At 33.5% G+C, this 72,089-nt stretch overlaps 5 protein-coding genes, 3 non-coding genes and 2 pseudogenes across 11 annotated transcripts; 4 read left to right on the top strand and 6 right to left on the bottom strand.

The window, feature by feature from the left end:
- Positions 1-1,027: 1,027 nt before the first annotated feature.
- Positions 1,028-6,455, bottom strand: LOC146933360 (BTB/POZ domain protein, putative (DUF177)). The gene is made up of 2 exons (XM_085705156.1): positions 5,666-6,455; positions 1,028-1,635 (listed from the first exon to the last, which is right to left on the bottom strand). Exons 1-2 carry the CDS (start codon positions 6,229-6,231, stop codon positions 1,230-1,232), a joined length of 972 nt encoding a protein of 323 aa, XP_085561282.1. The 5' UTR covers positions 6,232-6,455; the 3' UTR covers positions 1,028-1,229.
- Positions 6,456-28,136: 21,681 nt separating this feature from the next.
- LOC146933359 (Transducin/WD40 repeat-like superfamily protein) lies at positions 28,137-35,582 on the top strand. 3 transcript variants are annotated; one of them, XM_085705153.1, is made up of 11 exons: positions 28,137-28,457; positions 28,543-28,642; positions 29,530-29,591; positions 29,817-29,876; positions 30,289-30,348; positions 32,022-32,084; positions 32,276-32,318; positions 33,314-33,391; positions 34,592-34,907; positions 34,990-35,143; positions 35,246-35,582. In XM_085705153.1, the coding sequence occupies exons 1-11, from the start codon at positions 28,299-28,301 to the stop codon at positions 35,333-35,335; spliced, it is 1,185 nt and encodes a 394-aa protein (XP_085561279.1). In that variant the 5' UTR covers positions 28,137-28,298; the 3' UTR covers positions 35,336-35,582. The 3 variants fall into 3 exon arrangements, with proteins under 3 accessions (XP_085561279.1, XP_085561281.1, XP_085561280.1); XM_085705155.1 differs by lacking the exon at positions 29,530-29,591; XM_085705154.1 differs by lacking the exon at positions 33,314-33,391.
- Positions 35,583-37,660: 2,078 nt separating this feature from the next.
- Positions 37,661-44,209, top strand: LOC146933357 (cellulose synthase A catalytic subunit 8 [UDP-forming]-like). Its single transcript, XM_085705152.1, has 13 exons — positions 37,661-37,886; positions 38,607-38,710; positions 39,115-39,169; positions 39,257-39,425; positions 40,094-40,363; positions 40,550-40,895; positions 41,027-41,164; positions 41,421-41,546; positions 41,628-41,840; positions 42,147-42,369; positions 42,463-42,665; positions 42,852-43,205; positions 43,443-44,209. Exons 1-13 carry the CDS (start codon positions 37,709-37,711, stop codon positions 44,028-44,030), a joined length of 2,967 nt encoding a protein of 988 aa, XP_085561278.1. The 5' UTR covers positions 37,661-37,708; the 3' UTR covers positions 44,031-44,209.
- On the bottom strand, positions 38,331-38,402 carry TRNAD-GUC (transfer RNA aspartic acid (anticodon GUC)). The gene has a single exon. It is a non-coding gene; the product is annotated as a tRNA-Asp (tRNA).
- Positions 44,210-44,897: 688 nt separating the features above from the next.
- On the top strand, positions 44,898-46,770 carry LOC146933356 (receptor-like protein 51 pseudogene; annotated as a pseudogene). Its single transcript, XR_015007440.1, has one exon. The product of XR_015007440.1 is annotated as a receptor-like protein 51 pseudogene (transcript).
- Positions 46,771-49,600: 2,830 nt separating this feature from the next.
- On the bottom strand, positions 49,601-49,673 carry TRNAE-CUC (transfer RNA glutamic acid (anticodon CUC)). Its single transcript has one exon. It is a non-coding gene; the product is annotated as a tRNA-Glu (tRNA).
- A 2,887-nt stretch (positions 49,674-52,560) lies between these two features.
- On the bottom strand, positions 52,561-55,718 carry DOT4 (Pentatricopeptide repeat (PPR) superfamily protein). The gene has a single exon (XM_085705151.1). The coding sequence runs from the start codon at positions 55,669-55,671 to the stop codon at positions 53,071-53,073; it is 2,601 nt and encodes an 866-aa protein (XP_085561277.1). The 5' UTR covers positions 55,672-55,718; the 3' UTR covers positions 52,561-53,070.
- An 83-nt stretch (positions 55,719-55,801) lies between these two features.
- TRNAE-CUC (transfer RNA glutamic acid (anticodon CUC)) lies at positions 55,802-55,874 on the bottom strand. Its single transcript has one exon. It is a non-coding gene; the product is annotated as a tRNA-Glu (tRNA).
- Positions 55,875-57,081: 1,207 nt separating this feature from the next.
- Positions 57,082-60,002, bottom strand: LOC146933352 (uncharacterized). Its single transcript, XM_085705150.1, has 3 exons — positions 59,692-60,002; positions 58,694-59,415; positions 57,082-57,747 (listed from the first exon to the last, which is right to left on the bottom strand). The coding sequence occupies exons 2-3, from the start codon at positions 59,377-59,379 to the stop codon at positions 57,528-57,530; spliced, it is 906 nt and encodes a 301-aa protein (XP_085561276.1). The 5' UTR covers positions 59,380-59,415; positions 59,692-60,002; the 3' UTR covers positions 57,082-57,527.
- An 11,660-nt stretch (positions 60,003-71,662) lies between these two features.
- LOC146933351 (S-adenosylmethionine decarboxylase proenzyme 4 pseudogene) overlaps positions 71,663-72,089 on the top strand; it is a 766-nt pseudogene continuing 339 nt past the window's right edge.

Below are 72,089 nucleotides of genomic sequence, written 5' to 3'. Positions count from 1 at the left end.
GCTAGAGACAGACATGGTCTGCCTAATTTTAGATTTCCTTAACATGTTTCTGTCTTTTTTCCTTGTCGTTTCTTTTTGTTTCCGGAGGGTTTTGGCCTAGTCCCCCCCCCCCCCCCCCCCCCCCCCCCTCGTACATATTTTTCCCCTTTTTTAATAATATGTATAGGAAGGCGGTAGAGGATTGAGGTTTCTGTTGGGTGCCAACCTAGTTGGGATGCTTCAGTTTCTCTTTGATGCCTAACCTTCCTTTTGGCCTTTATCAAATAAAAAACTGATACTTGGATATTGTTAAATCATCATTTTTCATGCCACTTTGGTTAAAAATGTACCACACCATTGCTTCTTGTATTAAAAATATGGATCAAATTTTTGGACTTTAAAATAGGAGAGACCATTTTTCATTAGTATCAATAGAGGAACTAAAAGTGCAATTAAGTCTTTTTTATAGAATGAAGGGGTCATGTCCACAAAAAATCCCTATTGGTCATCGATGCTCAGAAGGCAAAACCAGATAATGACATAAAATTATTTGAAAGAGTCATCCATAAATCATATTTGACGAACTTGTCTGCCACTTAGTTAGCTTCACAACAAATGTGATATAAGAATAAATGATCCAACTAAGCAAGATACCAAAGATCTGATTCACTAACAGAACAAGAATGTCTAGCACTACAATTGATCTAATACACTTTTAAAGTCTTACATTGCTTGGAAATCGAGGTCAATGGTAGTATGTGAAGCGGATAACAACTCAGAAAGTGGTGTGGCATACTTGAATCTGAAGAGAAATACTCCTTTTGGCGCAAAAATTCACCTTTTTGGGGCCAAAAAAATCACCCTTCTAGCACCCTATGGGTTTGACTTGATTATAAAGAACTAAGCAAAAGATATTTAGACAATGCTTTACCAATTATCAATACAAATGGTTAGGGGTTTTTTATTTTGGTGGTTGGTGTCCCGTATATTTGCGGCACCATTGTTGTATTTTTTTCCCGCTATCCGCGAGTTTATGCTCCTTGCATTATCTCGACGAGAATAAATTTTGCTATTCAAAATAAAAAAAATACAAATGAATTCCAAAGATAGCTGTGAGGCCTAGCTGTAACTAAAAGAATACATCCTGAGTATGAATGAAAGAAACTCTAAGCATGCCTTAACATGTTAGTGTATCAAACTCACAAAAGCTACTGATTTACTAGAAAATCCATAACATGAACTTATTCATGTTACAATTGCATCTGCTCTCTTAGATTTCCAAGTGGGCCAAAGCTTTCCTCTTTTACTTCCTCTTTGCTACAGCTGCAATTGCCGGTGTTAAAGTTTTGACCACATTTCAGGCACGCACCTTTGCACCCAGAATCACATACTGAATTCATTGTAATCTCAAGATGCACCCTGTCTCTTATGTTTTTTGAAATGTCAATTTGTTTCTCTTCAGGAGGAAAATATAATTGATCATCCAAATCAATTAGTGCATCTTCATCGTCATCGCCACTTTTTCCAAGGGTTGGAATTTTGTCTTCCCCAAAAATAACACCGAAATCCATAGTCTCTGGTTCATTAACAGGTGGTTCTTCAGTGAGTAAAAGGGAGAACTCAGAGAATATGCTCTCGGCAGATGGCATGCAACACCTTCAACAGAAAATCACATTGAAACGTTATTTTGATTGAAAAGAAAGTAGAAGAAATAATCTATCCTGTGGAATAAGACACTATAGAACATGCAAGGAACTATGTTTGAATATTCTTTCTTTTATTTTCACATGGAACAACCAATTCTTTCTTCTATTTTCATATGGAACAACCAATATCATTTTTTTAGGCCTGACGGCCACGCCTTTTGGTTTGTTACTTTATTCAACAAGTGCTTGCATGAAACTACACGTTTACACTTTTTAGTACCTCATTCTCTCAATTCTCATAGAATAATAGAACGATAAAATAAATATCCAGGAAAATACACTACAACTAAGCAAGTGGACAATGGATAAGACTGTAGTTGTGATGCATTGCATCTAGACGCCTAAAGGGAATTAATCTGTTAGAAATTGTTGTAAACATACATGAGATATCATGTTACTACAACTGCCAAAGAATTCTTACATGCTATTATCACACCAAAATCAGGTTTGGCGTTGTGTAAGCTTTAATAAACTGAGATTGATAATGGATTACTATTGTTCCGGAAAGAAAAAAAATCATAAAACAAACCAATCATATCAAGAAGGGTCAACCGTAAGTCCAAAGAAAAGCAACAGTCGTTAAACATAGAACTCGGGGGGTGACAACATTGGGAGGGAAGCATATGTAACTGGACCAGCATTTAAGTCCAGTTACACCATACATTCTGAAACGTCGCGTTTCCCTCTATAAGGTCTATTGACCATCACCCAACCTCAGACTCTACGATACAAATAAACAACAGAACATCCACTAGTAACCTCCACTTTGCTCTCTCTCTCTCTCTCTCTCTCTCATTCTAGTTATAGCTCAATATATGAAGCATGGAGAGTGGACAGAGAGAGAAGTACGCGCTACATTCTGTTTATGTAAGTTATGCAGAAGAGAATATGGAAGCAAGAGTTGTATCATGTCATACACAGTTTATTTGGACAGGTTTAACAGGGATATAATATTAAGAGGTGTTTGGCACAAGGTTTAAAATATGATGGAATCCTTGTGATAAGATAAGATAAGACATAACTTCCATTGTTAAAACTGCATCTTGCCCTTTACTACAACACAGTATAGAATAGATACGCAACATCCAACACGTAATATAATATGATATAACAGGGAAATCCAACACAGTATAGAATAGATATGCAACATTCCATGTAAAGAGGACACCAACAACTAATTGCTTGGTTCTTGCATCCTTGCTTTCAGTGTCATACAACAAATGCCATCAATTACTCCAAATTTTAATAAAGTAGTATGAACTTTATCATTTCCATGTAGTGCAAAGTAGAAACAAAACAATCATCAAATCGACAAAAGAACCATCAAATGCAAACTCAACTTCCGGTTAAAAATGTAGGAGTATGTCCGTTTATAGGTGAATCTCATCAATGATTACATAACATTATTGACAAAATCACTTGTACTGTTTTCTCAACAGCAATGAATCAATCACAGATCAGCAATGAAGCTAAGGACTGAATGTAAAACAGAGAAGATTTAGAAATATTGTACTAGTTTTGTCCCTAAATATAAGACCCTCTTGAAAAAAATTGTTGTCTCCTTTTAAAGGGACTCTTTCAAATTTTTAACTGCATTAATTATTACTTTATCAAAATACCCTTAATTATTATCATTTTTTTCTTCTAATCAATGAGCAAGCAGTAATAAATACTATAAAGGATTCAGTTCTACTTGATCTTACAATCAACTTTTCACACTAGAAGGACTCGTCTCCTCTCTCTAAAAAACTAAGCGCTCTCTCCTCTCTCTAAAAAACTTTTCCTTCCACCGCCTTTCCTTTTCTTCCCTCAAATCCAATTTGTTTTTGTCACGATGTAGGATCTTTGGATGGTGGTGCGATGAGTGGTGGAAGGCCCTCCGTACCACCCTTTTACTAGTTCTCTCGGATTCTCCACGGTGGTTTCTCGGAGGTTCTGTTGCCGCCGACCTTGGTGGGTTTTCGAGGTCCTGGTGTGACTCGTTGGATTTGTCTCTCAGATCTAGTGGGTTGCTGTTTTGGCCTTCCTTTCCGTCGAGTTTTGCACGCCGGTGAAGATCTTGTTGTTCCAGCCGTACTGTTTCGCCGGATCTTTGCCGCCGGCGGGCTGTTTGTTTTGTGGGTTTGCGACGGTTTGTTTTTTGTCGTTATTTCTGTTTCTGTTTGTTTTCGTTTTTGATACAGGAAGCTGAAGATTGTTGGAGGGTTGTTCGACCTAATTTGTTGATCTTGAACCTGGTTTTTCCTGGATTTGAGATTTGGATCTTGGTTCTGTCCTAAAGTTGCTCGAAAGGGCCAGGTTCGTAGATGCACCGTGTTGGCGGTAGTAGTCTTATCGAACCTTATGGATGGTATCTGCCGCGGTTTTCATGTGCTGTTGGTGGATTGTGTGATGACAAAACCTTTGCGACTCCGTGTTTCGGTTCGTATTTGGTTGGATAGGCCCGAAAGGGCTTTTAGCTTGCTTCGTTGTGAAGGGAGTTGTTGGATCGTGGATCGTTTCTGTGTTGACAGACGATCCATACGCCTATTTGATGCTCTAAATGTCACTCCACGTCTTTTTGCAATTCGGTTTCGCGCTCACATGTGGGTTCGCTGGATTGTCCGTGTTAGTGAATGTTTAGGGCTGTGTTTTTTATACCACTTATGTACTATATTGTTGTATCACCCGTCTCGGGTTGTTTTTGTGGTTTTTTGGGTCAGGTGCATGCCCCCCAATCTTGTAAAAAAAAATAAAAATAAAAAACTTTTCACACTAATAAAAAAAAAATACTATAAAGGATAAACTTCATGGAGGTAGTAGATACTGGGTGAGAAGACTCCATTAAATTGAAGTTTCACATTCGCAAAAGCAATAAAGGAATGCACACAATAGCACATACGATCCTATATCTTTCCATTTAACTCTTAAGCTGACTGGTAAACTAAGAGACATGTTCCCAGCAAACTGACTTGCAGGCTAAATATTGTCTTCAAAATGATGTGCGACATGAAACCATTCATTGCAACACAGGCAGGTACAAGAATGTTAGCACGACTATTTAAATATATGGGAAAATAAATTTTCCTCATATCAAATAAACTCATGCTTTCAGTGGTTCAGCCTTCATAATAGCTTGGTAAGTGGGTTGTAATAAAATATAGACATAGAGTACACGGCAATCAGACAAGGAACGATGTCTGTAACTGGTTACAAGGTTGCAATTTTTCAATTTTGTCAAATCAAGCAAGCACTTTAGTAGTCTTAGCTTTAGATGTTAAAAATCAGACCGAGTAAGAAATAAAGGGCACTCATGTCACCACTATAATCACAAGCTATAACTTTCTTTAAGGGATGCTGTCAATGCAGAGAGAAAGAAATAATATCTTTTACACTGATGTTTTCTTGTTACGGAGGAACAGCAAATCATCCAAAGTAACTGAAGACGTCGAGCTTATGCTCTTATCATCAACTGGTTTTAAATCGGATGTAAAGAATAGAGAGTGATTAAGAAAGTTTCAATTAGAGAGAAAAAGAATACTCCAAAAGTGTATTTCATTGTAGTAGGCAGGATTTTTTTTCTTAATGCTGTTTGAAATGGAGCAGAAACTCTTGGCTAGTTTGGTGTATAACTTTTTCCTGATTAAACTAAAAACAAATCGGCTACTCCATGTTTTGAGACACATACAACAACTCAACTTATTTTTGATCAGCATGATTCCTACATGGTTTTAGCAAAACTAACAGGACGGGAGGATAGGGGAGAGGAAACCAATTTTGGGTGTCAAGGGGTTATCTACTTCTTTCTTATTCAGCATTTTTTGGGATATTAGATACAGTCACATTCAAGATGCATATAGACAGCAAATGCAATTTAACTTTAACCACAGAAATTTTAACATTTGGGGCCTGAAGGATTAATCTATGGCAACAAACACAAATATATAACAGTGTAAAATCATGAAAGAAAAACACAGAAGTTAAAGATGATAGAAAAATACCTATTACACATAAGCGTGATGACAGTTTTTATAATCCCATCAAGCCTCAATTTCTTCTTCTTCCTGGTAACATCAATAGAAATCTGAACCGGAGTCCCATTCGGAAAATCCTTCACTGCTTTCGTAGTTCGCAATCCCATAACAGAAGCCTTATTTTTTGAAACATCGGTTGAAAGGTTTCCTAGACCTAACCTCTCCAAAGTAGTGCAATACTCCAAATGTAAGATTGCAGCATTTCTCTTGTATATAACCGCACCTTCCCACGGTGACCCTTCATCTTTATCAATTTCTTCTTCTTCTTCTTCTTCATAGTCCCAATCAAAGGACACTGTGCCTTCCTCGGTGTATAAATCACGATCATTCTCCATACATTTTGATGCATACATGTGTTTGTGTAACAGATTTTGATGCATACCAATATGTCTTGTTTTACAAAGGGGAACAGTTCTATGTTGAAAAGGGGTGAAGGAATTGCAAGAAAATGTTGTTATGGAATTTGAATTGTAAATGTTCAATTGAGAGAAACAAAAAGGAGCTGAAGAGGATGAAGGGGCTAAAAGTGGCATTTTCAGGTTTTAGTATGAAACAAAAGGGTATAGTACAGTGGTACACTAAATTAATTGAGAGCAAAGAAAAAGTGAAAATGCTTACAGTGACGACGTAAGAGAGTAGATGGAGAGGATTAGAGGCGTTGTTTTTTCTACCGGTGCTTCGGAAGCGGCAAACTCAAAAGGTTGGAAGTTCTCCCATACGAGAGAACATTCGAGATTCCCTCTGCTTTGCGTATTGTACGGCTAAAGTGCTAAGATGATGAGGATATATGTAAAGATCGAATGGATAGAAACGTCAATGTGAACTATATATAAAATGGCAATTGTTAACTTGTGCCATCAACGACACATGTTAAATATCATGTTTTTCAATACAAAGTTGCTTCTTTTTTTTTTTTTTGTACAAAATTGCTTTTTTGGATCAAATATTTGTGAAAAATAAGATTAAAATAAGTTGTTCTAATATTCTCCAATATTGTTCCTATTATATTAGTACTGTTCCTAATTTAAAGAAATTTAACTAATTTTTTAATTAATAATTTAAATTCCTATTGTGGTGGTGGTGTGCCTGTTTTAATGTGATATGATTTTTTTAAAATTAATATAATTTTAATAATATCATAAAACGAGAAAATAGTAAATAAAATAGTTTATATAAAGCGTACGTTTGGAATAAAAATTAAGCCCATAAATGTTATTTCCTTTATGTAATGGTATAGAAATGAAATTTAACTTTTTTTAATTAATAATTTAAATAATATTAATAAAACGATAAAAGAGCGAATAAAATAGTTTAAATGAAGGCTAAATTTGGCATAAAAAAATAGCTAAAAATCATTTGTTTTTCTGAATCCTCAATTACAATATGAAAGACATTAATTACAAATTGAGCATCGCATCGACTCGTGACACATTCAATAAAAGTCGCCTTCCTCCCATTTTGATCAATCTTGAGTCGTTGGCTCCTACAAGTCCCCTTGATTCCATCCAAAGATTTACAATACACACATTTATTACATATATGTGCATCACATTGACTCGTGAGAGATTATGTAGATGTCGCCTTTCTCCCATATTGATCACTCTTCGACCACCGACTTTGCTTGCTCTTATTGGCCCCATTCATTCCCCCCTAAGATCTATATTCATCACATTTATTATGGATTGATCCGTGATACTATTTTGTAAATGTTGCCTTCCTCCCATTTATCACGGATTATGTGTCGTATTGTGTGTCGCATCGACTCATGTCAATTTCTCTATATTTCGCCTTCATTCCATTTTGATCAATCTTCGACCACCGATTTTGCCTACTCATGTGGTCCCCCTTGACACCTCCCTAAGATCTACACTCCACACATTTATTATTGATTATGCATCACATTGACTCATGACACTTTCTATAAATGTCGCCTTCCTCCCAATTTGATTAATCTTCGGTCGTCAGCCCAAGCTGGTCCACTTATTTATGCCCTAAGATCTCCATACATTTATTACGCATTGTATGTCACATTCACTCATGACACTTTGTAAATGTCGCATTCCTCCCATTTATATCAATCATCAGCTAGTGACTTTGCCTTCTCTTGTTGGCCACTATGAGTTCGCCCTAAGATCTACACTTCACACATAAATTAGAATTTCCCTAAATTCTCATACCTAAACTGCAATGTAATCTATACTTCTTTTGGCATCTTGATCCATTATTTCCTCTTTAAACGCATGTGGATGTCTATCTGAGTCTTGTTTCGCATGAGTGGTCGTCTTAAATCCTTTATTGAATCATATTGTACAAAGTCTGCAACGACACTAGCCTTATAATTTATAATGCTTTCTGATATAAGATAGGTCAACAATCCTTAGACTCAAACCCTTAATTAGCATAATACAGTAGAGGGAGACTCTGTCAGCCTCATCGCTATATTGATTTGCCCTTAAATAAACAAATATCCATCAAACGACCAGGACCATCCTTAAATTACTCTTTTAACATGTACATCAAAATATTAAAAAAGAACATCTCCCTATGATACTTCACTTTAGAAATACCTTTATTCGATCGTCATAAGCTTCATCATCGCGTAAACTTTAGTGGTACGACCAGTAACAAAACTCTCGACCATACAAACTTCAATTTCTTCAGTACATGACTTCTTATCCACATTTTATGTCATCTTCAATTTTAGTACATGATCAACGGAAACCCTAAGAATTCACCTCGATAAATATTGCTCATTACTAACCAACCAATCGATTGACAAATCTTTTCAAATGTAAAATACTTTGCATTCTTCTTTGAAACGAGAGATAGCTAAATATGATTATTTAATTTTATATGATATGTTTATTAAGAACATTACTGATTTTTTTTTTAAGAACATTAATGATTATTGTTACTTCGTAATGCTAATTTTGATATGTTATACATGTTAATGTATAAAATATCAGTATGCATTTATGCACTTGTAAAACCTAAATAAATCGATCTATAAAATATCAGTAAGGATTTATGCATTTGTAAAAACTAAATAAATCGATCAGAACCAAACTACAATTAATCGGATCACATCCGATATTTTCCATGTAAGCAATGTAATCTAAAGTAAACTAAACTAAATTGCATCACATTTCTCTTGAGATATTTGGATCCAATGACATGTTTTCTCAAATATTTAAGACTACTAATAGTAATGAGTGAGTCTAAAAGACTAATAACGTGAAGAAGACATTTGATGGTTTTGGGTGATTTGATACGAAAACCAGAAAGTAAGTTGCTGAGGTAAAGTTGCAACAATTTGCGGCAGCTAGTTTTGGTGATGAGAGCATTTTTTTTGTTTGCTTCCCAAACACAACTCAGATTCCCAAGGGCAGTTTGGACCACGAGTAAGAAAAACAACCAGCCAGAAATGTTTGTCATTTTTTAGACACTAGGAAACATCCAAATTGGGAACGAAAACCGTACTTATTACACAACCTTAAAATATCAAATAAATACTAAAACTAACTTATACTATCTTATATGGTTCTTGATTTCATCATTTCTTTCACCAACAAATAGAATCATGGATGGTTCAAGTGTGACAGAGAATCTAGACTCTCTCTGGTTCTACACTAACATCTTGACCAACTCCACATATGAACCTTCTTTAACTCAACCATTTTCACCTTCAAGCCCTCCCAAAACTGACTTGCAAAATGAGTCGCAGAATATCGACAGCAAAACCGCAGTGTGCCCAAAATCTTCATCATCAGCGGTTGAAGAAGAAGGGGTGAAAAAATCTGAGAGGGAAACAAAGAAGAGAGAGAGGAGAATCAGGAAGTTTAAGAAGAAGGGGTCATCATCATCAAATAATAATAAGCATGAGATTGTTCAGATGCTTGAAACTACTGGGCAGCAAAGTGAAATGCCTCCATTGGATGATGATGTGGCAATGAAGAAACATCTCAAGGCATGGGCTTATGCAGTTGCAATCTCAAATGAACCCATTTCTAAGGTTCACTTGATGAACTCTCAAGTTTAAATCCAGCCCTTTGTCATGTTAATTAATGCATCCTAATGCTATATATGCTACCCCATTCCATAAGTACTATTCTCTCTATGTAAGGGATATATAACTATTTTACATAATATCGTTAATCTATTAATGCATGCATGCTAAATGCTAATGCTATGCTACCCCATTCCATAAGAACTTTTCTCTATTATTGTTGTTGTGTATAAATTTCAGCTATGTCTGTATAATAACTACCGTTCATGTTATGCTATGATGAGTAGTATTTGTGAACTTCTGGTTTTGTGATGATAAAAAATGATTTTAAATGATTGATTTTACTTAAAAAATGAGTTGAACAAATTAATTTATGTTTAGATATATTTATCAAGTTGGATGAAGAAATTCAGTGTAAAAAAATCACATTTTGACTCAAAATCTACAAACCAACTTCAAATTAGACTCAATTCTGGAGATAAAATTATTCTACTCAAGAACAATCAAACATGTCAAAATCAATTTTACAACTCCAGAATCAATTTTGTTTGCTATAAACGTGAAACAAAAAATAGGCTTAGTTAATTATATTAAGACCATAAGTATAGTGATTCTTATTCAAATAAAATTTATTAGTATATTGTTATAGATAGAACCCAAAAAATGGGTACTGTGCAAAGCTGGTTGATTAAATTAAATATTTTGTACCCAATGCATTGCATGCCAATCTATTGCGCCTTTATCTCCCATGAAACGCAGTTCAATTCAAGCAAATCTATATTATGTAATTGCCTCACAACATCGTGTAATATTATTCAAGCAAAATTTAACATATAAAAGCATCATTTTTTTTTTCACTGGAATTCATGAGATATCACAAAATTTGTAAGAAAATTGAAAATAATTCAATGGTGGACACATTTTGTAGGACAGGGTCAAGCAAGTTGATTCCTGGTATTTTCCATGAAAGGAAAGCAAATGCTAATACTTAGATGTTGAAATTGAATGGTCTTGTTATCATGCATACGTCACAATGAATTATCAAATTGAAAGTGCGTCATATAGTTGCATATTAGCCGGAGGAAGGAACTTTCTGAGACATCTTTATCATGTACTTTGATGTGGATTTTGTTTATACTCACACTCATGTTGAGTATGTATTTTTTGCGATCTCAAAAAATTGTGGTATCGTTAAAGAGTTGATTGTGGTATCAAAAATGTTGTTGGGCGTTGGAGGGTCTTGTTGGAGAGTCTTTTAATGTGTTTTTACACCTTTTAGATTATATAATCTAGAATGTTATTGGACGCACAAGTGAAATAATAATTTTTTTAAAGAGTTTGGAGTGTTTGTTTGATATAATTTGAAGTTTATATAATCGAGTTATCATACAAAATAGAGTCTATATGTTAATCTTGATTGAGTCAATGATACATTTGAGCCTCGCATGAGTAGAGTTTCAACTTTTGAACCAATTCAGAACAACACTCTTTTTCTCTTGTTAGTTTTAGTCTAGTCCACCCAAGTGTTTGTTTCCTTGTGTTTCTTTTATTTTAATAAAAAAATATTAGGGTGCTTCAAATGATATTTTTATATTAAAAAAGACAATTATATCTCTAACAGTTAAACAGGAAAAAACAATAATGGAAAAAAACAATTTATTCCCTTTTTTTTAGTATTGGAGGCTTAGGTGTCCCTTTTTCTTACTATGACATTGATTCGCGTGAGGACTAAGGGTATGTTTGGATCCATAGAAAGATAAGGGAAAGAAAGGATAGGGAAAGAAAGCGAGTGGCTACAGTAGTTTTCCACCGTTTGGCAAGACAAAGAAAGGATAGGGAAAGAAAGTTTTGAGGTGGGACCCACGCTCAAAAACTTTCTGCAGGTGCAAGGACGGAAAGTATAGAAATGCACCAACTTCATGGTGTTATACCCTAATTTTGGACCTAAAAATACTTGTTCAATTCTGCTTTTCTTGCATTATAAGTCATTAGATATGTCTCTGATTAATTGCATCTTTCTCTGCATTTTATTTCAATGTTATTCGCAAAATTTACATGCAAGGGTATTTTAGTCATTTCCTATGTCAAAAGTTCTTTCAGTCTTTTAAAATTTGTTTGAGTCCTTTCAAATAGGTTGAATAAGTCTTCATTTCAATTCTATGTCAAAATCCCTTTTAAAATTGCATTTGAGTCGTTTTTAGTCGTTTTAGTCCCTAGTGGCGTTTTGGTCATTTCACATAAAATTGCTGATTCATTTTAATCCGCTTTGTTGTTTTTAATCGTCTCGCTTTACGTTAATTTTCAATTTACTTTTTTAATTCAATTTTAGTTTTAATTTTCATTTTAGTCCGCGCACTTTTTGTTATTCACATTTTAATCCCTTTTAAGTTTGTTACAAGTCCAAGTCCATGTGGCATTTCCTCATTGGCCCAAGCATCCCTTTCATCACCTATATAAGTCAAACCCTTAGTCAAAATTTCACAATTAACCAATCATTTTCACAAAACTCCACAAAAAATCACAACATTCCTAATTATTTTCTCTCTCAATTTTCCCTCCCATCTAACTAACTTTTTTCCACTTTCTCTCTCTTCTAACAACCTCCATCTTCAACCTCTCTTCTCTCTAACCACCTCCTTCACCACCATAACTAATTCTCACCACCACAAAAACCGCCTCTAACTAACATTTCAACCACCCTAACTAACTCTTCCTCCACCACATTCACCACCAATATTCATCATTAGCAACAATTTTCACATCACCAAATCAACCATTTTCGCATCATCATCATCATCATCATCATACAACCATCATCTTCATCACAAAACCTTCAATTCCCAACCAAATCCAACACAAAACTGGTCCGAATCCATCTCGCAACGCCGCATCAACCGTCGTTCTCAAACGAAATCCAGCAACAACAGTTCGAAACCGTTCGTGTTCAAGCAAGCATCTTAGTCTGGTAACAAATCGTATTCAAGTGTGAACACACGAAGCGCAGGACGGTGACGAATCCAGAAGAAGCAAGGAAACGTGAAGCAATAAGGGCTGGAAACTCTCCTTCGATCATCAACGCAAGGACAAAGATTCAATTGCTTCAGAAAGGTCGCACTGCTGAAATTTTCAATAGCTTCGAATCCCTCTATGATCCTTCTGCTCATTCGCTTGATCGTCCTTTCCTTGAGAAGAAGCAAGAACTCTGCATATTGGGATGGTACTCAATTGGAAGCGGTGCTGGAAATGGAAGGAATTGGGGAATTTTGTATCCGAATGGTTTGAAGAAGCGTGATAGGATTGATTTCTCTTCTGGATGAAAATCGGTGAAGGTGAGTTTCACTTTGGTGCTGATTGTTCTTCAGGTTCGTATTAACTTTGTGTTTAGTGTTAATTATGTGCATGTTTTGGCTTGTAATCGATTGTTTTGAAAAAGAAGAGGAAATTTGAAAACCTTTGAGAGAAGAAGATGTATACGGCTGTGTGTTTAGGAAGAAGAAGAACAACTTGTTCTTTTAGTTAGCCAAGCCCGTTTTCCAGACCCATACCCATGGGCTGAACCGTTCCAGACCCATACCCAGCCTCTTGTAGCCCAGTTTCGTTTTCATGAGGCCCAATTGCCATGGCTATGCTGGCCTGCTGCTCGCACCCCCCTTTTCCTGGGCGTTTCCTTGTTTTTTTTTGCTATTTTCACCCCCTGTGCATGAATTTGCTTTTGATAAAATTCCCAAAAATTCTCATTGATTTTCTTTGTACTTTTTGATCAATTTTGACATATTACATGTAAAGATTGATCAAGAAATACCGGAGAATTATTTTTTGCTTTGGTTCAAAGTGTTTCTTTTAATTTTTGTTGAAAATCTTGTTAAAAACTTGTAAAAATTGAGTGAGTTCTTGTTGCGATTGTGTTGGTGGATTTAGGATTGTTGCATAGGAATTTTGTATGATGGAAATTGTTAGAGAAAATACATGGAGAATTTGTTTAATTTTTGTGTTGTTTCGTCCAATTTTGTGAAGTTTTTTTGCATATTTTAATTCCAATTGTTTGGTTCATAATAATTGTGGATTGTTGAATAATTTTGGGGTATCATTTGGTGATTGATTGGTGGTTTTGGTGCTGTTTTAGATAGGTGATAATTGGTTGCTTAGTTAGCAAGTTACTTGTTATTTTTAACATGTGAATTAGTGTAAAATTGGCTTAATTTCATACCATGATTCCTTGGCTTACAATTTTTCTTGTGGCTTTCACATTGGGGCTGAACCTAAAACCCTTTAAAAAACGCCAAAATGTGAGAGTTATAGGTCTCTTGCTTGCTTAGGAATTTTGGTGTTTTATTAAGTGCATTTTTTACCACTTTTTGTCGTTTTTTACCATGTCGATATGCTTTATTTTCTTGCCATTTTTTTTTACCATTCAATGCCTATTATTACTAACCCTTTGTTCATTGTTTCATAAGCGTCTCACATCATATTTTCATCTTTTATTTCTTGCATTTCAATTTCTTGCACTATAAATTTTGTACCAAGACTTAGAATGTAATACTTAGGAATTCTTGTAAAATTTTACTTTCATGCTTTTAATTTCTTGGCAAAGAGGCCATAGAATGTATCTAGGGTATGATGTAAAGGACAATGGACTCTAATGATGTACACCGACACAAGCACCGACACATGCACACACATCACTTTAGGTATATAGCTAGAATATGCATGTTTAGATGTATGTTTAGGATTGTATGCTTAGATGAATGCCTAGGATCTATACTTAGAAAAAACCAATTTTCCAAACAAATGTGAACAATATCACTCAAATCATTTTCAAAATAAACCTTGGGATCAAAATCCCATTGTATTTTCCTTTTTCATTTTCTTAATCAAATTTCAATGAAAATAATCATGTTTAGACCATATTTTGCAAATGACTAATTCAACCTCACTTTTTTCACAATCTCATGCCCTTGAGGCCTCTTTCTCTCATTCTTCAAAATTCCATTTCCAAACTTAAAATCAACCAACAAAAACAAAAGCATTTTTTGGAAGAGAACTACGGTGGATTTGATCCCTTAAACGGGTACGTAGGCAAGGAACAGAATTCCTTCAATTCAATTAAAATAAAAATCCAAACACATCCTTCTCCCTCCAATTCTTCACTTAGAACATCCTTAGGTTTAAACATCTTTCAAAATAGCATTTAAAAATAAAGCGCGCGCGTAGAAATTAAAGACGGTTCCTATAGGATACTATAGTCGTTATGGGTGCCTAACACCTTCCCGTAGCGAAAACAACTCCCGGACCTCGATTCTCAAGGGTTTTGCTTACTTTTTCCCTTCCCAAGAAAAAATAAGATATCACCGGTTTAAAAGGTTCAAACGTAATCAATGTTTGACACCCGAAAACCAAGATAAAACACATGGTAAAATGCCCAAAATAGCCTTGATGTCATTGTCTTTTTACAAATATACACATACACATCACTTTCTATTCTTTTTACAAATATACACACCAACTTCAAGGATGTAATTGTCTTTTTACAAATATACACATCACTCTTTCCTTTCACTTTCTATTCCACTTTCTTTTATACCAAACAACCAAAACAATCCTCTCACTTTCTATTCTTTTTCTTTCCTCATATAATCTTTCCTCAGTCTTTCTTTCCTTTCACTCTCTTTGATCATCCAAACAGACCCTAAGTCCTCTTGGTTTTTATTTCTTGAAAAATATAATTTTATTTTAATTTTTAGGAGTTAAACCTTTTACTTTGGAGATTTTCCAAGGAATAAAGTGAGTATTTACTTGTTTATTTATTTGAAGGAGTGAATTTTTAACATAACTAATTTGATAGAGATATTTGATATGTAAGATAAGGAGTCTGAACTTTTAATTTACCACTTTTTACATTAAGAAGTACACTCTTCGATCACGATATAAGCAAAATTTTGCATTTTAGATTCATTTATTAAATGATGTATGTGGTCTACAATAAAGATCATATACATCATTAATATTAAGAAGTACACCCTCCGGTCACGATATAAGCAAAATTTTGCATTTTAGGTTCATTCATTAAATGATGTATGTGGTCTATAATAAAGATCATATACATCATTAATTGAATGAATCTAAATTGCAGAGTTTTGCTTATAAGAGTGACCGGAGGGTGTAAATTTTTATCCACCGAAATACTTTTTTTTTGTTACTCGACAAAGAAAATGATTATTCAATTAAAGGCTTAGTAATATTTAGGGATGGCAATGGGCACCCAATGGGTAGGGTACTATAGTACCCTTCCTCCATACCCGCGTTTGTAAAAAATGCTCGTAACCGAGCCTGTATCCTCGTGGGCAACAACTTTAGTGCCCTTCCCCATACCCTATGGGCACCTAAGTACCCATACCCGCACCCATTACCCGCACTTTAACTATGAAAGGACAATAAAATATATCACAATTTAAAATAAAACTATGGTCCCAAAATGTTCAAATCAACTCATAAAATAATATGAATCATAATATTTAACTAAATAAAAACACATCCAAAATATCCCTCGAAAATAAAAGTAAAAACTTTCAAACTACATATAAAAAAGTGCATACTAAAATAAACATCAAAGTGATCTAAGGTGTGAAGGGAAGGATGAAACGGTTATTGTATTAATTTATAGGTATAGACGTAAATAGTTAAATAAATTAAATAATTATGCACCAAAAATAAATAAAGTATTTATTATATTATATAAATATGTATATGCGGGTTGCGGGGCTGGGTACACCCATACCCACTTAAATTTGCGGGTAATTACCCGGACCCAAACCCATGTCCATGAAAGCGGGGTTTTACCCTATCCATAACGGGTATTTTTTGCGGGTGTCCATCGGGACTGAGTCCAATTGCCATCCCTAGTAATATTGTTATGGTGGCTAAAATATAATAATAAACTAGACTTTTGACCCATGTGACGCATGGGTCTTCTCGACTATAATAGAGATCAATAAATAATCTTTAACCTGTAAGATCATGGGCCAATCAGTAAACACAAATTAGATTATTAGAGATACAATATTACAATCAAATGATAATAAAAAAATTATAAAGAAAAAAGATAAAAAGAATACAAAATTATATTGTTGCACGGGTCTTTTTTTTTTGTCAAGTAGTCTAGTGGCTAGAGCTCACACAATTTAATTGTGGAGAAGTGGAGTGTCCGGGGTTCGAACCCCGGCCCCTGCGTATAAAATGCAATATCCCTACCATAAATAATCTTTAACCTGTAAGATCATGGGCCAATCAGTAAACACAAATTAGATTATTAGAGATACAATATTACAATCAAATGATAATAAAAAAATTATAAAGAAAAAAGATAAAAAGAATACAAAATTATATTGTTGCACGGGTCTTTTTTTTTTGTCAAGTAGTCTAGTGGCTAGAGCTCACACAATTTAATTGTGGAGAAGTGGAGTGTCCGGGGTTCGAACCCCGGCCCCTGCGTATAAAATGCAATATCCCTACCAACTGAGCTAAGCTCACATGGTTTCGAACCCCGGGTCAATTTTATTTATTACTTTTATAGTTAAACATAAAAAATTAATGCAGATCATGGTTCCTAACAAATTATTTAGGGTATTCTGTTTGTAAACGTATTAAATAAGTGTACAACAAATTGTCAAAAAAAAATCTACAGAAACAATAGGTTAAGTTGTTGCAGACCTAATAAAATTAATAAATAATGAGGATAAGGATTAAGATATCTATTAAATTAAAAAAAATCTACAGAAACAATAGGTTAAGTTGCTGCAGACATAACAAAATTAATAAATAATATGGATAAGAATTAAGATACCTAACAAAATATTGTCAAAAAAAGACATAAAATTGGTGCGATGCATTTTTTTAGTATTAAATAAGTGTACAAAATATTTCCTTAAAAAAAAAGTGTACAAAATATTGTCAAAAAAAAAAGGCATGAAATTGGTTCAAAAAAAAAGTGTACAAAATATTGTCAAAAAAAAGGCATGAAATTAGTGCGATGAATTTTTCTAGTATTGTGTACAAAATATTGTCAAAAAAACAAAAAGGCAAGAGGATAGCAAAAAAAAAAAGGCAAGAGGATGGGAATGAAATTGGTGCGATGCATTTTTTTAGATGGAATTTGTTAGGTTAAATTACTGCTAACCTAATACAGCAAATGAACGGGAAAATATTAGGTTAAACTGCTACAGACGTAACAAAATTAATATATAAGGATAAAGCAAATGAGCGAGAAAAATTAGGTTAAGTTGCTGCAGACGTAACAAAATTATTAAATAAGGATAAGGATTAAGATATCTATTAAATTTTTGCTTTGAAAAATATTCACGGTTATTAGAGAGAGATTTTTTTTTGACCGAGGTTATTAGAGAGAGATGAAAAACATATATGATGCAAATTTTAGGATAGATTTGTTGCAAACCTAATAAGGAAGGGATTAGTGGAGGGAAAAATTAGGTTAAGTTGCTGCAGACGTAACAAAATTAATAAATAAGGATGTCTAATTTTTTCCTTTATCATTTATAAAGTGTAACAAACTGTATGATTATATATACTAGACCATCGACCCGTGCTAACGCACGGATCATATGGAAGGTAATATTTGAAGGTAATAGGTAACAAAATAGTTTAAATGAATGTCATGACTGTCATATAGTATTTCATAATATTAAGAATCATATACGTTGGTACTGTACCATAACATAATTTTCCATGACATCGTCCTTGATACCGTAACGTAACATCATATGTTAAGTACAGGGACGGAGCTAGGTACTAATGAAAAGGGGCAGCCGCCACCCATGAAATATATAGGACCCCTATAGGACTCATGGCATATTAACCGTTCGCCACCCATGCTTTCATATGAAATAAGATTTTGATTAAATTAATTAAATTAAATAGGTTTAATTAAACAAGGGTAATACAGTAAAAGTAAGCGTAGAATTTAGGTTAAAATTAGGGCAACAGTTAGCGTCCAGGTTAACTTTAATAAATAAGAGATAAGAGATAAGAGATCTCTCCGTTTGAAAATAAGAATTTGATTAAATTAACTAAATTAAATAGGTTTAATTAAACAGGGGTAATACAGTAAAAGTAAATATAAAATTTAGGTTAAAATTAGGGCAACAGTTAGCGTCCGGGTTAACTTTAATAAATAAGAGATAAGAAGATAATAATAATAATAATAATAATAATAATAATAATAATAATAATAATAATAATAATAATAATAATAATAATAATAATAATAATAATAAGAAGAAGAGAAAGAGTAGGAAGCAGATAAGGTTAAACCAGAAAATAAGCATTAGGGTTAAAACAGTAAATCTATGCAATATGTTTAGGTTAAAATTAGGGCTAAGATATTCACCCGGGTTAACTTTTATATATAAGAAGATACTTACTTTTTTATTATCCCAATTATATTCTTAAACAACTTTTTCTATAATAAATATTGTTGTTGGTGTCCTTTATCGTTTAAAAAGTGTAACAAACTGTATGCGTATATTTATACTTACTTTTTTATTATCCCAATTATATTCTTAAACAACTTTTTCTATGATAAATATTGTCGTTGGTGTCAATAAAAAAAAGGAATTTAGATAATATTTTATTTTATATTATTGATGTCATTGAAATAGATAATCATGGTCAGTTTGGTTTGTTATAACTTGAAAGCAACAAACATTTATATTTTTAGTTTTAATCAAAATTAAAATTTCATAAAAAAAACACCGTAATCAAAATTAAAATTTCATAAAAAAACACCGTTCGTAATTTTCAAAAGTTAGCGCAATAAAAAGAGCGGAAAGACGGGCACGCAAGTACCCGTCTTTTCGCTAGTATGCAAATAAAACTAATGAGTGATGAGTTTTAAAAAGGACAATCATGAAATATTTTTGGACTTTGATTTTTATATATTGTTAGTAGATATTCTTTCAAAAAAAAAATTTGTTAGTAGATATGACCATTATGTGTAACTAATTCTTTAAAATTAAAAACAAATAAAATAGTTTCATAGTTATTCATAATTAATTTTTTAAAAAACAAATAAATTAGTTTCATAGTTATCCGTGGAACTTGGTTACATTGGTGATGAGCATTATCCGTAGTTAATTTTATTAAAAACAAATAAATTATATTTAGCAAAATGACCATTGTGCACATAAAATTAAGGAGATCACGAGTTTTAATAAGTACAGTTATGAATCGCTTTCATCGCAGCCCCTCCAGTAGATATTGATGGTATTCGTGAGCCTGTTTCTGGATCTCTACTTTACGGAAACAATATTATTTCTGGTGCCATTATTCCTACTTCTGCGGCTATCGGTTTGCACTTTTACCCGATATGGGAAGCTGCATCCGTTGATGAATGGTTATACAACGGTGGTCCTTATGAACTAATTGTTCTACACTTCTTACTTGGTGTAGCTTGTTACATGGGTCGTGAGTGGGAACTTAGTTTTCGTCTGGGTATGCGCCCTTGGATTGCTGTTGCATATTCAGCTCCTGTTGCAGCTGCTAACTGTACTTCAATTTTTATATGTTGTTAGTAGATGACCATTATGCACATAAAATTAAGGAGATCACGAGTTTTAATTGTTAGTAGATAAAAACAAATAAAATAGTTTCATAGTTATTCATAATTAATTTTTTTAAAAATAAATAAATCAGTTTCATAGTTATCCGTGGAACTTGGTTACATTGGTGATGAGCATTATCCGTAGTTAATTTTTTTAAAAACAAATAAATTAAATTTAGCAAAATGACCATTATGCACATAAAATTAAGCAGATCACGAGTTTTAATAAGTACGGTTATGAAATTTTACAGTACTTCAATTTTTATATGTTGTTAGTAGATTATATGTTGTTAGTAGATATATGTTGTTAGTAGAAACTGTTTGAAAATAATAATAATGCTATGATTGGATTTAATTCGGGAATTTTTTTATCCACGAAGCATATATTTGGATCCACTTTAATTCCGGAATTTACTGCTAATATGGAGTATTAGATGTAGTACGTAATAATGAGCAGATTGGTTGGCTTCACGCCTAATATGCGAAAAATTTAAACTACGAAAACTACCCTTAAAACTAATACAATCTCGAATAATTGAGCCAACATAGTTGGGAGATTGTTGGTGAGCATTTAACGCTAAAACCACATTAGAAGCATCTGATTCTGCTATAAGATTCAAAAAAGACACGTCTTTTGCAAATTCCAAACCCTTCCGCATAGCTAAAGCTTCTGCAACCTCTTAATCTGGTAAAGAAAAAACTTGCCAGCAACTAGCACCAACGACAACACCTTCATTATCTCCAACCACAACACCAATACCCCACTTATCACCCTCTATTGGACCTGCTGCATCAACATTAAGCTTATAGAAGCCACTAAAAGGAGGTGTCCAATGAACATCAGATATTGGCAAAATTGGACCTCCACTTAGTGTCTCCACCAACACCGTACCATCACTCTTAAAATTCACAATAGATCTTTGTGCCTTTTGAACAGTGGCAGCCACATCAACATCAGTCCCCTCAAAACATTTCTTGTTTCTGGCACACCATATCTCATAACACAAGGTCAAAACAAGGACTATAATATTCTCATCGATGTCAATAATATTTTCCTCCAACCACTTATGAAACGGAATATACCTGGAATCATGCGAATCAAATACCACACCTAAAGAGGAAGCAAACCATATCTGCTTTGACCAATGACAGTCCATAAAGAGGTGTGAAATTGTCTCATTATGTTCCCCACAAAGGACACACAATGGATCGCTACTTATTCATTTTTTAAAAAGATCATTTTTTACTGGTAGTTTTTCATGTAGAATCCTCCAAGAAAAGTGGATGTGTCTTGGAATACTTTTTATTTTCCATAATTTTTTCCACACTTGGTGATTATTGTCCTGCGTTGAGCTATGTGAGCGATCTGCCTCACGCCTTGCCTTTAAGAAATGGTATGAAGTCTTCACAGAAAAAATAGCTGACCGTGAAGCACCCCACACAAATTCATCTTGCAATTGAGAGAAGGAAATTGGCAATTGAAGAATTTGTTGAGCCTCAAAAGGGAGAAAAATTTCATTAATTAAATGAGCATTCCAACATCGAATATCATGGTGAATGAGATCTGAGACAAACATAATATCACAATTAGGAGGTTTGGGGGACCAAATCTTGTGCCCATTTTGATAAGGAAGCCAATTATCCTCCCATACATTAATTAGACCACCGTCTCCTACTCTCCAAATACCAGCTTTCTCAATAACATCCACTCGTGCTTGCAAAATACTTCTCCATATATAACTTGGGCAGTAGCCAGTTATCATATTATTTAGCAAAATATGCTCTTAAGAATTTAGATTACATATGGATTGAAGAAACTCCGCCTTGTATTTCTGCAGTCTTGGCATTTGATTTATTGCCAGACTTCCGTTAATAAAATTGTATTTAACATCAAAAAAAAAAAAGATGTAGTACGTAATAAGTGGGAGTATCTCTTAATTATCTACGTAATAAATATAATTGAATCATACAGACTGGACTAAAACAAATACTACTAGTATCATTCCTTAAAAAAATCCTTAAAAAAATCATTTCTTAAAAAAAAAATCATTCCTTAAAAAAAATACTACAACTATCACAGATAAACACTACACCATTTCTTTTCAAAACTACGTACACAATATTCCATAAGATTAATAAAAAGAGTAATGGTGATGAATAGGTTTACATCCATCATTTTGTCATATAATCTTATTTTTTAACTATTTAAAAAAAATAACTATACCACTTGTAAAAAACAAATACATAAATTATATTGGAAGTCAGTGTAAAACTAATTTACACCGATGCATATTGTTTTTCTCTAAAAAAAAAAATCTTTTCACATTGGAATTTTAAGAAGTTTAATCAGTATACTCTTTTAGTGTATAATCTTTTTAAACATGCATCTAAAGATGTGTTGCTACATCAATTAGTGAATGTGATGATTCATATATTTTTATATTTATTAATTGACGTGACGACACATTATTTAATATTGGTGAATTTTATTTTTTTAAGGAACATTGGTAAAATAATTGTATTGAAAGCATTATCACCTGTTCAATGCACGCCTCTTGTGTCTATAAATAAAAAGATTTATGAATTCTAAAAAGGAAAAAAAATCACATATAATTAGCATAAAATCCCACATGATTAGCATAAAAAAGAAATATCGTGCCAATGGAGGAAAAAGGAAACACCATTAATACTAATTTTATAGTATATGTTAATTTATTAATTATTAATTTATTACTCATAAGAAAAGCATATATAGGTCTTGCTATTGCAATTCTACTCATGAGAAAAGCATATATAGGTCTTGCTATTGCTATTCGTTTCTAAACAAAGCAATGGCAGGAAGAATACACAAAAAATATGGCTCCGATGAAAGCATGGGAACCCTTTCTTCTTCCCAGCGATCACCACTCTACTACGTCGAGAGCCCCCAAAGCCTTGACGTTGAGAAACTCTCAATCCGTTCAAATTCGGTGGATTCAACTCCCACCCATTCCTATAACCACTCTCGTGCTGAATCTTCCACGTCACGATACTCTACTTCTTGGAAGAAACTTGACGAAAAAAATGATGAAAAGGATGAGGATGAAGAGGTTGTTCATGATTCGATTCGCAAGTACATTTGCTGCTTCTTTGGTTTTGTTCTTCTCTTCGCTCTGGTTTGTTTTATTCTTTGGGCTGTTGGTAGAAGCTTCAAACCTCGTGCCGACCTTGAGGTAACATTTTCTATACTTTCATGACTAGGTTACATTGCTTATAAATTAATTTTAATTTAATTTCTACGATGATCATGAGGATGATTTTTATTTTTATTGTTATTATTATCATCATATTTCAAAACACTTTTCTTTAGTTTATAGTCATTGAAAATGTACCCTTTTTTGATTTTGCTGCTTTGTAGTCATTGCAAATAGTTTTATGCCATATGTAATACCACTTCGATTTTTAATTATATGGATCAAACGTAATTTTTTTATAGAGGAATTGCAAATCGAATGACGACACTATAAATAAAGAGGTGCATAGAAACATCCAACAAACACACCCTAAAAGAAGGAATTGATAAATATTTAGATTGAAAAATAATATCGCAACTCCAAATGAATAGCCAACTTCCTCAAAAAAAAAAAAAATGAATAGCCAATCCATGTATCCAAAGCTGTAGTTTGAAATGCAAATATAAAGTTTCATAAAGTATTAGTAATTGGAAATACATATTTATTCTTGCCGACAACATATATAACATTGTTGATGAAAAATTCTGTCTTTCATTTTCTACATATATTTACTTTTTTTGTTTATTTATTTTATTTTGTTACTTGATTTGTTATTCCTACATGGAGGATTAAATCAATCGAACCATCCGGTGTTTCACCTATTTAGCATTGAGCTAATGAAGCATCTTCGTTGTAGCGTGACATTTATCGGTGTTTCACCTATTTAGCTCCCGCTTTAAATGGGCCCGCACAAGTGGACAGTGAGATTGGTCCCATCTGATTAATTGATCCTTTGATCCGATACCGAATTTTCAAAATAAAATTTATTTATATTTATTATTATTTACAACTTGGTTAGGTAAAATTTATTAAACTAATTTTTCTACAACTTTAATAATTAATATTTTCTTGCATTTTAATTAAAATAGTTAAATTAATATTAATTTTGATTTAAAGCTAATCACAGATAAAAAAAAATATATAAACAAGTGGGATCAAGTTTGGATTCTTTATAAACAATCACCATTCAACTAAAAATTACTTAGATCAACTATATATTGATTAAAGCTTTTTTTTTAACAAGTCAAAATGAGATATATATTAACGATAAAAAGTTTTGATCCTTAGCACAATAAGTGCCTAAGGAAACAAAAAAAAAGTTACAACAAATATTCTGCATAAACCAAGAGAAGTTTTTAAAGTAAAATCATCAGTCAATCCCCAAACAAACAAGAGGATGTTGCCACCACATATGATAACCAAAAGGAAAGCACACATGAATTGTTTGCCCACTTTAGTTCACTCCGTTGTAGGTACTTTTACATGAATTATTATTTTTTAAATAAAAATATTAACAAGTGTCTTAAGAAACTTGCTTAAGAAATCGATGAAAGATGGAGCTTCGACCCTCTTTGTAACCCAAAAAAAATAACTAATCAATAAAGGTAATTAACTTATGTATAGAAAACATTTTTTTTTTGAACAAATAACTTATGTATTGAAAACATGAAGTAATTATTACTTTGACAAGTATTTGTATGGTATTTCCAAACAAAAATTTATGTTATGAATTTTTTAGGCAATGATCTCATGACACTTAATGAATACCGTAGAACCTCGTCTTGATTTATGAGTTACTCTTATTTGTCTAATATTTGTTTTAACTTACGAAAAATAACCGAGCAGAACATTGTGTTCAAGAAATTGGATGTACAATTTGGCAACGATCGGACCGGAGTACCAACCTATTTGTTGTCATTGAACTCAACAATTACCATGATGTACACAAATCCTGCAACTTACTTTGGTGTACATGTGACATCAACTCTTCTGCAGCTTCGCTATTACGACCTCAAACTAGCTTCTGGTCAGGTACACCCACTTCTATCCCTTGTGAGAATCAATCTCTTCGTTCTTTGGTGCATGAGAATGCATCAATAAATAATTTATCAACTAAGTAGTAGGTGAAACACACACACACACACACATATGAACATTTATTAAAAGACACTAACTAATTTTTATGAAGGTGTCTTTTAGCAAAGTTATAACTAAAAAGTGGAAATCACATCTTGAGGTGTGGATTGTTAAAAGACACCTTCATGGATGGCTTCTAGCAAAACCTATATGTGTGTGTGTGTGGCTTAAATATGTCAATGGTCCCTGCACTTTCACCAGATTTTGGCATTGGTCTCTGTGTTAAGTCCAAGTTAAAAAAAAAAAAACTCAACGGTTTGCCACATGGACCAATCATTCCACGCCATGTTGCACACTAAAAGACAAAATTTCCAAACTCAAAATATTCCAAGTATTTAATTCATTATTAGTCATTGCACTTTCATCACTTTTTGTTGTTGGTCCCTGCATTTTGGTATTAGTCCCTGAACTTTTTTTTTGTTTTTCTTTTTTAAGATTTCAATGATATTATTTTGTTCATTATTTTTATTTAGAATAATTCTAAAAAAATATAATAAAAAATCATTTTTAATGAAAGATTAAGCTTTAATCTTATTGCATCGTCTTTTTTCTCTAAATGTGATGTCTATGCTGTCAACTGAGCAATGTTCACGGGGAATAATAGAAAAATTATTGAAATTATGAAATAAGCTAATTAAAATTATATGTTATTATATTCCAAAATCTTCAAGATAATAACAAAATATTTACATTTAATTACCATTGAGGAGTATATATTTTTTTTCATATATATTTACTTTGCCAGGAAAGATAATGTATATTTTAACATAAGATGAAAATGGAAGAGAAATTAAGGTTCTCTTATAGAGAAAAGTGTAATTTACTCTAAAAATGATTCCTATTAATAAATAAATTCTTAAATATTTAATAATAACTCAAAAATACAACATGACCATCATTTTAAATTTACATGTTTAACGGCTAACCACTCTCACGACGTATTTTTTATTTTTTTCCCTTTTCGTATTGTTGTGTTTGCCTACTAACCATGCGACTGACCACTGTCATATTGCACAAATAATGGAAATTTAAACTTTAAAGGTGATTCACCATTATTGAAGAATCCATATTGGTGATTTAAACTTAAAAAATATATTTTTATAATTTTGTTAGGGGAGTTTTTTTTTTAGAATTATTCTCAATAAAAATTATGACCAAAACAAGAATAAACATAATAATATCATCGGAAGATATTGAAAAATAAAAAAAAAATAAAAAATAAAGGGTTCAGGGACCAATACCAAAGTGCGGTGATCAATATCAAAAAGTGCTGAAGTGCAGAGACTAATACCAAAACTTTGGAATATTTTAATTCTAAAATTTTGTCTTTTAGTGTGCCACATGGCGTTGAATGATTGGTCCACGTGGCACACCGCTAGTTTTGGTTATTTTTTTAAGTTGGACTTAACAGAAGGACCAAAGCCAATAATTATACAATGTGCAGGGACCAATGCCAAACAAAAAGAAGTGTAGGAACCAATGCAAGAATATGGTGAAAGTGTAGGGACCAGTGACATATTTAAGTGTGTGTGTGTGTGTGTGTGTGTGTGTGTATATATATATATATATATATATATATATATATATATATATTCTTCACTCCAATTAATTTCTTCATGCTTTTATTTTGCCCTAAACAAGTAATAAAATCGGTATTTGCATCAAGAACTTGGTTAATCTAACTATTTTGATTGATTTCTTTATCATAATAGATGCAAGAGTTTCATCAGTCAAGCAAGAGTCAACAAAAGCTAGTTGTGTTTGTTTCTGCAGACCAAGTTCCGCTCTACGGTGGGATATCAATTCTTGGAAATAATACCATAGAAAACATGAACAATGTTGCAATGGCAATGAACATAACATTTGAGGTCAAATCAAAGGCTGATGTTTTAGGAATTTGGTCTACATTCTATCAGACAATTGGATGTCCAATCAATTTCCATGTCAACCAACTTGGAAAACCTCTTAGTTTGATAGATTCATGTGTCTAGAAGTAATTTATTGTTGTTCTTTGGATCTTTGTCTCAAACTTAGTTTGTCCAATCACTTTGTCTAAGACTTTGTCTAAGACTTGTAAAAAGAGCACGTATTTTTTCGCTTGACATTAATTTCTAGTGTTTGGGTAGAGCGTTGGTTAATAAATTTCGTCGTTTATTAGATTTGTATTAGAATAATGATGTTTCTCATTCATATCGAAATGCTAATCGGTGTGTAGATGTATAACAAATATTGCGTGTTATTTGGATTACAATCTCAAGATATACCAGACATGTCTAACTCAGTTTTAACATTTATTTTAAACTTACGGGGATTTCTACCTCTCACTTAACTTCTTTGTAGTTTTTTCTTGTTTATGGAGATAAAATATGTCGGGATGGAGATAAAATATGTCGGGAGAAGTAGCATTATTGTTTTTATATATATAAATAATATAAATGTTGAAAGACAAATGAATAAATTTGATTTGTATTAACATTACCCACCTCTTTTTTTTTTTTTTTTTTGAGAGAACATTACCAACCTCTTGTTAACGAGGAAATAAGGATTTGACTCAATTTATCTTTGTAAATACAAGATCCTTATTGGTTGGTAAAAAAAGAGAGTTAAATATTAGCGGTAAGAAATGGAGCTGTTTGTGTTTAGCCGTGTCCGGTGTGAGTGCGGCGTTGCGCGGTTTCAATATCACATTCCAAACCCAACAGCACTTCGGTTCCTTCCATTTCCTCCTAAAGCCTATAGATACATAAATACTTACATACACTCGCCGCGAATTTAGGTTTCAGAGAATCAGAAATGGCATCCGTGGCGGTGGAAGCAGAGGCTGAGCGTACGCTTAATCTTCAACCTCCTAAGACTAAGCTCAAAGGCCGACGATTGAAAGGTCACAAAGACAGCGTTAATTGCTGCATTGCCTCTTCTCAAAACCCTCGCATCATCGTCACTTCCGGCGAGGTCACTTCCATTATCTCTTAATTAGGGTTCATTATCCTTCACCATTGCTTCCTGTAATTTCAATTTCATTTTCTATATCAAATAGGATGGTCGTGTTTGCTGGTTTGATTTACGATGCAATGACGAACCGCAAATCGCTATGGATGTTTGCGAGGAGCCAATTCTTTCCTTGTGTTTTAAGTCAGGTCTGTTTATCACTGCTTACCAAAATCTACTTTTGATTGAAAGTCTCTGTCATGCAGATCATACCTGCAAAATTTCACATTAATACAAAAATGATTTTGATTGTTATATATGTATGTATGAAGATTAATATTTTTTTAGCTGACTCATGATCAACGTGATGGATAGTTATAATACAATAATTAAATTTTATATAAAGTTAATGGGTGGTTTAATATGTTAAACCTTCGAAAATAAACTCATGTCTATATGCAATAAAATTTTCTCCGATACTATGTTTGATATTCGTAACTTGGTATACTAGAGAAGTGAGTTATTGAGTACCACTAACAGTATAATTTTTTTTCTTCCTTTTGATGCTATTCCCATTTGGGCATTTATACCGTAACTCTTTCATGCGATATCCCTCCCCAGTTGGCAGTATGATTGATCATTGGATGATTGTAAAATGAATCTTTTTTACAGAATCCAGTGATCAATACTGCAAGAGGCGCGAGAATTTAAGTTACATAGAAAGTTCTTTATTATGAAAGGTGTGATTCGTTATCCATGGGATGCACGCACATGACCGTTTTGTATGGAGTTTTCCTAGCGGGTATGTTGACGGGTTGAATGTTCTGCTCCACCAATTCTCTCTATTTCTATCTATCTCCCTCACTCTCTCTCTATTTGTGTTTTTTTCTTTGAGGGGACTCTCTGTTTGTGTTTTGTTCTTATGTTAAGGACAATTACTTCTTCCCTCTCTTCTGAGATTTTTTCTCTTCATCATAATAAATTTCTTATTTTTATATAAAACAAAGAACCATCGTATGCAAATTGGAGACATCCAATTTGTGTCCTGTGGATAAGTTTAATTATATCTTTTGAAAACATTTGTCCCTTGAATCAGGGAACGAAGATAATATCTATGTCTCGTCAGGAAAGGAAATCAAATGTTTTGATGTGCGTCTGGTAAGCATTTTATGGGCTCCAAAGATGTTTGATTTCAGTACTTTTTTATTTTCATTTACTGGAAACCCCTCTCTCCTTATATTACCTGAGCGCACCTGCCATCACTTTTATTGAATTATTCTTTTTCATATCAAGGATGTATGTATGTATGTACGCACATTACATTGTTTAGAAAGATCATTGTTTATATTACTGATTTTCTGTATACTGTGTTCTGTTTTGAAGGCTACCACTAAATGGGAGCCACTGGAGAATTATAATTATAACAAAGAGGAGATAAACAAGGTAGATAGTAGGATTTGTATTCAATTTCAATGTTATTATGCATTTACTTGAGATTGTTGAATGTTTCTACTGCCATCTGAATTTACAACAGCAAGGTAAAAGTAGACACCAAATTAAGGTCACAAACCAGCAGCAAAGTAGTGCTTAATTAGGTCATTGAGTCTGAGTTCAGCACTGCTTTGATACCGTGGTTAAACAGAGTTTGAGATAAATTTTATGTGTGGCTGCGTGTTTGATGTCTTATTTATAGCTTGATTACAATAACAATCAATCATCAAGAGGTTATTTATGCATGTGGTCTTGTTTCATAAAGGACATTGGGATCGTGAAACTAGATTACTGCATTATACCTGAAGTTGTAGTCACTTGTACATGCCTCTTTTATATTACAATTATGTGTGTGATTTTTCAGGTTACATGCAACTCAAAGTCCTCATTTCTTGCTGCAGCAGATGATAGTGGCGAGGTGAAGGTATGTCTCGTATTTATTATTGTTGTGCGTTGTAATTTTCTCTTGTGTAATACTAATACCACATTTATCAACTCATGAAATTATGAATATATCTTTTTTCCACTTATAACGTGTAAGAGATCTAAAAGCCATTCATGAATTTACTCCTAATACCATAGCTTAAGTTTTGAGATAATTAGTTGATCCTTCATTTGGTACTGGACTTTATGTAACCAATGTCACGAGTTCAATCTAAAATGAAGTCAAATTGCATACCAGGTATAGTGAGTTTGTTTATTGTTCATACTTCAAGTTGTCTTCAACAGTTCAACCCAGAGGGCTCTTTGCATGGGGTGAGTGGGTTAGAGTTGGATGAGAAATGATATTTGTACAACCATTTTGTAACAACTTTTGGACAACTTTCTCTCTCATACTCACATTGTGTTATCACTCTCTCTCTTCCTTTTTCTCTCTTTGTTGTTTTTGACCAACAAGAAGAGAGAAAAAGAAGGTTGTCACAAAATGGTTGTGCAAATATCAAATGATAGAAATTAGAGACAGGTAGTCATTTCTAATTAGAAATAGATGGTTGTCACAAAAGTTGCACAAAATGGGAACTTGATCAGAATAACAAGAAAAATATGATAGAAATTAGAAATAGGTAGTTATTTCCTATCTGATATGATATCTAAGTAACATTATGATCAATAGAGTTTCTGATGTCCGAAATAGGAAAAAAATTATGTCAACTCGGTAAAAGAATATGGAGATTATTGAGGTAGTTTGTCAGTGTTGGTCTTACCCTCCAACCCTCTCACTCATTTCTTTCCCCGTGTTTTCCTCCTTCCTCCTCTTTCTAACAGACTATGTCTTTCCTCTGCTATGCTGCCACATGTGCTGGTGGTTGCATGAAGTTAGTGTTTCTTCTTCTGCTCATGTGTACGTCCTTCATTTGCTCTATTTCAAATTTTTTTTGTCCATCTTGCCATCTTGGTAATACTAGGTATGCTAACATAAGACCATTCACGGGCCTTCTCCTAGTGCATTAAGCTTTTGGGGTAAATGGTCCTTGATATCATGCTCAAATATATTTAATCTCCTTTGGGCACCATAAATCTGTTGGATACATCTTGTTATTTGCTATTGACGAAGAGCCTTGATGTATAGGTTGGAGTTGTTACAATGAGATTAGATAGTCACAGGTTCAAGTTGTGAAACCAGTCTCTTACATATGGCAGGACTATCTATAATAGACTTACAATGGGTGCAACTCTTCCCTAGGCCCACTATGGCTAGAGATTTGTAGCACTAGGTTGCCCTTTTTATCTTGTTATTTCCTATGGTGACATCAAACTAAAAGCTCTAACTATTGATCTTTTCTCAAAATAACCATATAAGTGTGCATGATATTGTCAAGAGATTCCCAGTTTCCTGTTAATGTTAATTTATTCTCTCATAAGAAACCATATTTGCATTGTATTCTAAAAGAATCAAAACATGCCACAAAACATGGTAACATACAGTTTTTTTATATGTTATTTAGAAATTTTATTTTTTCTTTTCCTCTGTACCGTGGTTTATTTTTTATGCACTTTTCCTTTTCTTATTTCTTTTGATTTCAGAAAACCTGAGTTATTGTTGCATTCTTCATCTTTATTTTCTTCATAATTATTGATTGTAATTTCTTTTGACAGATAATTGACATCAGGCAGCACTGCCTTTACAAAACATTACGAGCCGAAACTGGTCATACAAGTGTATCCTTATTGTTTTTTTAGCTATTCTTTACTACATGGCTGCCAATTCATTAAATCACGAGTTTTATTTCAACCCACTAATATTTCATCTTTCCACGTGCGATTTTTTCTCCTATTGTTTTGTTTATCTAAAGTTAATGAGTAATTTGATATCTTAATATTGTTCATTTCACCTTGACCTTGTATTGTAGATATGTAGCACTGTGGAATTCCTTCCTTGGAGATCTTGGGAAGGTAGTCAAACAAAGTTTTGCTTATTTTTCCTGGATAAATCTCTCTCTCGCCCCCTCCTACCCCTCATAGTAAAATTTATGGTTTCCAATGAAAATAAGATATGACTGTCATGTTTGAGATAAACTTTTGTAAGTTGTTGCAGTTTTTCTGTGATTTATACTACACTTTAAGAAAAAAAATTCATTCAAAATATTTAAATGAAGAAAGAAACTGACATGGATGTTACAACATTTTCTTCTTGAGCTGGTATTGTTCTAACACTGATTTATAGAGGTTTTCTGTATTTAAACAGAAGCAGTCACACAGAAATCGATATATCCATGTCATAATCATTGATTGTAGCAAACTGACTATCCTGGCTGTTATTGCTTCTGTCATTGTCACCTCGCTGATAATCAGACTATAAAGCCAATGTAGAATACACAAAGCAAAGTGTTCTTGCTTCTGTCGTTGTCACCGATAATCAGACTATTGTGCCAATGTAGAACAACACAAAACAAAGTACTTTAACTCCTGAGTTAGGTTGTTGTGATTTTCTTGTTTCTACAAGTGCTCATATTGCAGTTTCATGCGCAGACCTGGCAGGCCAGTTTATTTAATCAAAATGTCACTTGTAGACTTTTTAGGGTTGATTTCGATTCCTTTTGCAAATGTTACGATGTTCAAATTTGCGCTGTTGTGTCACCTTAAATAACCTAGTTTGTGTGCTTAAAAACTGTATAATGTACATGCATAAACAAGAGACGTGAGCTGCTCACGGTTAAAAGTTATAGAAAATAGTATATAGGAAAGTTCTAACAAAAACACATCAAAGATATTTAGGGAAGTTCTAACAAATATTACATAGAGACTTAATCAAAAGAATTTGCATGCGCATAGGTTTTTATTTATAATTAAATTTCACAAAACTTTTTGGTCTTAGGTTTATGCTAGTCTTCTAGAAACTTGTGTTCATTATGTATAGAATGTTGACTCCTATGTTTGTTTTTTCCCAGTAATTAGTGGAGGTCTTGATTCAACGCTTGTGCTGTGGGAATTCTCCAAAGCACGCCCCTACAAAGTACTTAATTTTGGTATATTTTTTTTGTAAATGTCTGTCTTTATTAATGTACTTCTGAATGAGACAACTAGAGTTATCTAAATAATAGCCTTCATTTGTTTTTGAATTTTGATTTTTGCAATAATACAATTGTTCACATCTCTACTTATTTTGTTGTTCGCAAGTAGCAAAAGAAAACTTTTTAGTATGATAATTGTTTTAGATTCTTGTTGAAGGCTTGTGCAACCGGTTATCCTTCACCATGATTCTAGAAGAGATAGATTGGAAAGCTTTGACTGGTTAAAAATATTACCAATGCAATTTAAAACACAAAAATGGTGGTTTATGACTGGTGACTTGGTATGCAAGTTACATGCAGTTAGCAGGTAGATCTTTGAAAAAAAAAATATAGTTGTTATTAAAATTGGTGTTTTGGATACATGTAGACATGCGGCTTGCATGCATGTTCTTTGTGAATAACTGGACTTGTGGCTGATACTTAATGCAATGTAAATTAATGATCTTTTTGCTAATTTGTTTTCAAAGTTGAATTTTACATTTTTTTATGGTGGTGTTTTCTTTTCTTTGTTTGGATATTGCGTTGGATGAGTGGTAAGACTAGACAGGATAGGATTAGGAATGACAACATTAGAGAGAGAGTGGGGGTAGCACCTATAGTAGAAAAGTTGGTAGAAAATAGGCTTAGATGGTTTGGACATGTAGAGAGAAGACCGTAGATGCCGTTGTTAGAAGAGTGGATCAAATGGAGGAGAGTCAGGTTAAAAGAGGTAGAGGAAGACCTAAGAAAACCATTAGAGAAACCATTAGAAAGGATTTATAGGTCAATGAGTTGGATCCAAATATGGTTTTTGATAGAACACTATGGCGTCATTTGATCCATGTAGCCGACCCCACTTAGTGGGATAAGGCTTGGTTGTTGTTGTTGTTGTTGTTTGGATACATTTATACATGAGGCATACATGTATGTACTTTGATGATAACTAAACTTTCGGCTGGTGCATAATACAATGTAAATTAGTGATCCTTTTTTAATTTGGTTTTTATAGTTGAATTCTACATTTTATAGGTCGACTTTTTCTTTTCATTTCTTACGAACAGATGCATACACTTAACACTGATAATAGTAATATATATGCAGTAAAAATAAGTGAGTGGCAACAAATGTGAAAAGAAAACTACCCAGTTTGCTAATGCTGTCCTTTCTTCACTGCAGGTAATGTGAGTAATAGCGGTGCCGGGCAGTGTTTCAATCCTTCCTTGATTCATGCAATAGCTGTCCCCGAAATCGACATGGTAGATAAATTAGGCAAGATATGTGCTGTTGCAGGGGGTGATGTTATCAATGTGATTGATATTGATTCAGAAATCTCTGCTGTAAGGTCAAAAAGCTCTTCGATTACACGAAAAGGATCACAATCAAGATTAAAAGGTGGTAGTTCGTCTAGCAATGCAAATGCAGATGATAATGTAAATAAGAGATTGCTGTTTGATTACACTATAGGTGGTCATACTTCAGCTGTTTCTAGCCTGTGAGTTCAATTGATCTCTAATTTATTTAGCAACTTTTAGACTATGTTCAACTTGGCCCCTAACTTGATATGGGTGACACAGGACATTTTCGATGTTTGGGGAAAGAGGGAAATTCTTAATATCTGGGGGAAACGATAAGTTGGTGAAGGTATGGAATTGGTCCAGATATACCGATGCTGGGTCAAGTGACGGCAACAATGATATCCTACATTTGAACATTTGTGTACCCCAAAAGGTGAGTTTTGTACACTTCATTGGAACTTTTGTTTGCTAGTAACTTGTTCCTCTTGTGCCAAATTTGTCTATTCCATGATCATTTATACATTTTATTTTGCAGGTCAATTGGCTATGTACCACCTCAGCTGATACAGACAACCTTGTTGTGTGTGACACATCTAAAACCGTAAAGGTCTATTCTTTAACATAGTTTCAAGCTGAGAGTAATCGAAACGTTTTTATGTTGCACTTGAGAGATCATGCTCAACAACTTAAAAGCACATGGGGTTTTAGTCTAGGTATACCTGCTTAAATTGAAGAGCATTAGTCAATTATTATTATTAGTTTTTTTTTTTTTTAGTTTTTTTTATTAATGTAGCACCACAATTTTGAAGGTTTTATGTGTGTTTTGATGCACCATGAAACGATTTTAATGTTATATGTAGGTCTTTCATGAATTTGATTGATTGTTTTAAAAGATAATTTGGTAGATTGAATAATTGAATGGTGTTCTTTAATTTAAGGGATTGAATTACCGTTTTGCAAATTAAGGAAATTAAATTGTCTTGACTTTTACAATTTTGAAGTTCAAAATGCTGGTGAAATGTGTTATTTGTGAGGTTTTCCCGAGGGGTATTAAGTGGTAATCCCCCTCAAATCCAGCCATTTTTTTCCAGCCGATATCCCACCGGAACATCCGTTAACGGTTTTTTATCGTCAAGTTTTGAGCTTTGCGGTGGAGGAGAATTTCCCTTTGTATGGAAGTATAATGAGATGTACTAACATCCTTGGTTATTCGAGATCAAGAACCTGTAATTGCTTAGAGTAGGGTGTTTTGTCTTTCATCGTGTATTTAGTGTTGTGAGTCGTCAGTTTGCATAATATGAGAGCACTTCATTTTTATGATAATGACTGTAGAGAATTTTTTTTATGAAAAGAGAAAACATTTATATTTTTATGGAAAAAATTTAGGGTGAGGGGATGAAGTCCTAGTACATAATAGGAAAAACTTTGGGGTAACTTAGGAGTACTAGTGGGGCTCAAACTCGAATCTTTAAGGTCTAAGATATATCTTTTTATCACTAAACCAAACCCTTACAATTGTTTTATGATAAATTTTACAAATATTAACTTATTAAAAATAAATAAATAAAAGATATCCCCATTTGCATATGTTGAAAGTGATTGAGAGAAATATTGTTTGTTGGCTGCACACTTGGTCAGTTATAAATTGATCAGCAAATTGTGTAGGTTGGATGTCAACCAGCTTTTTCCCAATGATTAGTGTTGTCGGCGGTCGCAACAATTTGATACCTTCAACCAACAATTGTTTGATCCTCTATCATATACTCAAATAGTTTTGTTTGATAGGTGCAGATCATTCATAAGGGTGTGTTTTGTAAGCTGAATATACATATTTTGATGAACGTAATTGTTTTGCTCCATATGCATTGTTTGGAGGTTGTGCGTTATCTGTCAACTTTGCATCATAACAGTGAACCATATTTTTATGACAACGTGAAACACATAGTCTAATAGACACATTTCTTGATATCATCATCATCATATCATAATATAATCATCATCATCATATCATAATATAAAAAATCTTAATATATTAAAACAACAATACTAGACAAGCATTTAATCTAAAAGTGACTAACGGTAAGAATCCATCATCTTTTTTTTTTGGTGGTGTCCGAGGTTTGAACCCCGGACATTATATATATTATGTATTGTCCTTATCAGCTTAGCTAAGCTCACGGGACGTAAAAATCCATCATCTTATAATATAGACCTATTTTGTAATCTCTTTCAAAATAATATTTTTTGGGTGAAATGTCTTTTAAAATAACCAACACATGCTTTATTTTAGGAAATACAAATTTTTAGTTTTAAAATTCTTATCCTCTTTAGTTAAAGTTTTAGAATTTCTGACTATCTTGTGAAATATTTTCAAAATTTATGAATAATATTAAAATAAATAAAATTATAAGATAAGTACAAATTGTGAAAAATCAAGACTTTTTTTTGTTCTAAAGAGATCAATGAAGTGTTGAAAAGTGAAGAATTGCAGGTTTGAAAACATCTTACCATTTGAGTTGTACTTGTGTGACATGAAAAATTAAAACGTTAAATGGACTAACCGTTAAAATTGAACTTCAATTAGACTTTTTATATGAAGATCGTCATATAAGCTAATCTAAATTTTGATAATCTTTTGAAAATGTAATTTATATATAATTTTTTGAAATCTGAAAGATATAGCACGTGCAATGAAGCCTCATGGAGAATTTCCCACAATAAATTAAAACATTGTTCATTCCATCATAAGAAAAAATTGACGTTGCTTCTCAACTCTCTGTCTCTCTCAGCTGGTGCCTTTTTGTGTCACTTGAAATCATGACACTAACAACTCAACCTCAAAAATAACTTACCACCACTTTAGACGGTACTAAAAAAATTGCAATATCAAATCACTCCAACAGGCTAATTATATTTCATATAAATGCCATACGACTCATGTGCATAGATTGAGAATCAAAAGTTAGACTCTAGAGAGATATATATTGGTGAACCAAATATGATGCCTTCCGGTGCTCCCCTCTGCAACATTTGTGGGGAACAACTAGTGCTTAGTGAGAATGGGGAAATGTTTGTGGCTTGTCATGAGTGTAGTTACCCAATGTGTAAGGCCTGTTTTGAACATGAAATCAATGAAGGACATAAGGTTTGTCTTAAGTGTGGCACTCCCTATGAAGGTAACCTTTTGTTGTGTACATTATATTTCAAAGCAAACGTTTATTATTTGTGTTTATTTATATATGTGGGTTTGTAACTCTTTCTATACTCCTAATTTCAATCTACATGTTATGGTTATTTGTTTACGAATGAAATGATAGTTTTTGTTCTTTCTTTCTATAACACAATTATTTTTTATTACTTTTAAAAAACCAATATGAAAATTTGTCAAAAAAAACTAATAGTAATATGACCATCTTATATTCTTTAAATTTTTAACCACAAATAAGAAAAATTCCTTACATTCAAAAAAAAACAAAAAAGAAAAATTCCTTGTTAATCATGCATTTTTTTTAAGGGGATTGTACTGCTGCTGTTCTCAACATACTTCGAATGGGTCCCAACAGAAACAAGAAACGGGCCCACCCGATCATAGAAATAATTAAAAAACTGAAAAAAAAAAACGCCGTTGCCGGGGATCGAACCCGGGTCACCCGCGTGACAGGCGGGAATACTTACCACTATACTACAACGACCCAATTGTGACAATCAACATGTTTTAACATACAAATCCTGAGACTGTTCTCTCACATTTCATTCTTATGCGTTTCGCGCTCTCACATTGCACGATAATTTAATCCTGTTGAAATCCAAAATCCAAACTCTGCGAAGAATGGTGGCGAAGCAAAAGTTTGTTACTTGATTTACTCACTGTGTTAAAGAACTGTATATTTGTGTAGGGAGAACAAATGATGATAATGTTGATGATGAGCGCGACGACGACGATGACATTGTGGGTCATGAAAATCCATCCACAGTGGCTTCCCAGATCAACAACTCTGAGGTAATGTGTTACCGTAAATTATAGGAATTTTGAGGGAAATGAGAAATCTGAAATTAGGCAATGTTTGGATAACAACTTAATTTGCAACTTATAGCTTATACACTTGTAATTTAAGCGCTTATGAATAAACTATTTCTGTTACACATGTTAAAATAAAAGAAATTTGTTTTCGTATAAGTTATAAATTGTTTTCATAAGCTATCTTGGAGTATTTATGTAAATAAGCTGAAAACAGCTTAACAACATGTCATAAGTTGTTTATTTAAGTTTTCTAAAACAATCTCACAAGTGCTTATGTCAGTAGATAAGCTAAAATAAGACAATCCAAACATGCTCTTAGTATGTTTATTATTATTGTTAACTTGTTGGAATATATAGTGACAACCACATCTTGAATTTTGTAGGATGTTGGAGGACTTCATGCTAGACATATCAGTACAGTGTCCTCACTTGATATTGGTAAATGAGAGAGAGTCTAGATCATATATTTTGGTAAAATTTATTTAAAAATAATCTTTGATCGTAACAATATGGTTTTTCTTGTAGAAGAAGTAAAAGAAGAATCTGGGAATTCAAAATGGAAAAATAGAATGAAAGGCTGGAAAGGGAAAGGGAAAGTGAAGGGGAAAGATAAAAAGAACAAGACTAAAAAGGATGCACCTACGGCTGAAAATGAGGCTGCAGTTCCACCGGAGCAGCAGATGGAAGAAGTTCGGTAAGTTCATTGAGAAATGAAATAGAGTTCCTCAAATGGACAGCATATTGTGTATTACAATAGTAGTTTTAATAAGTCGACAAAAAGTTTCAGACCTTAATCAGGTTAGCATTAAGAGAAGCTACATGATAGATATATCCCTTGTGTGCAGCTCAAGTAGTAAATCGAGGAATTGTGGTTTGGTTTGATACATTGAGTGGAATGAAAAACAAAACAAAAAGATCTATTAATTTTCAAAATCTGTGACCATTCTTACATACTTATAAGCTGGAATCAGAATAATAACATTTTATTCTCCTACTAAGAGATGAAAAAGCAGTCCAGAGATTTTCTTTTTCACAAATGTAATTGTCTGAAGCGGATGGATAGAAAAAGATCACTTTAACCTTTAGTCTTTATGTGTGCCAAAAATGAACTTTTACTATTTATTTTATGACCATCTTCCACAGTATAGAGAATTGCAAACAGAAGTTGCTGAAATGTTAATTTTTTTATCTACTTGCACATATTAATAATTAGTAGTTCATGAAATTGTTTTAAACCATCAGGTTGCACTTGAAAGACCGTCGATTTTATTCGGAATATGTAGTTCATCAAATGCTTATTGATTCTGAATCTGTTAAAAACAACATATATTCATTCTATAATTTGCATGATCTGCTTTGCAGGTCCACAGAGGCTGCTGCTCTGCCACTTTCAGTACTTATGCCAATAGTAAAATCCAAACTCGCACCATATAGAACTGTGATAATTGTGCGGCTAGTAATCTTGGGTCTTTTCTTCCATTATCGAGTTACAAATCCTGTTGAAAGTGCTTTTCCTCTGTGGTTGACATCTATTATATGTGAGATTTGGTTTGCATTTTCCTGGGTGTTGGATCAGTTCCCTAAATGGTCTCCAGTTAATCGACACACTTATATTGAGAACCTCTCTGCAAGGTAAACACACAAAGTTTTAAAATATTTGGATCCTTATGCGTTGTTCTTTAAGCATGACTTGGACATAATATATTGTAGAATGAGTGAAGGTTAACATGGTAAACTATACTTAAAATAAATGTCAGAGTTGATACTGAGCATGCACTTCGGATTCTGATGTACACTTCTATATTTATGCCATGACAGGTTTGAAAGAGAGGGCGAACCCTCTGGACTTGCTTCTGTTGATTTTTTTGTCAGTACAGTCGATCCTTTGAAAGAACCACCATTGATTACAGCTAATACAGTGCTTTCTATCCTTGCGGTTGACTATCCAGTAGATAAAGTATCTTGTTATGTGTCAGATGATGGAGCAGCAATGCTCACATTTGAATCTCTTGTGGAGACAGCTGAATTTGCAAAGAAGTGGGTGCCGTTTTGCAAAAAGTTTTCAATTGAACCAAGAGCACCTGAGTATTACTTCTCACAAAAGATTGACTACCTGAAAGACAAAGTGCAACCTTCTTTTGTGAAGGAACGTAGAGCAATGAAGGTAAGCATGTTAAACTCACTCTTTTCATTTATAATTTAACTAATTGGTTGACCAAACTGAAGTAGTTATTAGTTTTCATAAATTGAGTATCTTAGAGAAACATCTTTGTCATTACCTTTCAATTCTGTCAGAGAGAATATGAAGAGTATAAAGTACGAGTTAATGCTATGGTAGCTAAGGCTCAGAAAACACCAGAAGAAGGATGGACTATGCAAGATGGAACACCTTGGCCTGGAAATAACTCACGTGATCACCCTGGAATGATTCAGGTATGTCCATTATTTCTGTATGCAATCAATTCTCAATGCATAATTGCTGATCATGATAGGCATAAAGAATGTATAAATTACTTTGGGTGGTTTTGTATCAAAGATTAAAATCAGATGGAAAACTTTTATGTTCACAAGATTGATTGATTGGTTCCATTACTCAACTATTGTCACATTTACACATTCGTATTATGCACTTCTCATAGACTGCCTTATTCTTTGCAAAGTCTGAGTTTTCAAAAAAAATATCTTCCAGGTTTTCCTCGGACACAGTGGTGCTCGTGATATCGAAGGAAATGAACTTCCTAGGCTAGTTTATGTTTCTAGAGAGAAAAGACCAGGATACCAACACCACAAGAAAGCAGGTGCTGAAAACGCACTGGTATGTATAGATACCTCAATAATGTTTCATATAAGGTCATTAAGATTTTATAATGCTTGATGTTTGTATGGATTTATCCAGGTGAGGGTGTCTGCAGTTCTCACAAATGCTCCCTTCATTCTCAATCTTGATTGTGATCATTATGTTAACAACAGCAAGGCTGTTCGAGAAGCAATGTGTTTTCTCATGGATCCAGAAGTTGGTAGAGATGTTTGTTATGTACAATTCCCCCAAAGATTTGATGGTATTGACCGTAGTGATCGATATGCCAACCGCAATACAGTTTTCTTTGATGTAAGTTTATGGCAAAGCATCATTTTCTTATGTGGAAAAATTTATCTCATCAAACAAGTATTTTGAAGAAATGCTCTTAGTTTCAAGGCAAAGAAACTTTTGTTTTCTGTGTTTTGTGATCAAGAGTCCAATTCTATTACATTTTGTATGTTTCTATGCCAAATTATCTCATCGTAAGCAATACTAATTCAGTGATTTTGTTCGCGCGCGTGTGTTGTATTTTATGTATGAAGTGAGAATCATGACCACAACCCTCTAGCTTCCAATCTTCCCCATTTTATAGTCTTTTAATTATACACATTTCAGGTAAACATGAGAGGACTTGATGGCATTCAAGGACCAATGTATGTGGGGACTGGTTGTGTTTTCAATCGGCAAGCACTTTATGGCTATAGCCCACCTTCTATGGTCAATTCACCAATGTCTTCATGCTGTTGCTGCCCCTCCACCAAAGAAGTGTCACGGGTTTCTAGAGATGGAAAAAGGGCAGAACTTGATGCTGCAATTTATAATCTCAGGGAGATTGATAGTAAGCACAGTTAATTTTTCCTATCATTTTCAGATAAGCGTGAAGCAGAATCTTCAAACTGTAACATTCTCCTGGTTTCTTTTCTTCCTGCAGATTATGATGAGAATGAGAGGTCAATGCTAATTTCACAAATGAGCTTTGAAAAAACTTTTGGCTTGTCTACTGTTTTCATTGAATCTGCATTAATGGAGAATGGAGGAGGGGTACCAGAATCTGCAGATCCTTCAATGCTGATCAAGGAGGCCATTCATGTAATTAGCTGTGGGTATGAAGAGAAGACTGAATGGGGAAAAGAGGTTTGGCTTAAATGTTAATGTTCTAGCATAAAGTCCATCTTTAAATTATCGTTTCCTTTTCTCTTTTGTAATGATATTTTTGTTAATGTACCTATAACAGTTAAAATTCCACTTGAGGTAGTTTCACTTTTTAATTAATCTATAGTTTAGTTTTTGATCAATGAACCTATTTTCTTGTCTTTTCAGATTGGTTGGATTTATGGTTCAGTTACTGAGGATATCTTAACAGGGTTCAAGATGCAGTGCCGAGGATGGAGGTCGATCTACTGCATGCCCTTAAGGCCTGCATTCAAAGGGTCAGCACCTATCAACTTGTCTGATCGGTTGCACCAAGTCCTTCGATGGGCACTTGGATCAGTTGAAATTTTCTTAAGTAGACATTGCCCCCTTTGGTATGCAGTTGGAGGAGGCCGTCTCAAATGGCTGCAGAGATTGGCTTATATAAACACCATTGTTTACCCTTTTACATCCCTTCCTCTAGTTGCTTATTGTACTTTGCCAGCAATTTGCCTTCTCACAGGAAAATTTATCATACCAACGGTAATCTCCTAATCTTTATTTTTTTGGTCTAGCACACATAATTATAGAGAAAGTTGTTAAATTTCAGTTCAGTCCCCATGGATTATCTAATAATTGTCCTGTAAAATATAATTTAGTTTGTAAGATTGAAATTACAACCAAGAAAATCATTTATAGGCTTATAGAAACAAATACAATTCAATAAATAACGAACAGTTTATATTGTACTAATACTTTGTTCTTTAAAAATGTATACAGCTTACCAACGTTGCAAGTATTCTCTTTCTTGGACTTTTTCTCTCTATTATAGTGACAAGTGTGCTTGAGCTGCGTTGGAGTGGTGTTTGTATTGAAGATTTATGGCGTAATGAGCAGTTTTGGGTGATTGGAGGTTCTTCAGCTCATCTGTTTGCTGTGTTCCAAGGATTTCTTAAGATGTTGGCTGGTGTTGATACCAACTTCACTGTCACTGCCAAGGCTGCTGAGGATACCGAGTTTGGTGAACTTTATATTATCAAGTGGACTACTCTCTTGATTCCACCAACAACCCTTATCATTATTAACATGGTTGGTGTTGTTGCTGGATTTTCCGATGCACTTAATGGAGGATATGAGTCTTGGGGACCTCTCTTTGGGAAGGTTTTCTTTGCCTTCTGGGTGATTTTTCATCTCTATCCATTCCTCAAGGGTCTCATGGGGCGCCAAAACCGCACTCCTACCATTGTTATTCTGTGGTCAGTGTTGTTAGCCTCTGTCTTTTCTATTATTTGGGTCAAGATAGACCCATTTGTGAACAAAGTTGACAGTGAGAGCATCGCTGAAACTTGTGTTGCTATAGATTGTTAAGTCACTTAAAGGATGCTTACCAAGAGTTTTTGGAAATATATATGTAAAAAGATGCATACATGGTTAATGACTTGATCCATTGCTTGTGTGAGTCATAGCTCATGAGGATTAGTTCTTTGCTGAAATGTGTAACCATATTGAACTAAGATTGGAAATATATGTTATAAACTTTAGCCAAACTTTCTCTTTAATTTAGGATTGTAACATAAATGCTTAACATCTTTTTTTTTATTATAAGAATATAAGAAAAATGCTTAACAACTTGAACTATCTTGTATTTGTACTCCTTGACCTATTTAAAAATTGAAGCATGTCAGCATTCCTTGAGTCTGTAAATTGTTTTGTGAATGGTTAAACCTTTATTAAATAAAAGATTTTAAACAGCATGACCCAACTAATTTTACATTTCATGTAAAAAAAGAGAAGGTACTTAAAAGATATTTGAATTCATCTATGTAACATGTCTTTAATTATTATTTACATTCTTTTAACCAACAATAAATAATGGGAAGATAAATGAATTATTCACTAAAGCATGACCACTCCATTTCATTTGAAACAAATGTTGAAATACAATTTGCTAAAAGTCCATGGTAAAAAGTCACGACAACTCAAAAACTACGTCGCATTGCTTCAACTCAACGTGTGTCCAATGACAAGACACTGGTGTTTCAAACACACCATTAGATATAACCATTCTTACAAAAGTATGAGCCATATTAATTTGTCTCCCGATAAATTCTTGAAGAATAAATATAGAAAAATAATACTAATTTTTAAAAAATTTAATCCTATTGATTGTTTAGCAAAGTTTTGAACTGTCTTGGATCAAAAGGAACAAACAAAGCTAAGCCATGAAGTAATCCCAATCCCAAGTCCCAACTGTCACAGACCTGTGCAATGCAAAGGCTTCTCTCTCTTCTAAATATGTGCCCCATCTCTCTATTTTACACTTTCCCATACCAATCTTTGTACTCACTCTAACATCTCACCTTTTCAACCCTTTCTTTGCTTCCATACTTCTTTCTCTTTATCCCACACACTCTCTCTCTCTCTCTATACCTCTTCCATCCTTCAGTTTCTCTCAGTTCTGCTTGTGCACCTGTTACCTATCATCAAGCTATGAAACCATCACCACCACCTCCATTACTTTCCATTCTCCTCTTCACCATCTTCTTCCTCTTCCCCACCATCATCACCTCAGTTACTCTACCTCTTCCACCAAAATCATCACCTTCTTCACCTTCCACTTCCACTTCCACTCTTGAGCCAAACCAACTCACAGCCCTTCAATCCCTCAACATCCCCACATCAAAGAACCCTTGCATCCAACCATCTTTCCACAATGCCACACAATGTGACTCTTCAAAACCCTTTAGCCACCTCATTTCCCTTACCCTTTCAAACTGTTCAACCTCCCTTTCTCTCTCCTACAATGCCCTCAAATCCCTCTCTACCCTCCAATCCCTTCACTTCCTTAACTGCCCCATTGCTCCAATTCACTTCCCTCCTCAACTCACATCCTCTCTTCTCTCCTTCACCTCCATCAACAGCCTCAACAAGATCTCAGGTGTATGGCTCTCTCACCTAGCAAACCTCACTGATCTCATTGTCTCAAATACCCCAATCAAAGCTTCTGGACCTTATGTTATCCTTGCCCACATGAAAAAGCTCAAAACTTTAACCATTTCCAATACCAATCTCACTGGTTTTCTACCAAAATACATCCATTCCAACCTGACCCACATAGATTTTTCATCCAACAATCTCAAAGGAAACATACCCTTTTCTATTACCATGCTTGATGGCCTTGAAAATTTGAATCTTTCTTCAAATGGGTTGAAGGGTGAGATACCCTCTTCATTAGGGGACTTAATTTCACTTAAAAATCTTTCCTTGGCTTCAAATTCATTTTCAGGGTCTATCCCAGATTCAATTTCTGCAATACCTGGTTTGGTTCACATGGATCTGAGTTCAAACCAGCTCAATGGAACAATTCCAAAGTTCATTTCAGAAATGAAGAATCTCAAGTACTTGAATCTTGCCAACAATAATCTTCATGGGGTTGTTCCATTCAACTTGAGTTTTATCAAAAGTTTGACAATGTTTAAGGTTGTTGGGAACAGTAACTTGTGTTATAACCATACGGTTTTGTCTTCAAAATTGAAGCTTGAGATTGCTCCTTGTGATAAGTATGGGAGGCCAATGTCTCCATCGCCTGCTAAGGATTCTTCTGGAGATGATAGTAATGATTCAGATTATGATGAAGAGGATGATGAAAGTAGCATCCATAAAAGAGAGCATCATCATGGTCCAAACAAATTTGTTCTTGGTGTGGCAATTGCTCTTTCTTCCATTGTCTTTTTGATTGTTTTCTTAATCCTATGTTCAAAGTGCTGTCGCTGAAAAAACTTTTTTATTTTTTTCACTTTATAGAATTTGGATTAGGAAAATTGATAATTTTAAGGCAATTGGTGCTTGTTTAATTAATTTATTTATTATACAATGGTTATAGATTAGCAAAAGAGAAATGGGAGGTGATTGCAAAAGAGAAAATGAAAAGAAAAAAAAAAATGCTCTTTTTTGTTTTGATTGGGTGATATGGTATATGAAAGGCACCCAATAGAAACAGGAGAATGGAAAAAACAATGAATTGTAATTTTATTTTAGTTTCTTTTACTATTATAATGTAGTAATCAGATGCTTTCTGCAATGCAAGAGTTACAAAAATTGCATGGAATGCTTGGCTAGCATACTTCTCTTTAGTACTATTTAGCTATTTTAATCAGTTGCTTGTGCATGCTTCTCTTGTTATCTTTAGGTACATTGTATATTGATGGTATAAGTGGTTACTAATATCAAGTACTATTGTCTAATTATGCATAGTGATTGTGCTAAAGTGCTCAATGAGTTTCACTAAAAAAACAAATCGCGTAGGAAAATCAGAGTTAGATTTTAGAGTGAAACAATTTTTGATTAGACTATATTTATCTTACTGTTGAACTCCGAATTACCAGAACTCATTCCTCTAAGAAACATAGGTTAACAAAAAAAAAAGATTATGCGTACATGTGAAGAAACAAAATCATTGAGTATATTTCTATAAGAAAATTAATGTAGTAGTTATAGATTGAAAGATACAATACAATGAAGATGTGTGAAAAACATAATTAACATTTCAAAATGACAAAAAGTAAAATACAGTATAGTTCTTTTTTGTTATTAGAACTGTACTATGTGCTTGCCAAAATAAGAACGAACTTGTGAGAGACATCACCCTGTAACTGTTGTATTATATGGCTAAAAGGTAGAGGTGGTGGTGGATGTGGTATCCAGCAATATGTAATTAACTTGTGCTATAAGCTTTTATTTTTAAACTTTTCCTTGATTTCGCCGTCTGGTTGACCCCAAATGAGCCTTATTTTAGACTTTTGATTATTGCACCACATCGCATTCAATCATTTCCTTTATTTTTTCTCTTCACAAAAAACTTTTGAATTGGAACTCTTATTTTACAGTTGTATATAGAGAATTTATACGTGGAGTCTTAACAACATTCTTTTTTAACATTTGTTTTAATATTCACTCTTTTATTGAGTAAAACTCACGTGGATCTCACCACTTCTTTATGTATGACCTATGTGTGGATTCTACAGAAGTTTTACCCAATAAGAAAATGAGTGTTAATAGTGAGTGTTGAGAAGAGAAAATTGCTCGTACTTATCAATTTATATTAGGATTTATTTATGCAAGTAAGATAAAAGCGATTTTCTGTAAACAAAGAAAATAAAAGTGATTTTAGTAATAAAATTAATTTTGATATGTTAAAATATACTTATGTTTGTGTGTGTTCATTTATCTAATTAAGAATAAAATAAATATTTTACTTTTAACTTTTGTACAAAATTAAATTTAATGAACTAAACCATAAATTAAATCATATAACGGTAAGATAATGTTCATATACACCCATTTTTGCTTATTAAAAAAATGTTCATACAAAATTAAATTTAATAGACTAAACCATAAATTAAATCATATAACGGTAAGATAATTTTCATATACACCATTTTTGCTTATTAAAAAAAATGTTCATATACACCAAATTTTAAATGAATTAGATTTTTTGAAATATATAATTTTATAATCGATGTATTTATTCATGTTTTTAAATTATATATAATATATTAAAGACATAAATATGTTTTTCTTTGTCTCGTGAACAAATTACGAATATGGTGCCGGTAGTTACTCTTGGCGCTCATCGTTTTCATCATTATACCTAGGAAAATGCTGTTTTTCTAAAAAAATAGCATCAAGAATTTTTCAAGACACAACTGACAAGTTTTAATTGCATGATTTATTTGTTCACTTCATATTTTTCAGCCACACCTCCTTGAATTGTGGCAAATAGTAGTGCATTGTGATTGACTGCTCTTTATTCTTGAAGAATTTTTGATGTTATTTTTCTAGAGATATAACATTGCTTGAAATGTTAGAGATTATTGGTGATATTAAGAAAGACTTAAATGTTACGCTCTATCATATTTTTCGTGAGAGAAATATTTGTGCAGATTGGTAGTCTTGCAAAGTTGGGAGTCATGAGTCCATATTTAGACATCTTACAAAGTCGGGGTCATGAGTCCATCTTTAGACATCTTACAAATGATTGATTCCTACTTCAGTTGTATATTGCAAGCACATTACATAATGATAGCAAGTTTCCATGTGCCTAAGAGTCAACATTAAGGGTATAAGCTATAATAACAGAACATACACAACAAGATCGGTGGGTGGGTTAGTCATTGCATGTGCAATGAATGTAAAGGAAAGCACATGCATATATATATTTCCCAGCAACTCGAAATTATTGCAATGAAGCCTAAATGAAACACTGTATTTTTGAAGGAAAAGGGACCCTCCATCCAGTCCATGAAGAAATTATGTTCATGTTGATTGAGTATATATTAAAATGACTTGATAATCAATGTTATTATTACTAAGGAACTAAATAAAGTAATTTATTGAAAACAGAGGTTTTAATATTATTTGTAAAATTAATAATAATGTAATTCCTGTGAATTGTGACTTTATTATGAGAAGTGGAGCGCATCATATTCCTTTATTTTATTCATAAAAAAATAAAAATAAAAAAGCAATGTGAAAAATGTTTCAGCTGAATCAGATTCTAATGTTAATGGAGAACCATTTGAATCTAGAATACCTAGGACAACACAAAACATGTCAGTCTTCAGCATTCAGTACTCTAATATATACTCTTACGTGCGTCCCACATGCAATGCAGCTATCCTCGTACTTGGAAAATTCTGTATGCAGCACTGGATTTCTCAATTTAAATTCTAAAAAGTAAAACAATTTAATTTGTGTCCATTCTCATATTGAAGGTCGAAGGATTGGGCAAGTCAACTAGCAGACCAAAGTAAGTATGAGTATGAGTTTAAGGATCTTGAAAATTTCACTTTGAATTTCAACCACCCACAATTTTGAAGTTTAGCAAAACCGCAATGTATTGCCTGAATTGGATATCTAGCAAAAAAAAGAAAAAGTGTTTCCGTTGCCGGGACTTGAACCCGGGTCTCTCGGGTGAGAGCCGAGTATCCTGACCAACTAGACTACAACGGATGATGTACAATTTCTTAATTGTTCCGTATTTAAATAAATGTAATTAATATTAATACCAATACTATACTACGTTAAAATACATGTCTTCGATCTAGAAGATTCGGATTCAAACTCTATTATTTTTGAAATGAGGTATGTATAAATTTCATTTATAAAAGCTTTTATTATTATGTCAAAAGATCTTCCTTATCTAGATTGTAAAGTCATTCCCTAACCTCAAATTTTGATATATTAAAAAAGCTCAAATGTGTGATTAGTTCATGCATTTTGACGTCCCCGTGAGCTTAACTCTATTGGTAAGGACAATGCATAATATATGTAACCACAAAAAAAAAAGTTCATGCATTTTGACCAATTTTTGGTATTGGTTCATGCATTTTTTGTTGTTTAATTTAGGTCTCTGCACTTTGTAAAAAATTTGTTATTGGTCCCTCTGGTAGTTGACTATTAAAAAAAAAAGCAAAACTAATAGAGTGCCACATGACTCAATTATTTTGCGCCAAGTGGCAAACTACAAGACAAAATTTTAAATTAAGTTTGTTACAACAAATCGCAACAAATCAAGTTTGTTACAATAACATCTCTTGATTTTCTCACTTTACACTCTACTCATTTTAGATGATCCTTGCCCAAAAAACCGATCCCATTATGACCTCTGATCTTTGTTACTTTTTTTTTATAGGGAAAATACATATTTGTTTCCTAGTTAATTATCCACTCACTTCATACAATATATATCTATGCCATTCAAAAAAAAAAAAAAACATACAGTATATATCTAATTTTTTACAGTGTAATATAGATTCTTATTGTATATCAATTTTTGGTGCAGGTAGTCCGCATCTTCATAGACATGTTTATTTCACTGAGCCTCTCTCCGAGACAGTGTCCAAATCGTTGCGTCTTTCGCGCGGGTCGGAACTTACCCAACAAGAAATTTTGCTATCTTAGGACCGTTATAGTTACGGCGGGCGGAAAAAAGGAAAATAAGCTTTTCGTTCCTAATTCTCTTGTAGCTGGATCCTCCGGAACTTTGGCACATACAAATGGAGACAGAACCAACTCACTTTGCTAACGATAGAGTGGGTTAGAACATTGCAATTTTTGTAAATAAAAAAGAAGAAAAAATAAACATTGATGACACAACCACACTTGAACTTTAGTTGACACGTCAACCAAAAAATTAAAAAGATAAAAGAAACGAGGTGGAAATTCTCTTTCTGTTTGCTTGTTTAACACCAAATTATGCATTGTTTCTATACATATCCTATGCCACAAGCAAAATATCATATTTTTCTAGGGTTAATGGTGTTTTACTGCCCTGTAATATAGGTGATTTCCAGGTTTACCCCCTGTAAAATATTTTTTTTGATTTACCCCCTTTAAAAGTTTTTTTTTCCAGAATACCCCCTAATAGGCCATACAAAAACCAAAATTTTTGTAAAAAAAAAAATAAAAATTTGTTTTTGTATGGGGGTATTCTGAAAAAAATAAAATTTACAGGGGGTATTCTGAAAAAAAAATATTTTACAGGGGGTAAATCAAAAAAAAATATTTTACAGGGGATAAACCCGAAAATGACCTATATTATAAGGGGGTAAAATACTATTAACCCTATTTTTCTATTCTCCCTAAGTGAAAAGGTAATCCTGCTGTATCAATCTATATTCAGAACAAAGTAAAGCACTCCAATCCAAAGAATTCTTCAATAAGGAAACAATCTGACCATAAATTGCCAAGCCAGTTGTTAACTTTCTTGCACATTGTTAATTAAGCAATGCCACCTCTTTAAATAAAAGTATGTACCATTAACCAATGATGTACTCATCATATAGACAGGGAAGAATAGTCATTGAATCTTTAGCTAGAACATCTTTACACGAAAGCACACCATCAAGAAGTTACAGAATGGCTAACCACTACATAGCATATGACCAACCTGTGGGGTGATGTACACCATCAAGACTTCATACCATCATTTGGAAGTCATTTAATAGCTGCTCACAATAGGGAAAACCAACGGGCGTACGTATGCATTTTCCCTCGAATAGATACTCCGATCAATCATCATCCAAATTTTCACAATTCAAATCAATCATGCATGAGTTTTTATCAGTTTTAGACATCCCTTTTGGTTCTTTAATCGATAACTTTTGCAGCCCTGATTCATTAGTTTTAGCTTCCAATTTTCTATTATCTCCACCATTGACACACTCAACCTGAGCAGGAGAATCTATTACAACACAGGTCTCAAGTGCTTCCTTATTAACTGAATTACTTGGAGGATTATAACTAGCCCCTTGATCACCACCAATGTTCTGACCCCTAACTTCTAAAGGTTTCTCCTTTAACTCCTCATTCAATCCACGATCATTGCAGTTCTCTTCTGAATTCCGGTCTTCACGCATACACTAACCTTGTAACCCAGTTATGTCCAGCCCCTGCATCAGTTGCAACTCCTTCAACCAAATGACTCAAATCATCATAAATCCCTTTATCAACATGATCCAACATCTCACCACTACCTTTGTTTGTTGCCTGATCCATGACACCACTTCCAAATTTCCAATTCTTTCCACACAATATTTACAAACCTGAAAAGAAATTTCTATAATACATGCATCCCATAGTGGTTTAGGCATGTAGATAGAAGACCTATAAATTGTATAGCAATAAGAGAAACTATTAGGGAAGACTTGGAGATTAATGAGTTTGACCAAAATATGGTTTATGATAGAGCAGCATGGCATAATTTGATCCATGTAGCGACCCCACATAGTGGGATAAAGCTTGGTTGTTGTTGTATGCATCCCACACTGATAAACTCAACAAAACGAAAGAGAAAAAATAACTTTTTAATGCTTATTTACAAGGATGAAAAATGTGATTAAATGAAAGGCAAAAAAATTCATATATCTCAACGACCCATTTCATAAATTGAGAGAGAATCTAAAGATATTGTTACAAAATCATAAATAAATAAAAAATCTGCATGCAGCACTGAATTCCTCAATTTATATTTTAAATAGCATTTACGAGTCCATTCTCATTATGAGTGGCGAGCATTGACAGAAATGGAATTAAGATCCAAAAAGCAACCGATACTGGATGCAGATTCTCTGGATTCGTCAAACCCCACCATTGCTGCAATAAACACATCTGCATCATTGAATAGAGATTGAATTGCTTAATCATATGGTCGATTTGCATAGTCCAAAGTCTAAACCACTGATTCTGCAGATACTTTCATCTCACCCTATACTATATATCCTAATCTACAAGGCATCTTACACCAGTAAGAGAAATGTGATTGGAAAATATGTACTATCCTAGAATAGGAGAATAAATTGATAATGGAATATGGAAGACTTCCACACTATTGATTTTTTCTAATGATTTACCAGAAACCTCTGCAAGAACACAAACCATCCTTGAAATGGTGAAACCGGTTTGAATCTCTCAATACAATTTCCCTCTTTGTTGTCTTGGACATGAACTTCCCCATCTCATGACAGTCCCCACATACTCTTCGATTCTTCGATACCCTAACAGTCCTCCCAGGCGGTAGATTTAATATACCGAACGCCATTGCTAACTTTTCACTGTGTCCACATTGAATGATTTCCTTCTCCATATCATCTTCATTAATCAATACATACCTGAACTTAGTAGAGTAATCTCCATTCTGCATTTGCATTGTCAATTTTCTCAGCAACACGTCTATCCTTTTCGCTTGAGGGTGCTTACTGTTCCCAGCGACAAAGATATTAAACTTTCCTCCGACCTCGATCCAACTACAACCTGGATTCTGTTTAAATCCCCTTTTTTGCATCCTTTCTCGCAACTTTTTCACTTCTTCCCATTTTTTTGCTTCTGCATATACATTAGCTAGAACAACATAATACCTTGTGTTGTCTGGCTCTAGCTCAAAAATATGTTCTGCCACTTTTTCTGCTAGCTTCACGTCATGATGGATCCTACACCCAGAAAGCAAGACACCCCAAATTGTAGCATCTGGTTTAATTGGCATCGACTCGATGAACTTGTAAGCCTTGGATAGATTTCCCATCCGGGCAAGGAGATCCACCATGCAGGCATAGTGTTCTAACTTTGGTTCGATGCCGCATTCATTTCTCATGGAGTTAAAGAATTTCCAACCCTCATTAAGTAATCCAGAATGACTGCAAGCATTAAGTATCGCGGAAAAGGAGGACTCATCGGGCTCAATACCTGCAATCCTCATTTCGTTGAAAGTGGAAATCGCCTCGTTTCCAAATCCATGCATGCCATATCCAGCTATCATAACAGTCCATGAAATCAAATCCTTTTTAGGAATCATATCGAAAAGTAGTTGTGCTAGAACAAGTAGCCCACATTTTGCGTACATATCAACAAGTGCACATGCTACATGCAAATCTGAAAAGTACCCTCTTCTTAATATGTGGCCATGTATCTCTCTGCCTTTGTCCAGAGCTGCTAATCCTGCACAAGCTGGAAGTACACAAGCCATTGTAATGTCATCTGGCTTAAATTGTTTTTGCATGTCCAAAAAAAGTTCTAGAGCTTCATTGGGAAGTGAATTTTGTGAATAACCTCCAATCATCGTATTCCATGAGACAATGTCCTTAACTGAAATTTGAGAGAAAACTAAACGAGCTTCTTCCATGCTTCCACATTTTGCATACATGTTCATGAGAGCATTAGCGACAGGCAAATTCGACCCCATGCAATTCTTTATAACGTAACTGTGTACACACCTTCCTTTATCCAAAGAGCTGTTACAAGCACACGCATGAACAATGCTTGTGACAGTATAGATATCTGGCCTAACACCCTTGCTTTGCATTTCATCGAATAATCCAATAGCATCACTGTATAGACCTTCTCGTACATAAGCAGCAATGATTGAAGTCCAAGAAACAATAGTTGTGTCACCCATCTTCACAAAAACTTCGGTTGCACCATTTAAATTACCACATTTTGAATACATGTCTAGTAAAGTATTGCTAAACACAACTTCCTCACTAAAACAAGCTTTCACTCCAAAACCATGAAGAGCTCTACCAAGTGAAAGATTCCCAATATTTGCACAAGCCACAAGAACACTAACCAATGTGGTCAAATCCACCTCAACCCCCAAAATCAGCATTTGAATGAAAATCTCAAGTCCATTTCTGGAAAAACCATTCACAACACACCCATTTATCATAGAATTCCACGTAACAACATCTCGTTCACTCAATTCATCAAACAGATTATGTGCATTCTCAACTTCACCAAATTTGAAATATGCAGCAATGAAAGAGTTAACAACAGCAGTATTAGACCCAAATCCCAATTTCAAAACATACCCATGAACTCTTTTGCACTCTTTTACTTTTCCCAATGCAGCAAAACACTTCAAAACACAAGTAAATGTATAACAATCCCCTACAACCCCCATCTTCTGCATTTTCATAAAAAGACTCGCACTTTCTTTATAATTACCTATCTTTGCATATTCTGACATCAAAAGATTCCAAAGAAAAACCTTATCATTCATAATCTCATCAAATATTCTTCTCCCTTGAACCAAATCACCACAATTCACATACATGAAAACCAATTTCGCCCCTAAAGCCTCATCAATTGGCATTCCGTTAGAAGTAATAACAGAATGAACCCTTTTCCCATCTTCCAAAGATTTCTTCACAGCACAAAGCTGCAAAACGGAACAGTAACTATTCAACCCAAGTTCATAACCTTTTGACTTTGTGAGTACTTCAATAGCATTTTCGAGATTACCCATTTTGCAGAATTTGATAATTTTGGCATTTTGGTTTTCGGTTACGCTGTGAGTGGTGTTGGTGAAAGATGAAAAGACACAGACAGTGGAATGTAGAAGACATGTTCTACGAGGTTGTTTGAAGAAGATGAAGCGGTTATGAGAATTTTTTGTGTAGTTTAAGGTGGTTTTATGAGTGTGATAAGGTGAAGAGGTTTTCGACACAGTAGACATTGTTGTCTATCCAACACCAAGACCAAGACCAAGACAGCGACGAGAATGATGTTACACAACATGACATAATTTAAATATATGAAAGAGAGAAAAGAAAGGAAAAAAAAATATTAAAGAAACAAAAAAGTGATTCCGTTGCCGGGACTTGAACCCGGGTCTCTCGGGTGAGAGCCGAGTATCCTGACCAACTAGACTACAACGGATTTGTGATGTGTCCTAGCTGCTTTTATTATCTATATAAAAATGGGTAATGTTAACAAGTACCCCCAGGGCACTCTTTAAAGGTCATAAATGATAATTTTTTATGAAAATTTGTGTATTCAATGCATTGGAAATTAAACTATTTCAATTTTTTAAAGAATGATTTCCTGATTTATAATGCTTAAAGAGTGCCCGGGGCACTCGTTAACCAGACCTTATAAAAATTACGCTTTTGCTTTCAAGGATGACAAACATGTCAAATGGAATGCTCTCGATCACATAGACTCTTCTCCACGTAGGATGATTTCATGCCTAAGCTTAGTGCTTATGCCCAATTCAACATCTTTGTCCTCATTTTTCCGTGTGGACTCATTGACTTGTTTCACCTGTCCTTGATGCTTCAGGGGAGTGTAGTATCTCTTTTTTCTTCTTTTACAAGTCAAACTTATGTTTTAAGAATTCAGCTAGATTCGGCTCGTTTGCACCACTTCTGCCAACATGGTTTTTTTATCGCTAAGAATCAAATTTTGTATTTCAAAGTTTATAACAATCATACGAAAAATACTTGGGTGACTTTGATGTATTTTAGATGAGAGTGACAGATGAATGATTAAAATAAATTATTTTGATGAAAGAGAATTATTGGTTATGAGAAAGATAGAAACAAAGTCACCAAACACAAAGTTACTAGGTATAACCCCACTCGCGTACGGCACTAGATGGTTATCCATTACTGCTCAATTGAATAAAATATTGTTGAAGTGTACTTTAATTGTGAGTAACTCGTACTTTATTTTATTTTTTACATAAATGACTGCATTTTTTTTATTCACCTAAAAAGTAGACATAATTTTTTTTTTGAAAACTCATAATCCAATCAAATCGCCGACTAATCCAAATGACCATCTTAAAATGAGCACACTTCAAGATCTCTCAAACCTGCACCACCAAACCAACTTATGTGGATTCAAGACGTATTAATATTAATTTATTTATTTTTTACCAAAAAAAATATTAATATTAACCGAAGACATTTAACAAATCATTTTCTTTTCAAAGTGTAAACTTGTATTCATACACGTTACTATATGTAGTTAAAGCTTAGTATAAGTTCAATTAAATCAATTTTGAGCAACTTCAGCTCACAGAGAAATGCTGACAGGACAGGACCAATTTTCCTAATGCAAGAGTGGGTTAAAACATTTGCGATTTTTGAAAATAAAAAGAAGGAAGTATAAACATTGATGACAACCATATGACATTGGATTCTTCTTGAACTTTAGCTGACAAGTCAACCAAAAAAAAATTAAAAAGAGAAAAGAAAGAACTTGGAGATTCTCTCTGTTTGCTTGTTTTACACCAAATTATGTATCGTTTCCATACAATACCTGTGTCACAAGCAAGTATCTTATTTTTCTCTTATCCCTAAGAGAAAAGGCAATCCTATCGTATCAATCTATACTCAGAACACAGTAAGCACTCCAATCCAAAGAATTTTTCAATAAGGAAACAATCTGGCCACAACTTGCCAAGCCTGTTAATTTTCTTGCACATGGTTAATTAAGCAATGCCACCTCTTTAAATAAAAGTATGTACCATGAACCAATAATGTATTCATCATATAGACAGGGCAGGATTAGTTTTTGAATCCATAGCTAGAACATCTTCACACGAAAGAACCATGGCAGAACAAAAGCTATTACCAGACACACCATCAAGAAGTTACAGAATGGCTGCCCGCGCCAGCATCCAACCAACCTGTGGGGTGAGTTACTATCATTATCGATGAATCCACTTTCACACCATTCTTCCATAAATGCATTACCAGTAACATCGGACACGTTTTTGGCAGTCTCACCACATATTTCGCACAACCTGTATGATCAGAAAAGATACTAATAGAACTAAGGAACCTCAGGTTTATTCGGCCAAAAATATAGCATAAGCATATTTATCACATGATCAGAGAAATAGAAGACTCAAAGAATCATGGAGATAAGAATAATGCTTTTTTATCAACCACGAACACGTCAACATGAAAAATACATGCAATCCACAAACAAGAATCCATATCATCATTTAGATGTCATTTAACAGCAGTCCACAAACAACAGAATTCAATTGCTAATCATGCTTATATCTAATCCAAATTCATCCATCTCATAAGGAACACCAACAGGCGTCTATATGCCTTTTCCCAACTCACCCTTCATTGAAGTCCATTACCAATAGATACTCAGAAAGTCAGGGTGCATAGGGATAATAGTGGTTTTCGATCTAGAGAGTAGAGATGCGCCAGAAAGAAAGAAAAAAAAAATGAAGCAAAACAACAATGAGCCACATACATTAACCAACTACTAATACAACTGCTTTTTAGAAATTACAATTTTTTTTTATAGGTAAATGTTAGTTGTTAGTACATTGTCAGAGGGGAGGGGGAAATGGTAGAATCCAACTGTTTTGTTCTCATTCTAATGCTACATTTATAAGGATGCTGCTAAACTGAAGATTTCACAAGGCAAGTCATTATGCAAAGAAGAAAAGATAAAATCTACCAAGTATTATTACAGAATATATAGAGATTATACATAAAAAAAATAATGCAATGCTAATAGGTTTATTTTCTTTCTAGATATCATTCCTAGTCGGATTATTAAGTAATGAGAACTTAAAGGTCTGTTTAGTCCCTATAGCATTGTGAATTCAAAATACACAAGGTCAACATTGTAAGCATTATTGCAGAACTCAAATGCACATATAAATAAATAAATATTATTCTATGAACTAGTAATGAACAGACATTAACAAAAGAAAAAGTTACCTGTTTCCTTTAATCTTGAACCATGCCTCAGCGCAATGGCTGTGAGCGATTCCTAGCTCATCTTTACATGCACAACCAAGCATAATCAAACCTGTACTTTTATCAGCAATATTTGGAGTGCCAACAACAGTTGCTTCTAACGGTTGCCCAGAGGCCAGATGGCAAATCCTACAAATCATTTCATCATTCAAATTTTCACCAAAACCTTCGCAGGTGCCACCGTTCATATCAATCACACAAGAATTTTTATCGGTCTCAGACACCCCTTTTGGTGCTTTTATCGTTAACTTGCGCAATTTTCTATTATCTCCATCAACAGTGACATGTTCAACTTGAGCAGACGAATCTAGTACAACACAGGTCTCTAGTGTTTCCCGATTAAGCGAATTATAACTAGTCCCTTGATCAACCCTATGCAATTCATAGTCGGTTTTTTCAGGATCACCACCAATGTTCTGACCCCTAACCTCTAAAGCTTTCTCCTTTACCTCCTCATTTAATACAAGATCATTGCACATCTCTTCCGAACTCCGATCTTCACCGGATACACTAACCCTATCACCCAAACTATGCCCAGTTCCTGCATCAGTTGCAACTCCTTCAACCAAATGACTCAAATTCTCATCAACCCCTTTATCAAGTTGATCCAGCATTTCATTACCACCTTTACTTGTTCCCTGATCCATTACACAAGTACCAATTCCTTCCACTCAATTCCAAACCTGAAATGAAATTCATATAATACATTCATCCCACAGTGATAAACTCAAAACAAAACAAAAAAAAAACTTTTTATTTCTTATTTATTTACTTAAAATTTGTCAAAAAAACAAAAAAACTTTTTTACATGGGATGAACAATGTGATCACATGAAAGTTAGAAAATCCATAAATCTCAATGACCCATTTCATAATATGAGCCAAAATCTTCAAATATTGTTACAAAATCATAAAAAAATAAAAATAAAAAATTGGGTTATGGCTAGGACAGGAAATTACCTCAAATATAAAAATCTAGGAAGAAAAATCCATCTGGGTATGTTTGAAACCGACAAGAACAAGTTAAAGTTTTGTGCTTTGTCGCTTGTTCTAGATGTTGTTGGAAGAATGCGTGAAAATATCAATTTTGATGTATATGAAAAAGAGTGGCAAGGTTAGGTGAGGAAAGTAAGAAAGAAAATGGTGAGAAAAATAGAAGAAAAGATTGAGTGCATTTGAATTATTTGATGGAAGTGTATAAAGCAAAGGATAAGAAATTATTTGAGGGTTTGTCTTTATTCCATTCTTTTACATAAAACCCTTTTACTTTTACGGCATGCTAATGTTTAATAACAGAATCATATCATAAAAGGAAGATTAGTACAAGATATATATTCCATGCTTTTGCACAAATCAAGGCTAAATGACAAACTAATCAACAGGAGAAAATTGTGATTATAGATAAAGAGAAGTGAATAATTATCGATTTGTGAGTATTAATTTTAATTAATGATAACGGATTATACTGATGATATTGTAGTTTAACAGCCTTGATTACTATGTAGAAAAATGTCTTAGGTTATAATGCCTTTCTTTTTTTGGCCTTAAAAAAAAGTTTAGTTTCTTACTTTTTGACCTCTTAAAAATATGTTATTTTCTTTGGGTGGAGCGCGCTAGTTAAGCATGTGTTTCCTTGTACGTTTGGTGACATGAGACGCATGACAACGGGTTTGTCGAGGTAAAGTTGTCGTGATTTTTAAAAACTACAAAACGAGGATTGTTTTTTTTTTTGACAAAATAAAAGATATTCATTCATTCAAATTGAAAGAGTACATCGATATAATGCAAATTCGCTAAAAACAAAAATGATGAATCTGTGAACAAGCTCACATCATCCATGTTAATAGCATAAAACGGCAAAGTACAAATGCCTACACATATGACTATATTTAAATCTCCGTAATAACCATGTTTTCGGATCTGCAACGTGGATGACGCCAAAGTCATTGATTGGATCTGCACTGGATCGAAGCTGATCTGACAATCTGAAGCGACCAAATACCTGAGAGAAACAAGAAAAACAAACAACGTCGCACAAAGACGACGAACAACCAACGTCGCACAAAGACGACAAAATCACAAAATAAAACGAAATAGATGTGAAAATCACTTATTTCAATAAAAGGGAAATAGAAAAACGAGTCAGAGGGGTGATTTTGGGTCAAAAATTGACCATAAATCACCCCTCTTTGATGATGAAGGAGAAGAAACTAGGTTTCTGTGACGGCTCACAAAAGAGAAAGGAAAACGAGGATTGTGTTGTAGTGGTTTTTTGTTGTGGTTTTTTTATAAATGTGTCGGACATTCAAACATGCATTAAATGTTTTATTTCCCACTTTTTGGTTAAGACAAAATTATATAATGGACAATATATGTGAGTATCTCTTCCAAGCAAGTTTTAAATATTGCCCATTTTAAATAAAGAAAAACTTAATTATAACACACTATAATAAACTATAAATAAAAAATAAGTCAAAAAATGTATTTTGTAAAAATTTTAGATTAACGATCTTAAAAGTTGAATACTCACATTTTGTACAAATGTAAATCAAAACTTGGATTCCTTATACAAGAGAAAACAATAATTTTCATAAAAAAAGATAAAATTATATTTTCTTTTCCCTTTTACTTTTTCTTCTAAAAACAATTCAAACATGCAATGTGGTTGTGAATTTAATTTATGACTTTCATATTCTAATTAATATTATATTTGTATATGGAAGTCCATATGTGATAAGACTTGAAAAAGGAAGCCACGTATAGACTATAGAGAAAGGCAGTGTATGTGTATGGATAATTGCGGATCAAATTGCACTAAGTGAAAGGTAAAATATACAATGAAGGTAAGATAAGAACAAGATATCCGTGTGAATTATGTCAAAGAAAAAGATATCCGTGTCAAAGCAAACCAAGTCAAACAGAATGGATTTCCAATAGGAGATATGTGTAATAACTCTGCGATTTGATTCGCTCCATCTCCCATTTTTAGTGTTGGATTACGATCAAAAGATAAGCTCTTAGCATTACTTTTGTTAACAATTTATGTGTATTATTAAATGTGTTGTTTACCTGTCCTCGTGAGCTTAGCTCAGCTGGTATGGACAATGCATTATATATGCAAGGTATGAGGTTCAAACCCCAGCAGCCACAAAAAAAAAAGTGTTGTTTACCTTTTTATTTTACGATCATATTATAGAAACGAAGTATCCATTGTTGTTTAGCAATAACTTGCATAAGATGTTGATTATTTATTTTTGATGTTAAAATAAGTTTCATTCAAATGTCAAAATAACAAAAGTATGGTCATATTTTGAAAGTCAAATACCTAATATAGGTGGTAATTTTAGAAGCGAGAAGTACATTAACAAACAAAACTCTTAATTCTAATAACTAAACTAAACTAGATCTTTTGCACGTGCGCACGGCTAATTATGTTTTTGGAGTAAGAATTTCCCAAAATATCTAATGATATCTAAAAATATTAGACACGGGTCCCTCAAAAAAAAATTAAAACGGATTTAGATAAAAAAAAAAAAGTATGCTACTTAGAATGTTAGAATTTTTATATGGGAATGATAAAATTTCTGATACAATTATTATCTATAATACATCTGAAACGGGTAGAAAATGGCTGTGTGCAAAGGCATCTACCAAATTTTTTAAAACGGTAAAAAATGTGAAACCTAATATATAAACCAAATACTATCTATAATATTTCCACTCTCTTTGTAAACGTGGACATTAGTATACTTGCTACCAAAGCTGGATTATCTATCATAGGAAGCAAATATAAGAATTTGTTCAACATGTGAAGCATTAAAAACTTTGGAGAAATGTCTTCAAGTGAATATAATATAATTCACCAAAGCTTCAAGACGGTGCTCAGAGAAGAAAACAAAACCGCAAACGAAATCCATATACATAAACGAAACATTATTAACGCCAAGTAAACTTAAAAAATTAAAGCAATTTGAAAATTTAGAAATAACCGTTTAAAAAAATTGTAATTCCTGAATCCAAAATTCATTTTTGGCATTAGATAGTAGATATAACTACACTCCCAAGTGCTATTCACGATCCTTTGTAGATAAATGTTGGATATGAAAGAAGAAATAAAATCATGGAAGATAACAGAATTAACAAAATGTAGGAATCCAAGATTAAACCAACAAACGACACCATATCAACAACAAATTTGGAAATATTAAGAGGAAAAAGATTTCGGATAGATAGGAAAGATAGAAGAGAGTTTTGTTGTGACGTGGCCAAAACCACTATCCTGAAAACACTACTATAAAATATGGAAAATACAGCGCCTCTTTAATAGCGCTTTTAACGCAAAAGCGCTATATACAAAAATATAGAGGTTTTAGATAGCACTTTTTATGCATTCACCTTCAGGTCACTTGTTCAAAAGAATATATTGGGACACATTCCTTTCTATGGCAACTAATCCAATATGAAGAGATTCAATTTGATAACTTATATAGTTGATTCGGTAGAATACCTGTAAAATTGGAGGTCCTGGACCCCTAATAATAAAAAAAAATGTAAATTTTTTAAAAGAGCAAAAAACAACTTTTGTTTTATTTTATGATTTGGGGGGTGGGGAGCAACCCTAGTAATCAGAGTCATTCCGGTAAAATTGGAGGTCTTACTCTCTAGTAAAGATAGACCCCTAATAATAAAAAAATTGTAAATTAAGCTTTGCTAATTTATACGACAAGTGTGAGCAAAAACTTACAAGTGCTTAAAAATGAAAGAAAAAAAAAGTTATATTGTATTTTCATTGAAAGTGATGAGTGGGTTGGAATTCCACTTGGTGAGATTTGCAAAGCCGCCAAATAGGATTATTATAGATGTGGTAGAATATGTGTCGATTCGACAATTTAGGGATCTAATTTATTAAATATAATAATAATAATAATAATAATAATAATAATAATAATAATAAGGGTCATGTTAAGAAACATTAAATTTTAATTGTGTAAAAAATAAATTGACACAATTTCCAACACATAATTTCTATCTTTGGTACCGTAACATGTGCCTAAAGGCACAAGTTAACATTTATTTATAATAATAATAGATAAAAAATGAAGCAAGAATATGGAAAGAAGAAAACCAAAAGAAAAAAAAAAAAAAGATGCCGTTTTTCTGATTCATCGAAAAAGAAATAGTTAGAGCGGTCCGACTCAAAAACCGGTCTGGTCATCGGGTTTCATGGAAAGGGATATTAAGTTTGACGTTTACACATGTGAACCGTACTAAAACATTTGTGGCTTGGTCAAAGCCTTCTTACATTAAGCCATTAATTCATTCAAGGTGAGGTCAGCAAAGGAGAGATTATTTAAGCACACATCCTCTATCCAAACTAAATCAGCATTTGCCAACAGGATAGCCACTCTAATAAAGAATCCAAACATAACAAAAGAATTGAAGTTTGTCCTCGTGACCTTAGCTCAGTTGGTATGGTCTGGGGTTCAAATCCGGCCACCACAAAAAAAAAGAATTGAAGTTCAAACCTAAAGCCTTGCAATTCTCTAATACCGTCCCAAAATATGATTTGAGCAGTGAGATGTAGACACTGACTTAATTACGTTAAAGGAATCTATCTTAGTTTGAATATTCAGAAACAAAATCCATCCAGCAAAATACACAGATTTTTTAACTTGCTACTGTTTGGCCTTCAACTGCAACTTATCTCCTATTTCAGAAGCTGTTTGATGATACATAGCACCTGCCATGAGTAATATATAAAGTTGAGAATACCCTCAAATATAAGATTTAAATTAATAATAGTAAATGGCTTTAACAGTAACAAATTAGTTTAATACCATGACATGAGGAAAAATCTTGGCACAATAGAGAAAGAATCCAGTGTAAAACTTCAAAGGTCCTCCTGATTTGAATGTTTTGAAAGCACAATCAACTAAGCCAGTGTATGGGTATTTCCCTTGAGCGTCGGGTTGCATGTTCCTAATTTGAATCATCACATATTCAAATGGCAAACTGCAAGCAGCTGCAAGAGAAATAGACACAAAAGTTGCACCTGACCAAGATATCCAGTAGCAAATTAGTGTTCAATAAAGGAATAAATCTTGGAATGCAAATGAAATGAATCAAAGAGCATCAGACAAAGCTAAAGAGACAAATTGCAAATGCGCTAATGAAACAAACACATAGAAAAGGGGAAAGACTCAATTAATACAAGTGAGGATATAAATTAAGCCATTAAGTTAAGAATGACTTCTTATTCAGTGGAACAATTCAGTTTGAACTAGGCCTAGGATGGATAGATCAACTCATTCAACCATGCACAAAATGGTATTTGAACTAGTATGTTTTTCTGTCAAGTTGAAACAAGTTCAAGTAAGAACACGTACCAACCACAGCAGCCATTTCATCTAGACCAAATGTATCCTTGAAGAACTCAGCACATCGAAAATACGACGCAGACACTGTAACGACTCTTAGAGCAATAAGGCCAGCTTCTTGCGAGAATGGCAGGGGATCATCAAATACTTCATTTACCCATATTCTGAAAAACATTAAAATCCTTAAAATAAAAGATTATTGCATAAGAAATCCAATTATGATGAATAATGTGATCATAACAACTCACACAAACGATTCAAGTCCAGCAATGATGGATGCAAAGAGCCCGAGTAATATAGCTAATAGACCCTGCATGAAGTGATTCAGGTTAGACACACGTAGATACCATGAATGATTTCGTAACCAAAATCACCACAACAAAGTTTTCTATCCCTAGCAACAGGCAATAGAAAACATGAATGAAAATTGAAAATGTTTCTTTAAATGCTAAATAAACACATGCCACTTCAAGCACATTAATTTAATACTCCATCAAAATTAATAATAGTAGTTTAAAGAACAAAACATAGACAAAAGAATAATACCATGGCATGAGCGAAAATCCTGGCACAAGGTCCTTCAGCATCAAGTTGCATCTCCATAATTTTCTTACTCACATATAGCAATGCCTTACAGAAAGTAACTGAAATAAAACAAGCCACAAAAAATCCACCTGAACAAGATATTCGGTAGCGGATTAGTGTTCAATAAACGAAGAAATCTTGGAATGCAAATGAAATGAATAAAAGAGCATCAGACAAAGTTCAAGAGACAAACTGCAAAAGCACTAATGAAAAAAACACATACAGAAAAACTGATAGACTCAACTCAATTAATACAAGCTAGGATCATTGACAAGCTAGGGAGGATAAATTAAGCAATGAAGTTAAGAATGAGTACTTATTCAGTGAAACACTTCAGTTTGAACTAGGCCTGGGATGGATAGCTCAACTCATTATATTTTAAGTAGTATGTTTTTTTGTCAAAAAAAATTTGATCGAAGAGTTCATGCAATTTTGGCTTAAAAGCAATTTTCAGATAGCAAATAATCAAAAACAAAATTTGATCGAAGAGTTCATGCAATTTTGGCTTAAAAGCAATTTTCAGATATAATCAGAAACAAACATGAACTAAAATAATTATTTCAGTTTATTGCTAACAAGATCATATATATCCAAGTGAAAAAACAAAATGCAACAAAATAGGAATTACTTAATACATATCACAAACAATACATAGATACATAAATACTAAAAGAGAGGTGCTATATATAGCGAACAGTTTTTCTCACGAAATCACGAAGTCCGCTTGGTTTACATATTATACTGAGAATTGCGAGTAAATATTACACAAAAGAAAGTAATGCAAATTATTACTCCTACAACAGAACACCATCAACCACACTCCTCTAAACTTTGAAATGGATTTGTTGAACACAATTGCAATCATCGAACAAAAGAAGAGTAAGAATCACCAATTCCTTTGCAACAAGCTTCAATTCAATTTTTAAGGTTTTTGCATTTCTTCCATAGCCAAACAACCCCGAATCATCTCCATGGATACCCTAAAAAACAAAGACTTTCCAGACCTAGTTCCATATCAAAATCTTCACATTCAAAAACCCCATTTTCTAAATTCATCTCCATGGATTCCCATCATCATGCAATTACCATTTCTTTCAAACAGGAAAACAAAACACAATTGAGAAAAACAGGCCTTGACAAGATAATAGAAAGAGACTCAATTTTGTACAAGAGTTTGACTATGGAAGAGAGGTGGACAGAACCATTCATGAATTTATCATAGAGAAGTTTGGAAGAAGGAAATTGCATAAAGAAGAGGGTGTGTTGGTGGGGTAGCACTAGGGTGACATTGTGGTTGGCGACATAGGTGACATTGGCCAACCACAATGTCACAAGTGGCTTTCTTCTTTCTCTTTCACAAGGTTTTTCTATACACTTGTGACATTGCCAATGTCACCTTGCCAATGTCACCAACCAGAATGTCACTCAAGTGCTATCCGAGTTGGTGACTTGTAGCGGTGTAGAGAAGAAAGAAATTGAATTAATAATCAATAATTTAAATTAAATAAGGAAAGCATAAGTGGGTCCAGTACGTGCCAGATCATTCTGGATGCATTCCGGATGATATTTTCGCTATAACAAGCATTTCTCATACTAAAAATGAATCAAATATACAAAACCAAAGGGACGGAACAGGCACAGACTATCGTAGGCAAACTTTTACACTTCATAGAAAATTTTGAAACAAGTTCAAGTATGAATACTTACAAATTCCAGCAGCAGTTTTTTCCATGCCAAAAGTATCCAAGAAGAACCAAGCACATCGAAAACTCAACGTAGACGATAAAGCGGCTCCTAGTACAAGAATGACAGCTTCTATCCAAACTGGCACAGGATCATCATCTACCCATATTCTGAAAAACATTAAACCCTTAAAGTAAGTTGAAAAGATAAAAGATGACTGCATAAGAAATCTAATTGTGATAAATAATATGATCATAACAACTCACATGAACGATCTAAGTCCAGCAGTGGTGGACGCATACAGACCGAGCAACATAGCTAATAGAGTCTGCACGAAGTGATTCAGTTTAGAAACCGTAGATTCATACCTCAAAGTATAAATGACAACCAAAACCGAAACCTAAAATGTCAAAACATTGACTCATAGTTCATTAAGTGAAAATGTAATTGAAATTATGAACAATTTTCACTTAATGAATTAATATTTCCCTTGACACAAACATGCTATCAAACACGACATTGACCATGGCATCTTAGCATCAATAATAATTTGAGAAAATAAAATAATTGAATATAACCATATATGTTAGTGTCGTGTTAAAGAACGAACAATCGAACATGCATTCAATATAAAGTGTCGTGTCGGTACTACATAATTTATCTCCAAAACCACAGCCAATAGTTTAGCCTTATTTCCTACCATGATTAATGAACAATTAGTCAGTTCAATTTCTACCAACATTCCCACTTCAAGGTATATGAATTATAAAGCACGGACACAGACACGGACACAGATGAAATTTTGAGAAAAAAACATATTTCAATGTAATCACAAGTGTCGGTGTCGTGTCGGTGTTGGACCCGATACGTGTCGGACACCGGGACACGTAAAATCAATAGTTTAGCCATAAAGCAATGGATTCTTGAAAATAAAGAAGGAAAACTTGTTTCATTTTCATCTACTTTTATGATGCTAAACAAATGGAAGAGGAAAGTAGTAGTTTGAACATGAGAGAAAGCTCCACAACAGAATCACATAAAACTGTAATGACGTTGACGCTTTCTATTGTAAACAAAGAAAGGATAATAGTGGCACCAACATGTGTGAGTGAGATGCAATTGGAATATCACGATCTCCTTTATGCCAACATATGTCAGTAACAAATAAGCAATCAAGCACAAATCAAACATTTCTGGGCCTAACTGATAATTTATCTCCAAAACCACAGTCAATAGTTTAGCCTTATTTCCTACAGTGATTAATGAACAATTAGTCGGTTCAATTTCTACCAACATTCCCACTTCAAGGTATATGAATTATGAAGCACGGACACAGACAAGGACACTGACACGGACACAGACAAGGACACCCGACACGACACTGACACGGACACAGATAAAATTTTGAGAAAAAAACATATTTCAATGTAATCACAAGTGTCGGTGTCGGACCCGATACATGTCGGACACCGGGACACGTAAAATCAATAGTTTAGCTATAAAGCAATGGATTCTTGAAAACAAAGAAGGAAAACATGTATCATTTTTATCTACTTTTATGATGCTAAACAAATGGAAGAGGAAAGTAGTAGTTTGAACATGAGAGAAAGCTCCACAACAGAATCACATAAAACTGTAATTGAAATTATGAATGAAGATTAAGCAAGCAAAGCAGGGAAGTATGATACAATAACAACATTTATGGGCCTAAGTGATCCTTTGTCTCCAAAACGACAGTCAATAGTTTAGCCTTATTTCCTATATATGCAGTGAACATTTCTACGAGTTCGTTTTTCAAAATCAAAGGAAGGGAAAAAATTAACCTGAAAGAAGCGCGCAACAAGACCCTGAGCCGCACTGTTTGGCATACTTGGAACTGTGTCACTGTTCAAAATTCCGAAGTGATTCAGTTTAGATTCATACATAACAATGACTCACAATTCATAAAATTCAAAGCAACAAAATATATAAATCCCCTTCCAGTAGCAAAACACGAACATTGTATTTGGGGAACAATAAGGGAATTAACCAAAAACTGCATGCAACAGAATATGATAATAGTTCATTAACAAACAAAATCATCGCAACAAAGTTTTGTTAGCACCAACCAATAAAAAAAAAAAAGTTTACAGATTCATTAACATGCATGTAGTTTTTGGAAACCGGCAGATTCATACCTCAAAGTATTGACTCATAGTTCATTAAGTAGAAGTGCAATTGAAATTATGAAAAAACGTAATGCAGATAGGAACCGAAATGCAGAGCGATTAAGAGAGAAAATCGAAGTACCTATCTGCAGGTGTTGATGAACTAGATAAGAAAAACACGAACGAGTTCGTCTCGAAAAACCTTAGAACTTGAAAAACAAAGAACGAAAATGAGAAGAATAAAAGCAAAATCAGTACTGCAAAACAACGACACAGAGCTTCACGTTTTAGAACGTAACGGAAATAAAGAAGAACTTAAAGAAAATAACCTGAAGGAAGAAAGGAACAACAAGCTCAGACGTGGGCATGATGAATGAAGAGTCTTCAAATCTTCAAAATCCCGAATTAGTTGGAAAAGTGTCACTGTTCAAATATATAGGAACTCTTACTCTCTCTTTTTGCAAACTTTCGATGTGGGACTTCATTTCATTTATTTTTCATATCATAAATGAAGTGTTCTACATTAATAAATGTTTCTTTTAATTGGAAATAAATTATGTGATTAGTGTTTGTAATAAGGGTTTGTCTAACATGTGCAATATTGCACATGATAAGAAGTTTAAAGTAGTAACTTTGACTTGAAATTTGTGTTTTTTATATTAAATATGTAGCTTTTAATAAATAATTGTTGGTTTTCAATGAAAAGTTACTACTTTTGGTTGCCTTAACATGGATCTTACCTTCTATATGGATGGACCTGATCTATAAGAGCTAAATTGAGAACTTATGTAAGGCTTTTCAACCTCACAATCATAGGAAGACCACATGGAAATTTGTTTCTCCATTTTTGTCTCAGGTAATGGATTTAATAAACACAATGAATCCTAGTGAGCTCTAATTAATTAACTAACATGTTTTTACCGAATTGAAATCCTTTCCATTTTCTTCCATAAATGGCAATATCCATTACTATAGTTTTGATATATAAATATCCAATTAATGTCATATATTTTAGAAATACGTGCATTTATATTATGACGTTGCCATTTATTATAGCAAATAGAGAGGATCTTAACTCGTTTTAACCGCTCTACAAAGTTCATAATTACATTGTCTTGCAGAACAACAATACAAATATATCTAGGTTCTAGTTGAGGTTTATGATTATGTTTCTATTTTATTAGAAGAATTATCATTGATATAATTAGGTTGAATGGTGAGTCATGAGATCAAATTCACAAGGTCTTGAACTCCTACAAAATCTTAAGTTTCTTTAACATTGTGAAAAGAAGTGTACATATGATATGGTCTCAACACAATTATTTCTGACACTTATCATAAGTTTAACCCATCATTATGGTCAAATTAGTTTCCTCACCAAATAACACATAATTCAAAAATAATAATAATTTTGATACCTTAAACTATATCTTTTCATAAACTTCTGAATTCTTAGCTTTCACTTTCATTATCTATTTAACTATACTTCCCAATTGTATTAGTTAAAAAAAAAATGCTAAAAGACTATGTGTATATATTTTAATTTTATAATCAATATTAGGGCGGAATAAGATGTTTCAAGTCTATATGTAACTAGAAGTCTTTGATTCAAATTCAGTTTTGAGAAACAACATTGAAACCTGAGAGAACTTTATAATCCATTAATTTTAGTCATATTTGACTTGAGATATTAGTCTTTGTGATTATGCAAGAATAATAGCCAAAAAAAAAAAATCTTAATCGTATGTAATACTATTGGAAGCTATGAAGAGGTAGCTAGAAGGCTATAAAATAAAGTAGTGATAAAAGAACTGATCATGAGCGTGGCCAATATAAATTACTATGTTTCATGTTGCTCTATGTGATAGAATAGAAGAGAAGATTCAGCTAAAAGAAACACACACAGAATTGTTGCATATTCTAATCCCATTCACTTCATTATGCCCAAAAATCATGACTCTTGGTTTCATCACCCGCATGCTCTCTTCTCAAACATCACACTCTACATTCTCACTCTAACTCTCACACACACACACACCTATAAATATATACCAACCACACCCCTCAACCTTTCACTCACCTCTACCTCAACACTAAAACCAAATCTATCGATCTATCTCTCTCTCACTTGTTCCCAAAATGGAAATTTCTGGTATTGAAGGCTTTGAAAAAAGGTTAGAACTTCATTTCTTTGGTGATGATCCAAATCCAACCATAAATCACCAACTAGGCCCAAGAAAACTTGAGTTTGAATCCATTCAACAAATCCTACTAGCTGTTCAATGCACGGTTGTTTCAGCAGTCGGAAACTCTTACTTTGATGCCCATGTTTGATCAGAATCAAGTCTCTTTGTATATCCAACAAAAATCATAATCACTATCCCTTCAATGAAGAAGTTTCTTACTTAGAAAACTCTTACTTTCTTAACCTTTCCCTCACACTTCCTTCAATGAAGAAGTTTCTTACTTAGAAAACACTATCCCTTCAAATCTTTGCTTCAGAAAAGCTTCCATCATGCCTTCAAAATCTTCATCTCATTCATGGCATGTTTTCACTGCAACCCAA

This window comes from Medicago sativa, chromosome 4 (genome assembly GCF_051527215.1).
Source record: "Medicago sativa cultivar Bolivia chromosome 4, Bolivia_mono, whole genome shotgun sequence".
Classification (NCBI taxonomy): Eukaryota; Viridiplantae; Streptophyta; class Magnoliopsida; order Fabales; family Fabaceae; genus Medicago; species Medicago sativa.
The sequence above is the reverse complement of the archived record's forward strand: the minus strand, read 5'-3'. Positions and strand labels throughout refer to the sequence as shown.

Excerpts from the sequence above, each read along its gene's own strand:
- LOC146933357 (XM_085705152.1), top strand. The coding sequence starts at position 37,709 with ATGATGCCTTCCGGTGCTCCCCTCTGCAACATTTGTGGGGAACAACTA. Across the intron at positions 41,165-41,420 it reads ATCACCCTGGAATGATTCAG|GTTTTCCTCGGACACAGTGG; the intron begins GTATGTCCATTA and ends AATATCTTCCAG. Across the intron at positions 41,841-42,146 it reads GCAATACAGTTTTCTTTGAT|GTAAACATGAGAGGACTTGA; the intron begins GTAAGTTTATGG and ends TACACATTTCAG.
- LOC146933352 (XM_085705150.1), bottom strand. The coding sequence starts at position 59,379 with ATGGATCAGGGAACAAGTAAAGGTGGTAATGAAATGCTGGATCAACTT. Across the intron at positions 57,748-58,693 it reads TTCAAGATTAAAGGAAACAG|GTTGTGCGAAATATGTGGTG; the intron begins GTAACTTTTTCT and ends CTGATCATACAG.
- DOT4 (XM_085705151.1), bottom strand. The coding sequence starts at position 55,671 with ATGTCTACTGTGTCGAAAACCTCTTCACCTTATCACACTCATAAAACC.
- LOC146933360 (XM_085705156.1), bottom strand. The coding sequence starts at position 6,231 with ATGCCACTTTTAGCCCCTTCATCCTCTTCAGCTCCTTTTTGTTTCTCT. Across the intron at positions 1,636-5,665 it reads ATCACGCTTATGTGTAATAG|GTGTTGCATGCCATCTGCCG; the intron begins GTATTTTTCTAT and ends TTTCTGTTGAAG.
- LOC146933359 (XM_085705153.1), top strand. The coding sequence starts at position 28,299 with ATGGCATCCGTGGCGGTGGAAGCAGAGGCTGAGCGTACGCTTAATCTT. Across the intron at positions 28,458-28,542 it reads TCATCGTCACTTCCGGCGAG|GATGGTCGTGTTTGCTGGTT; the intron begins GTCACTTCCATT and ends TATATCAAATAG. Across the intron at positions 35,144-35,245 it reads ACATTTGTGTACCCCAAAAG|GTCAATTGGCTATGTACCAC; the intron begins GTGAGTTTTGTA and ends TTTATTTTGCAG.